We start from the raw sequence: 67,500 nt of genomic DNA on the forward strand, positions 1-67,500 counted from the left end.
CCGTCATTTCCGCGAACAGTTGAAGCAAATTCCTCGTCAAATTTAATCCAAGATTAACCTTTGAAGTCTTAAATTACCTATCCGTGACTACGACGAATTCTACACTACTTAAATGAGCGAAATTATCTATATAATCGTTCAGTCGAAGCTCAAAAGGGAGCGCGCGGAAGATCCCCTAAGTCGGATTTGAAGTGTTTGCAAGATGACACCGACGAGTCCGACATTCAGTCCGTCGAGGGCGGGAGTAGCGACGAGGAAAGTGCAACCGAGCTAAGGGCGATACAAACAAAACCGCGTAATGTTAAAAAGGAAAATAATTCGGCAAACAATACAAAGACATTAGTAAGCAGAGGCTTGAAAAAAAATATAGCGACCTTCAAGAAAGCCGCGAAATCGTCAACCGACACCCCCAAACGAACAACCACCGCTCCTCAAGCAAAGCCTGCCCGAGACTTTACTAAAATACTCTGCTATAACTGTGGCGAGATGGGACACACGGCGCGTTTTTGTACCGCGGAACGGCAAGTCTTGTGTCATATTTGTCTAAATAAAGGCCACGTGAATAGGGATTGTCCAACGCGATCGGGAAACGAGCAGGGCCGGCAGTAATTCCCCCTCAGGCTACCGCCACAGAAGGCCCAATCGAGGGAGAGAAAACAAAATTTAATATAGAACAGATAAAACCACTGGATCGATTAGAACGCGCGCCGATGTACCTACGTCAAATCAGTCTCCAGTTACCGTGACTAACGTTAATCGCGAGACAGTATCATTAGATTTATTAGAAACGCTCTCAAGCGATTCGGAATGGTCTGAGGACGAAATCGACCTGGAATCAGTCAATTCGAACGAACAACCCGCGGAAATTATTCAATTGTCCACGTTGACGACTGACGAGACATCAGACGTTAAGAGCGCGAAACAAAGTAGCTCGCCAGATTTAGACAATTTAAAAGAATGGCGACCGATCGGACTACCACCGCACCTTGTCCATCGCTTAACGCAGCGTCGAATTTTTTGTACGGGCAACGGTCTTGCGGAACCGACTAAAGTCGTAAGAATCCCGGTGGAGGATCTCGATTTTCGGTGAGAAAATTCGCGGGATAATAGATAGTGGTAGCGAAAGATCGTACTAAATCAGACACTTACAACCGAGTAAAAAATTTTCAAGTTAAGGAACTTTCTTCGGACTCGACATCTGAAAAGGGAGTACGACTCGGTGATAGGACAGTTGTTAAAACTAAAGGGTGGCACGTCTTTTATAATCGACGTAGGCGACGTTTACGGCCCTCAATGGTTTAGTGTCCTCCCAAATTTGTCGAGTGATTTGATTCTCGGTATGGACTTTTGGATGTCCTTTAAGGTCAAAACTGATCCAACGACGAAAAAATGGACTTTGGAGGGGAGTAAATACTCCTACCCCATATTACACCGAGTCGTCACACCGACAAACTTAACGGCTTTGACAGACGAACATGCCAATAGACTGAAACTTTTCTTGACGCCGAATTCGCGAAGTTTGATCGGGAATCCACCGGTGGGTACAGATCTAACAAAGCACGTAATCGAACTAACGGACCCGACCCCACACAGCAGAAACCGTATCGACGTAGCGAAGCAATCCGCGAATTCATTAACAAAGAAGTCGACAGGTTGTTAGAAAAGGGATTCATAACTTGGAGCAATAGTGACTGGGCGTTCTCACCGGTCGTGGCCCCCAAAGCAAACGGAGGTCTGAGGTTTTGTATAGACTACCGTCCCGTGAATCGTCAAACGGCAAAACCTGCTTACCCAACTCCAACACATGAAGTCAATTTGTCTCAGCTACATCAAGCAAAAATAATCTCGACCCTAGAATGAGTGAAGCTTTTCACCAGATCCGATGGACGAGGAAGTAGGAAATATAACGCGTTCGTCGTCGAGGGCAAAGGATTGTTGGAATGGTTGAGAATGCCATACGGGTTAACAGGCGCGACCGTCTACTTTCCAGAGTCTGATGGACCAATTAAAACGTAAAATAAAGAAAAAATCGCCGAAAGACATCTCCCGAATAAGTGGGCGGATCAGGTATTCGCGTATTTAGATGACTGGATTGTAGTTAGTCAAAATCTTGAGGAACAGCTTGCAATATTATCAATTTTGTTCGAGGTACTACGCGAAGCAAAACTCGTGATCATCGCGAGAAAAGTAGTTTTGCCTGTAAAGAAGTAAAATTCCTGGGTTATATAGTCGACGAGTTTGGTATGAGGCCAAACCCAGAAAAAATCCAACCAATTCTTGACTTCCGGTTCCGAAAGATCGAACACAACTGCGACAATTTAACGGTTTGGTAAATTGGTACCATCGCCATCTGAAAAGTATCGCCCGAGTTCAGGGACCATTGAATAAACTAACCAGTCCGAAAGTTCCGTGGAAATGGACGGAAGTTGAACAAAGGTCGTTTGACGAGATCAAATCAGCACTAGCCAACGCGCCGCGATTGTACACGCCGATACCGGGACAACCTTTCATTCTGTATACAGATGCCAGTGATTTCGGGCTAGGCGGATACTAGTACAGAAAGATCACGACGGCGATAAGGAGAATCTAATCGAGGTATTGAGTCGACCGTTGAGAGGCGCGGAACTGCACTATACTACTACCGAGAAAGAGTGTCTGGCGGTAGTTTGGGCGGTCGATAAATTGCGCTGTTACTTAGAGGCCATGCCGTTTAAGGTCGTCACGGATCATCAGGCTTTACAGTGGCTCTACGGATTAAAAATCCTGTAGGCCGCCTCGCGAGGTGGGCCATCTATCTCCTACAGCATAAAATGACAGTCGAGTATAGGCGCGGAACAACAAAACGAGGCGCCGGATGCCCTTTCGCGCATGCACGACGTTGACGTTGATCCCCTCGGGTGGAGAAAACGGTCGAGGAAACAATTAAAAGTCAAACTAGGTTAACACCAATTTGTGACAAAGATTGGTACGATGTAAAACGCGAACTCGTAAGCAAACAACCCGATAGATTCGCGGAATGGAAGATCGAAAATGACGAGTTATATTATCATAGACCAGACTACGCGAAAATGCTGATCGATGACGAACACCCGTGGAAAAGAGTAGTTAGACCAGCGGAAGTTCTCGAGATTTTACGCGAAAATCACGAAACCCCACAGGCAGGACACCTAGGTAGAGATAGCACATACGATCGAATTCGACAGAACCACTACTGGCCAGGCATGTCACAGGACGTAAAAATCCTTCGTCGAGGACTGTGACGTGTGTATGAAGGTCAGTTTAATCAAAGGCCACTGAAAGGACCTTTGATGACAAGACCCTACTCACACCGTGGGCGCAATTGTCAATCGATACGGTAGGGCCGTTTACTCGTTCGAAGAAAGGCAATGTATACATAATTGTCGTGCAGGATCTCTCTATACGAAATTTGTCGAACTGTTCCCAGTACGTAGGCAAACCGGTAAAAATGTCGTTAGAATTTTGAGACGGTATTCGATAAATGGGGAATTATCCCCGAGTCAATTATTACAGATAACGGTACCGAATACGTAAACAAAGACGTCAAAGCATTCCTTACAGCTAAGAAATAATCACATCACTACCTACCCCATTAGCACACCCTCAAGCAAATCCGGTAGAACGCGTCAATAGGACAATAAACCAATGATAGCCGCGTTCATAAAAGATAGTCAAAACGAATGGGATAAAGATTTGTCAAAACTTCAACTTGCTTACAATACGGTACCACATTCCGGTAGTAGAGTCACGCCGTTTTACTTAAATTACGCGCGAGAGGCAAACATAAGCCAGCGGAGATGTTTCGTCGATGGTAATGAGGAGATAACGGATGACCTGGTCAAACACTGGGTTAAAAAAACTGAGTAAATTCGACGAATTACGACATCAGGTCGAAAATCAGTTGAAATCATACTCTGACAAACGTCTTGCCAAGGCTAATCGTGACCGAAATGAGACGGTTTGACTTAAATATCGGCGCGGAAGTTTTTTATCCGAACAAAAAACTGAGTAACCAAAGCTGGAGGGGTACTCAGCTAAACTGGTCACCGCTACCTTGGCCCAGCAATTGTAAAGCGAATAATCGGGCCAATGATCGTCGAACTGGCAGACAAGACTGATAAAGTCATAGGCAAATATTATGTAACGGATTGAAAGTTCCTCGACGGAGTTTACGCAACTCTTAAACTTTGCATGCCATCCGACAGGACTCATCTGTAATCGACAAAACATCACGGACGGCGGAGACGACGAAATCACGCCGAGCTTGGAGGAGCTACTCCAACGAAAATTTACTTAAGGAAATCCGGGCCCTTCCCCCTCCTCGCCTCAAGTTGACGAAACCAAACGAGGGTTTCCGCTGCCGAAGTCCGTGCGGAAAACATAAAACGAAACCGCATCCCCAGCAGGATCATCCCTTGCAAACATCGTCGAAATGGAAAAGGAAGTTGAAGACAACCGACCGATCCTAGGGCATTGGTCGCCCCTTCGGTAGCCGTAATGCCACTTCCACTGGCAAAATGCGTCCTTCGACGAAGTGCTGAAGGAACTCGGCGTCCCGGAACTTCCCGATGTCACGGGCGGGAAAACGCCGTTGTATTTCGCCGATTGTAGAATAATCAGCGAAGGCATGCTCAAAGACCTCATTATTAAACGAACTAAACTCCTAGTCGAACGCATGCAATCAACTAAGGTGGATCGTGGCACTCAAACCTTCGTCACCTCCGTAGGCAAAAAGCACGTCGCTGGATGCGTCAACTGCCGCTCAAAGGAGCATCATTTCAAAGATTGCAGACTGCCCTATTGTCCCGGATTCTGCCAAGTTTGCGGGGGCCGATGGATTCGACACCGACGACTGCGTCTACCCACATGGGATAGAACACGAACCTCGCCCTCAACGGTGCCCCGGATGCGCTACGGACTTGTCTCTCTATTGCCCGGAATGCCCGGACTGCAATATCCGGTGCGGAGACATCGTCGACTGGTTGAGACTCAATTACGCAACCTGGCCTACAGCATTGATACCCAAAGACCACCAATACCTGGTCAACGAGGGCACAGAGACCCTGAAAGGAGAGTCAAGGCTAAATTCGACGACCCCACCGGACTATCCAAACCGTGTACGCGCCTTCCTAATTCGGGAGAAACGCCCTTTCTCCGCACCGGTCGTCGCCAACTCCGCTGCACCATCAGCAAGAGAGTTGTCGGTAGAAAAGAACCTTCTTGCGATTCAAGCAGTATGCGCACCGCGCAACAAGGAAAGCGCTGGATGAGATCATGCGGGAGAGGCGGAAATCGAGACGGGGAGGAAATCCACGTCTTAGTACCCACCAAGTACAAGAAGAGGACGTAAGCTACCCTCCTCATGAAGACCTCGACGACCAATGTTAAACATTTTGTTCTAAATATTCTGTTTTTCATAGGTTTGTTTTGGCCGAGTTTATTATTCACCGTGACTATTGACAAGTTTAATTTATGTTGTTTCGGTGAATTTGTCAAATTTATTTAAGGAAGGGTCGTCGAAATAAGTATAGATAAGTCTTCCGTTGCGTTCTTTCGTCTCACTTAGCAAATAAGCATTACAAGATTATAAAGCATAATTTGTCACCAAAATAATAAGTGTTACCATTTCCAGCCCCACTTACTAACATCTCTTCCTCAAATTGCCAAAGTCAATGAGAAATGTCATACCCATAAATTATGGGTGAAAGGGAGATTTTCAGGTGACTATAAGTGGAGCAGCAAGGCGAAGGTACGGCCCGTACGAGACCTCCGAACATCTCATTCACGATGTCAAGGTTCGAGGAGGGGAGTGTGACAGGAGAATATAATCCTTCCCCTCGACATCGACACTCGACGTAATAATCGATCCGATAGGGCTGCCGATTGTCGTATTGCCCGCGCTGTGCGAGCGCCGAGACCCGAAAACCGCCGAGACAAAGGTCCAATAGCGTAGCCGCACGCGACGAAATATATCGACCGATAACGACTAGGATCGAAGGTATGGTCGCGTGGTAGCAGGACGACCGAGAGATCGACGAAAAGGGACTCTCTCGTCGGTCTTCGGCGTGAACAGTCCGAATCATACATTGTCATATTAGAGCGTTAGAGAACTTGCTCGTCGGTCTTCGGCGTGCAGAGTCCGAGTAATTTTGTCTGCCAGTCGAGAATACTGTAGAGCGTTGTGTTGTACGAGTGTTCCGAGCAATTGTCAACGTGATATAGAGATTGTGAGCGGGCCGTACGCTGTATACGGTAGCAGTAACGTAACCTGTACGTAAGTTAATTAAATTAATACGCTTGTATAGCTTGTCTATCTCCCTTCTTTTGACTTTCGCAACATTCCTTGGGTCCCCGACGGAACTCCCCTTGAGTGTCTCATAATTAGTCGCGGATTAATAAACGTGAGTTTGTTAGTTCTCACAAAACTAACTGGCGCCCAATTATTGGAAAGTACAGAAAATTTTAGAGCCCTGGCAGCCCTTGACCCAGGCCGCGCCAGGTGTCGGCATTATTCGTCGAGTATTAAGTGGTAAAAGAATAACGCCGGTCTCAATCTTCAGTGATTTATTCTGTATATAAAAATACATTATATCACTTTTTTATCTTTTCAGATTTTTTTTCTTTGTTTACGGGTGTTTGCAAATCTAAGCCATTCCATTATAGAGTGTTCCAAGTCTTTCTCTGTATTACAAGGGATTATTGTCTAAAAGCTTCCAAAACAAGAAGAATTCAATATAGGTTAGATAAGAGAAAGGTTATAATTTAATATATACATAATTTAATAATAATAATAATAAGCAGCTTTACTTACGCAGCTTCTTGGTCATCCTTTAGCATTTCCTCAAAAGTAAGAAAACTGTCAATAGAAGTTAAGGGAAGATGTTCATCCCCAATCTTAGTATCTCGTACAGAGTTTTCCTTATGATATATTGTTCACTGATGTTTATCTTTAGCCAGGGTCAAATTTTCCAAATGGTGGTTTCTTGAATTTGATACAACAATTGATCCTGTATATTAAGATATATTCATTGCCTGTACATATAAAATATGCTTACAATAATATATTTATATACTTTGGAGTGTGATAGCACATATATATGTGAAAAAAATATAGAAATAAATAAAAAGTCAGTTTTGGTCTTGTTTATACTGATCGTTTGTTACGTCTATCAACTTTATACTAATTTTATACTAAATTACTCTTTCAGTGATATAATGCAAACGATGATGTATTAAAGCCGTACAATACTTCTTCAACAAATCGTCTCCATGCATGTATTGTACCAGCTTTATACGTTATCGTTTACATATTTCGCCAAATTTTGAGGTTATTTTATAGAAAGTTACACTGTTTGGTACCATCGAAATAATAGCATTGACGAACCTTGATGATATTTTTGATATGTCCAAAGACAAGTCTATTATAGAACGTAGATAGATTTGATATTTCCTCTCTTCTGTAAATCTCTCTTGTAAATTGGAAATGAATCCTGCATCACCAGCTACTATTCATAGCACGTATGGTTAATTGAGTTCTTATCATTAATATACAACTTTTATAATATAATAGTTACTTACTGATATATAAATATGCTGTAAATAAAGAGCACTCCGCATTGCTCGATCCACACACGTGTATACGCACTCTCAGAAAGAATTTCTAATAACGAGACAAAAATATTTTTGACATGTTTAATCTCATCACAACTTGAAGCAGTATAAAAATAAAACAATATTAATCCGAATCCCTCCAACGTTTTTTCCGCCATTTAATCAACGAGATTTTGACTGTTTGCCGTTTCGAGAGTAAATGAGCTAGTGCTCTGAAATTTCTACCTGATGTTCCCTACTAGGGCTGCGTTTCTGTATTCACTGTAAGTACTGACGATGTGACGTCATTAAGCACAGCTGCAAGATCGTTCCGTAATTACTTCTGTTGCTTTTACCGCATATAACGCTGCAATAACGGAACGATATCCGCAGTACTGCGACTGTTGTTATGTATAAGAAAGAAATATAACCTATCTTAACCTATCTTAGACACGTCGTGACACGACGATAGGAGCACCTATTCTAAATATATAAAAAAGAATCAGTTTTCAGATTTATGAAAATATCGAAATTATTTATTATTATATTAATTATATTAATTTAGTAACCTTTTCGGGCTTTTTCCGCATCTTCGTGACCAGTGATTGGCAAAAAAATTTTCATTATTTATTTTTTAAATGTCAAAGCAATCATTAATAAGCCAAAATACAATATATTAAGTGCCAAAAAAATAAAATTTTTAAACTTATTTTTATTTACCTAACAATTTGTAAATAATTTCAAAAAAAGATTATTTTTACAAAAATTATTAATGTTTAACATTATTTTTTAATTCTTAGAAAATTTAATAATAAATCGAGAATTATAACTAATTTTTCAAAATAAATAATTGAATAAAAATAATTTCTAATTTTCTAAAAAATAATAATAAAAAACAAATATTTTTTAATTTTTCAGAAAATTAACAATTAAATAAAAATAATTTTTTATCCTTGACTCTGAAACAAGTTGTCTTGGCAAAAACAAGTATGAACATGAGGTAACTGACAATATTACAATCAGAGATACTGGGCAAGACGAAGGGGACGGATATACGCGATTGGTCAAAACCTGTTAACGTGTTAACGTTTTATGAAAAGGGTGTGTGGCTAGCATTAGAGCCATCGCACACGAAATGCATAGCTTAGCATAAGCGTATTACTAGCGCTACTTGTACTTCCCAGTCATCTCGGTGGAAAATTGAAAATTTCTTATTAATGTAATTTCTTATTTAAAAAATCCAATGTGATCCCCCGAAAAGTGATCCCCCGATTCAAAAGTACTTTATTATCAATATTTTTTTAGACCTTTTTGTATATATGTGGTATTGTTGGTGTAGAATTTGCATATTGTAACAAATTTTAAAAATTCCAAAAATAAATCCAATATGGCGGACTCAAATATTTGTGAATTTTTAAAACTTTAACAAAAGTTTCGCTCGACAAGCAATAGCTAAATAATATCAAACGGCCAATTTCGAGCTAATACCAGATGTTAGAAAAAAATATTTAATACATTCAATAATCGTATACAGACTTTTAAAACTTTATATTTTAACCTTTTTTGTACATATAAGGTTTTTAAAAGAAGCAATAAAAAAACAGAAAAAACATTCAAAGAAAGTCGATAATAAACAATTAAACTTTATTTATATTAAAAAATATAATTTTGTAAAAAAAAAACAATAATTCTCAAACTTAAATGTTTGATAAAGTTGGTGTGATTGAAGAAAAGATGTGTTTAATCAACGAAAATTATATATGTTGCTTTATCTAGAGTGAGATCATTTGATTCAGTTATTAAGTTTTTCTAGGTAACCAACGTCAAGTTAGAAACGTTAAAAATTATTTATATCAAGAAATATCTGAATAAATAAGAAAAATACGTATATGAACACATAAAATTAACAATTATTTGTTTATAATTATTATAATTAAATTATAATTGTTATATTGGGGGGAAGGGGTACCGTTGAGGGGGGGGAGCGTGCAAAGCACGTTTATAGTTTATCTAGTAATTGCAAATTTTCCCAAAAAACACGAATTTTCAGTATGAAAAAATTATTTAGTATAAACAATAATGTATAATGTTCGCTTGAAATAATAATAACAAGACAAAAGGGCTTGCGAACTAGCAGGTTGTTGATGCTGACATGTATTTAAAATCATAACAATGACTTGACAATAACAAACGTTTCGGCCATAACTGTGGCCTTTTTCAGTGTAGTCGTTAAATTAAAACAATATACCCCCTTATACAATAAAGAATCATTCGCTTACAAATTTTAATTCGCAAAGAATTAACTTATTCGTTGAGCAAAGAACAAGAATAATCCCCAAAATAAGTTCTGATATATTTAAAAAAAGGAAGTTTAAAACGCAACATATCGCCCGCGTGAATATAAACTGAAGAAGGCCACAGTTATGGCCGAAACGTTTGTTATTGTCAAGTCATTGTTATGATTTTAAATACATGTCAGCATCAACAACCTGCTAGTTCGCAAGCCCTTTTGTCTTGTTATTATTATTTCAAGCGAACATTATACATTATTGTTTATATTCACGCGGGCGATATGTTGCGTTTTAAACTTCCTTTTTTTAAATATATCAGAACTTATTTTGGGGATTATTCTTGTTCTTTGCTCAACGAATAAGTTAATTCTTTGCGAATTAAAATTTGTAAGCGAATGATTCTTTATTGTATAAGGGGGTATATTGTTTTAATTTAACGACTACACTGAAGAAGGCCACAGTTATGGCCGAAACGTTTGTTATTGTCAAGTCATTGTTATGATTTTAAATACATGTCAGCATCAACAACCTGCTAGTTCGCAAGCCCTTTTGTCTTGTTATTATTATTTAGTATAGTTAACGTCATCGTTTCTTTTCTACTGCAACTAATATACTCCTAAAAACGGATATTTTACAAAATTAATAAATGCTAATTTTCTAAAAAATTAGTAATATATTTTCTAATAATTATCTACTAATTGTTCAAATAATTTACTTTTTAAAAACTACTAATTTTTTAAAAAATTATAAATATTTTTTTTAAATGAGTAATTTTTTTAAAAATTTACAATTTATTTTATATAATGGCCAATTTTTAAATTATGAACAATATATTTCTGATTATTTATTAATTTTTTAGACAGAGTATTATATTTTCAATCAATTAATAATTATTTTAAATTTAGAGCTTAGTATTTTATTAATTACCAATTTTTTGTTAATTAAAATTAAAACATTCAAATTTTTTATTTTTAATTAATTAAAAATAACCGCCGATATCATTACTAAAAACAGAATTTTTGCCGATCACTGTTCGTGACTAAAGATTACTGTATATTTCTCGTTGTTGCCTTCCAGGTCCACAAGGACCAATTCTTCCAAAAGTGCCGCCATAGCCGCCATGTTCTTACTGCGAATGCCTCACCTCGCGAGCCGCAGTAATGAAAGTAGGAAGTGACGACAAAATCTATGACGTCACATGAACACGAAAACGCTTTGACAGCTTATTGCCGCGTATATTGGAACGGATTTACAGTGCTGCCAGTACTGCGAGTGAATAGCGAAACGCAGCCTATAACAACTTTTTTTAGAGGTGGGGGGGATTATCCCACGGCCGTTGGTTTTCCGGAACAAACGACCGGAACAAACGACGTTAGAAACGCGTGGAACACGAAAGTGCATGGTTGGAGGGATTAGGGTTAAGATTAAATTAATAATTCCTATTCTCCTCTGTCGAATAAAATAAGATTGACTTAATGTCTTGAGACAAGAGTAATATATATAAATTTAAGCTTATATATTCTTGCGTTTAGACTAAATCTTCACGCGATGTTAGCCGTGTTAGCGCCACAGTATTTAGCGCGAAACCGATGTGTGCTACCGTCTTTCGTCAACGCCAATAACGTGATACGCTATTGACCGAGAACGAAGCCTAAGTGTTTACATCAACGTCGTAGTCGTGGATATAAGGTAAGGCAGAGTAAAACGTAAGTCTTGAAAGGCTATTGTACAACAACCTTTTTCGTCTTACGTTTATCTTTGCCTTAAGGGAGGTTTCTACCTTGTTGGGTCAAAAAAATGCCTTTTTTTTACGAATTTTTTTTTAGAAAACTATTGAATATAGCAAGTTGAAATTATGTGTGCTGCTTAAGTAGCTTTTATTAAATAAGTACAAATTTTTTCAATGAGAAGGAGGGGAGGGGGACACGATGACGGCGGCACGCTGGCGATGAGGTACTTCCGGCTTGCGGAAGTACTGCTGCCGGAACAAGTGACATGAAACAAAAAAATGAAACATATTCTTACTCTATATAACACTGGGCATGGCATGAACGAAAATCAAGAAGAAAAAATAAAAATGACAAAATGGCGAGACATTGAAATTTAGGTGTCGATTTTTTTAAAATAAAATTAATTTCAATATCTCGCCATTTGTCATTTTTTATTTATTCTTTTTTATTTTGGTTCATGCCATGCCCAGTGTTATATAGAGTAAGAATATGTTTAATTTTTTTGTTTCATGTCACTTGTTCCGGCAGCAGTACTTCCGCAAGCCGGAAGTACCTCATCGCCAGCGTGCCGCCGTCATCGTGTCCCCCTCCCCTCCTTCTCATTGAAAACAAAAACAAAAAGGTCGGGACCCTGGATTATCTCGGAAAGTTGACGTTTTCGGAAGAAATGTTTTATACAAAAGTTGTAGGATAGCAAGTTACCCATTACGTGGTGATATTGGTTTGACCTTGAACGATCTTGGGAAAGTCACATCAGAGTTACATTAAGTTTTTTAAATGGGGACCCCTATTTTTTATTGTAAATTCTTGTAACCGACGTCGAGAACTTTACAAAACAGTATAAGTCAATTCCATTTGGCCAAGAACTATTCGAGATATGCGCCGTTAAAGATAGCGTTATTTCGAGGTTTAGGGACTCCAAACAGCCGTCGGTGACCCAGCCAGCGAAGGCAAGATCGGTCGGTGATCCAGCCAGGTAAGGCAAGATCGGTCGGTGATCCTGCCAGCTAAGGCAAGATCGGTCAGTGACCCAGCCAGCGAAAGCAAGATCTTGCCTTAGCTGGCTGGATCACCGACCGATCTTGCCTTCGCTGGCTGGGTCACCGACGGCTGTTTGGAGTCCCTAAACCTCGAAATAACGCTATTTTTATCGGCGCATATCTCGAATAGTTCTTGGCCAAATGGAATTTACTTATACTATTTTGTAAAGTTCTCGACGTCGGCTACAAGAATTTACAATAAAAAATAGGGGTCCCCATTTAAAAAACTTAATGTAACTCTGATGTGACTTTCCCAAGATCGTTCAAGGTCAAACCAATATCACCACGTAATGGGTAACTTGGTATCCTATAACATTTGTATAAAACATTTCTTCCGAAAACGTCAACTTTCCGAGATAATCCAGGGTCCCGACCTTTTTGTTACACCCGGTATATCTGTGTTTCGCAAAAACCTTGACTTTATTCTATCGCAAAAAGGATCTTGGAAGAATAACATAAGATTTCCTGACAATCTACACTGAGAAAAAAATGTTCTGGATTTTAGTAAATATTTTAGTTTGCATACAACTATGACTCCATTTATTAAAATGAAGAAAATTTCCCTTTTTATTAGTATATGTGTATTTACTGAGAAAAAAATATACTAATAAAAAGGAAAATTTTCCTCATTTTAATAAATAAAGTCACAGTTGTATGCAAACTAATATTTACTAAAATCCAGAACATTTTTTCTTAGTGTACACATTTTTTTCCGCAAAAGAATATAATAAGATTTCCTTCAGATCCGTCTATAGTTGAATCAAGAATATTATAAGATTGTCACAAATTGTTATCTAAATCTTTCTGAGAAAATTAGAGGGATACCCTGGTAACCATATCCGATAGAAAACAATAAAAAAATTTCTTATCGTTTTTAATACGGTTAGTGAATCGTTTATTTACGGTACTCTATCAGAAACTCACGTTACAAAATACTTGGGATCCTATCGTAAATGTCTTATCAGCTATACATCAATTTCTATCGTTTTTAATATGGTTAGTGAATCGTTTATTTACGGTACTCTATCAGAAACTCACGTTACAAAATACTTGGAATCCTATCGTAAATATCTTATCAGCTATATATCAGTTTCTATCGTTTTTAATATAATTAGTGAATCGTTTATTTACGGTACTCTATCAGAAACTCACGTTACAAAATACTTGGGATCCTATCGTAAATGTCTTATCAGCTATACATCAGTTTCTATCGTTTTTAATATGGTTAGTGAATCGTTTATTTACGGTACTCTATCAGAAACTCACGTTACAAAATACTTGGAATCCTATCGTAAATATCTTATCAGCTATATATCAGTTTCTATCGTTTTTAATATAATTAGTGAATCGTTTATTTACGGTATTCTATCAGAAACTCACGTTGCAAAATACTTGGGATTCTATCGGAAATTTCTTATTACCTTTATATCGGTCTCAATCAGTTTTTAACATAATTGAAGTTTCGTTTATCCACGATACTCTATAAGAAATTCTCGATACAATACACATGGGCTTGCATCCTAAATTTCTTATTAGTGGTGCATCGGTTTCTATAATTTTTAATGGTATTAAAGTAGCTATAATTGTCTTTTTAATATGGTTAATAGTGAACCGTTTATTTACGATGCCCTGTCAGAAAAAAATTGGAAAAATTTGAAATTTCTCAGCTATATATCAGTCAGAACATCTTTAGATGTTTGTTACTCTGTATGCCACCGGATTATAACCGTGTAAAAGAAAAATAAACCGTATCAGAGATCTTTCTATGATAAAGAAAGAACTGCATTAATTGTTTTGAAATAATTAAGCTTCCACCTTTGCGACAACAGCACCAGGAAGCCAAGGGCCAAAATTTTCACGGTTATTAGAGAAATAAAAACAACATTTACATTAGAAACGTCTTATTTAAAATTGCACTAAAATACAAATAAAATATTTTATTATTTTAATCTTAATAACAAATCATAAAAATACTTCGACGAACTTTGTTTTCGAGCCAAAGAAATATATATTATATTTGAAAATCGTTTATGTTCGTCAAATAATATTAATCAAAAAATATTAAAAGTAATATAAAACATAATAATGACTTGAAAATATTTTTAAGAAACCATGTATTTCCACAGACTTTGTTTAAAAACTTCATTTTTTTATTTATGGGTTAGAATCTGAGTCCAAATCGGTAGTATTAGAATTTGAGTCCAAATCGATAGTATTTTCTTTTTCACTTTCTTTCTGATTCTGAGATACCTGCTCTATATCTCTCAATACTATAAATATGAAACAAATTACAATATTAATTTCATGAAATAACGATTTCTTTCTACTCAAAATAATGTTAATGTATAAACCTTTTTTAATGCCACTTGGGACTCTACATGGTCGATTCAGTTCATAGATTTTTTGGCTCACGTAGGTACCAACTCGCGTGAGTTCGAGCTCGATTGCTACTTCATTCAAGTTATATTTCGTTTTTAATACATGACGAAATATGTCTAAAACATAAAATAATTAGGTTATTAAGTAATCCAAAAAAACATTGATGTTTCATAAAATTCATAACATATATATCACACTGTACCTTTCAGAGCCAATAATTTGGTTGCATCTAATTTTTGACGAGGGACCACCGATGTTTTGTTTCTTATTCGGTTTGATACAGTTCCAGTCACAGTACTCTCTTTTAAAGACGTTGTTCCAAAAACTGCAATAGCACAATTCTTCACAAATTGTGCCTTTGAACGGCTTAATTGTATAATGCTGTCATACACCGGACAAGAAAGCCATATGTCTCGGCCAATATGAATCTAGAAAATGTAATGCAGGACTTGAAGGAATAAATTACAACAATAATTTATGAAAAGAGGATTATGTATATATATATATATATATATATATATATATATATATATTTATTTATTTTTGTTAAGACTTTTTGAAATAATTGTATTTATTATATATTTTATAAGTAATAAAAAGTATATGGACTGCTTCGAATTTCGAATAATTCCCGATTTCTTGATATTAGAAATGTTAAATAAAATTCTCGTTAATTGTAAAAACCAAATTTACCGTATTATCAGCAATTCTTCGATAGCCTACAGCGAAAAGCTCATTGTTATTTTCTTGAGTCGGTAATTGATTTTTTTGTACTACCTCTTTTAATATATCTATATATCAGTGATAAATTATACATTAATAACACGAAAATATATTTAATATCTTAATAATTAATACATTCGTAATAAAATATTTTATTATTATTACTTCGAAACTCATCAAATTCGTTGACCACTCTCACTTGCAATGCTATGTTTCTTGTCTTAGTTTCTTCCAGTTCCTCGGTATTCTTTTTTAATAGCTCCCTTAATTCAGCGTTCTCGTTTTGAAGAGCAACGATTTGTTTGTTTAACCCTTAAATGCCACCCGGGGTCCAGCGGACCCCAGACCCTTTAGAATGAAATATTTTCAAATGTTCCCGCCAAAAATGGAGCTCATATTTATTTATTTATTATTTATTATTTTTTTGATTTTGGAGCCAATATTTTTATACTATGTTGAAATTAAAATTTTAACAATATAAGTATTTTATTCTCTTTTCTAAGCCTTGAACAACATTGAAAATAATTTTCATAACTAAATATCAAAAAATCAATAAGTAAGGAGACATTTTTCATGCTGGGGTCTTTTAGACCCCATGTGTCATTTACGAGATTCTTGAGAGGTGTGGCATTTAAGAGTTAATTTCTTTTCTTGTTCATTCCGTGTTTGTCGATCAACCTTAGTAATTACTGTTTTCTGTATAATACATTTTTCAAAGAGATTAATCGAATATGTTATACAGATATTTACTACAAATAATTATTAATTATTATGAAGATTGAAGAGGTGAGCATTATTTCAAAAAAATGTATACTACTCTGGAAAATCACAAAATTGTGGAAAGTAAAATAATTAAAATAATATCTATTCAAAAGATTGCAGATAAATGATAAGAAATTGTAATTGAATTTTATGATTTATATATGTAGAAATTTAAAAAATAGGCTAATATAAATTCTTTAATGATGAAATAACAATATTATTTTGTGCTAATATAAACTTAAAAACAAGAATAAAAGTTAATAGTGAACTTTTTGAGAATGCATATTAGAAATTTTTCCTAATAAAAACATGTCAATATTTAATTAATATACATATAGTAGTTAAAAAAGGTTATCGACTTTATCGACTTTATTCAGTTAATTTTCATTGCGTCTCTTCATAAATGTACTCCAATTAATAAGTTAAGATAACAATTTGATTTACAAATTTATTTACACTCCATTAATTAAACAACCTCTTTAAAAATTTTTTTTCCTTTAATGACAAGAAAAAACAAGAACATATTAAGAGCTTTCCATTTACATCAAAACTCAGATAAATCTCACTTCTGTCTTTCTTCAACATTCATGTTGAAGAAAGCACCTATTATGAACAAAAATTCTAAACAATTTTACATGCACATAACTAAATTAAACCGTATATAATATCTATAGAACTTTCATTACAACATAAATTTAAACAGAAATATCAATAAAAGATAATTATTTTGAGAATTACTTACCTTTGTTTTCGGCAATATATCTGTTGCCAACTTTTGTATCAACTTTGTATGTTCAGAAATTATATCTGTACATTCTTCTTTTCCATTTTCATCTATCATTTTTTTTGTTTTCTTTGATTCATGTCCTTCGTTATCTGAGTGCATACAGTTTTCCTATAATTAATAACAAATATAAAACATATTATATTTCTATTTAAAATATAACAAAAAAATCATAATAATAGAAAAGAGATTAATAGAGTAGTTTTTATGAGAACTACATAAAATTATATTGTGCATGTGTACCATGCCATGTTCTTTTCTCATTTTCAATGTATGTCCTTTGAAATTTTATAGAATGACGTATCTATGACGGCTTCCCACAAAATATAAAGCATGAAATAAACGTAATACATTATCATTCCTTTAATATGCCTATTTTTAAATAATGGAAAAATGTTCTAATTTGTTCATTTTGATTATAGTTCGTAACATATTATACCTTTTCAATGTCATTGGATGGTTCTGTATCACTTACACTATCTGCAGACTCGCAAAATTTGGCATTGGAAATTTGAACTCGTGTTTTATCTAATTTTAAATCCATTTCCTGCAATTTGTAGCAGTTTTAGTTATTGCTATACTTTTTTTTATATATGCACAAATGTAACCAAATTTTATAGTTTTGGTTGTACATAATATTAAATTGAAATTATGTAACCATAAAAATCATATAAACCAGATATACATTATTATAATTATCATCATAATCATCATTGTTATTTTTATTATTATTGTTATTATTGTTACAATTATTATCATTATTATTAATTACGATAGCTTTGTTGATTGCATAATTGAAAAATGTATAATATTATAACCTTTGTCTTTGGTAAATGCATTATTGGTTTCATTTTTTTAATGTCAGTTATTTTCGGCCTTTTATTAATTAACATTGTATCTGCACATTCTTTATTTGGTATTTTCTCAATTTTTTTTCTTTTTCTTTTGTTCTCTCTCTCCCTCGTTGTCTAATTGAATACAAATTTCCTGTAATTCATAGTAGCTAATAATAGTTGAGAATTATAATAACAGAAAATAGGGATTAATAGAATAGTGATAAGATATACCTTTTTGTTACCATAAATGCCATATGTCAATCAAATATAAAATATTGTAATTACATCATTATTATTATAGCATTATTTTAATGATAATTTTGTTGATTAATTGTAAATTTACAATACCTTTGTCTTTGGCAATAAATCTGTTGTAGATTTATTTTTTGTAACATCACATATTTGCGGCTCTCTATTTGTAAAAATTTTATCCACACTTTCTTCTGTGTCATTTTCCTCCATTTTTTTTCTTTTTGGTTTATGTTTTTTCTCACTATCGGATTGTATACTGTTTTCCTATAATTAATAAATAATTAATATATACAAATATAAAATATATTTATATTTAAAATGTAATAAAAAATCATAATAACAGAAAAGAGATTAATAGAGTAGTTTTTATAAGAAAGAATAAAAAATTAAAAAAATAGAAAATTATGTTGTGTGCATATATGTACCATGCCACGTTCTTTTCTCATTTTCAATGTACGTTCTTTTAAACTTTTTTGGAATAATATATCTGAGTCGGCTTCCTATAAAATATAACGTATGAAATAAACATAATACATTATTTCTTTGTACGTCTATTTTTAAATAATGGAAAATGTTCTAATTTGTTTATTTTAATTATAATTCGTTAAATGTTATACCTTTGTGATGGCCTTGGATGGTTCCATATCACTTACACTATCTGCAGACTCGCAAAATTTGGCATTAGGAATTCGAACTCGTGTTTGTTTTCCAAGTTGCACAAGCTCGGACAGTGATTCTTAATAAAACAAATGAATAAACAATAAAGTATTAGCAAACGGCGGTAAATAAACTCTTTTAAAAAATTGCCTAAAATGAAACATAATCATTAGATTGTTGAAAAAATTACATAAGTCTAGTTTCTAGTGTCCTCAGTAACCTATATCTCATTAAATTAGTTCGAAGAAAAATAAAAGAAATAATTCACATTCAAAAAACAAGAAAAAATTAAATTACGGAACACTTTGAAACAAATTGCATTTTAAATATAGGATAATATCATGTTGGACATATTTTGTTAAATATCCAAATAAAATAAACATTGAAAAACAATTAAAAGAAACATCATGATAGTTTTAAATAATCGAGGTTCTCACAATTTAGAATGTAATATTATACGTATACATACTAACATGAAATATTATGACAAGAAATATTACACGAACAGACGTAAACCCTGAATGTTTAAAAACAAACAAGAATCTTTTTTTTTCTAATCAATCTATATACAACTTGTATCTGAGAATTAGTTCGTTTAATAACAAAACATATATGTAATAAGAAAATAGGTGCAGCGTGTATTCTAAATAATTACCATTTAATTTTTAATTATTTAACATTTGACGTACAATTTTTTACTTACCTCCTATTGCTATTATTATAGCATCGTAATATTCGTCATCATTGTCCCACCGAACTTTGTACTTTTTTTTATAATCAATGTTTTCACAATCAAAACGTTTAATTGAAGAATCTTCAACTATTTTGAATGTATTATCGTTTAGATATTTAACGTAGACATACATGTTTCCTGAAACACTGTACAAAATCGCAGCTGCTTTTATATTATCTTTTTGTCCTCACTGCGATTAACTGCGATCTGTAGCCCTACTCTGTAACTCTAACGACAGTATCGGTATAATTATACATCGTCGTTGCGCAGCATTTTTTCTTATAGTATGCAATGGTTGCGTTCAGGAAACACAACTCTGTTAGATCCAGAGAAGAACCAAAGGTAAGAACCATCATATTAAAGACTCACTGACCGCTTATTTAACAGTTGTGTTTTCTAAATGCGGCCAACGATAACATATAACGATAACGATCACACTGTCGTTAAGAGCTACAGAATAGAGGTTACCTTGGGTACTACAATCATCTGCAATCAACGATATATGGGATCTTTATGCTTGTCTCGATCTCGGTCGACGGTCCGACGAGCTACTCGCAATAGGGGCAGAGATGATCACGTACCACCACGCTCAGGCTGCGTGGACTGCGTTGGGAAACGTCGCCCGAGCAGAGATGCCAATGGTGCTAGCTGTTTGTTCGCTGCCGCGCGCTTGGTGGGACACGCACACAGCCTGACGGAGCCGTGTACGTGTGCGCTGAGCGTTCAGCATCTCTGCACCCGAGTGCAAACGAGTATACTCCCTTCTCTTTCTATCTCAGCGAGTTAGAAGGAGAAGGGAGTATACCCGTGTGTACCCGAGTGACGTTTCCGAACGCAGCTTCACAGCGCTGTTACGATTTGATTCGCGTTTGAACATTGCGGATGAAGGTTACTAACATATTTGACTAGGCCTCCTGACTCCCTAACAGCATGATGATTAACCTAATTTCATTATATATATTTTTGTGCAGGTATTTTGTTATTATATAGATTCCAAATTCATCAGCCAAGAAAATGGAGGATGAACACAATGAACGTCCAATGAAGAGACACAGAAAATCTTATTTAGAACCCAATTATACACAGTTGCACGCAAGCAATGTTACTAATCAACGTTGGACAGCGGTGGCTTCGGGTGCTAGGAAGTCATTAATAAATTGTACGTGAATATAAAAGTAATATATTTCTACTAAAATTCCATTAAATGAAAAACTCAAAATGAAAATTTATTCAACACGAAAATCTATTCAAATAAGAATTTTTAATCTGTCCAATTTTAGATATAGGTTTAAGTATATATAGTTGAGGTGTATATAATTTTAAATATAAGATTAATAATTTTTTGGATATAATGTAGATCACAGCATCAATTTATGTTTATATATGGAGACAAATATTTAGTAGATATTACTGAAATTGTGGTAAAAATATGGACGATGGATACATCACGGCATAGTAACTATAGGAATTTCAATAATATTAATAGAAACTATAATAATATTTGCATAAATTTGTCACTAAAACATCTCGATTTCAACGAAACATTAAGTATATGTAAATTTATCTGTTTTTGTATTCTTTCTTAAACAATTAACAATTTCGTTAAGATTTCTTGAAGTGTCTAAAGATAATCCACAATTTTTTCTTACTGTTGCTCAAATTTTACTTATTGTCTCATATTTTTGCTTATTTTTCTGAAATTTCTTTGAAATATCGACATTTTTCAGAGTAAAATAGTGCGAAACTGTCTCTGAAATTTTGCTTACTTTGTCTGAAATTATAGGTAGGGGAGACCGGGGCTAGACCGTTAGTTTTTTTTCGGTGCCGATTTTTAACAACAAAATAAATAATTGTAGTTAAATGTGGTATACCACTGTAAAAAGTGAACCTTTAGCTACAAAATTTATACAGGAAATTTTTATCTACGTCGCTTTGTTTAACCGGTATAGAGCAAAAACGACAACGGTGCAAAAATTGAAATATCAAAAATGCCGGGGTTTAACCGTTACACTGCATTTTCAATACATATACGTACATCTAATCCTGAAAAATGATAGGATACATCTTAATAATTGTTTTTTAAGAGAAAAATATAAAAATTTATTTAAAATTTTTATGCGAAACGTTATTAAAAAATAGTTACGAGGGTTCCTCTTTCCGCAGAAGTCACTCGCCCGACTTGTTTCACTCCTCGACGTCCGATGACTCTATTCGGTGTCTGAATGGTTGTAATTCCCGTCTCATCCATATTCCATATGCAGTGAGCCTGGAAATGCCCGGAAATGCCTTGGAAATGCACCCGGACTGCTTACTGACGGATTAACCCCAAACATAAGTTTCAGGTTTGATCGCCCACGAAATATTAGACATCAACGATAATGAAAAAACTACACTGGATTCGTGTTCAGCATGCATTACTCTTTATAATCACGTACCTCGAGATTTGGAGAGCAAATATTATAGCAGATATTACAAAATTTCCACGCGCAGAAAATGTAACTTTCACCTTCCGAAAACACGTTTGCCCTCGTAAAAATCATAACACGGCAGGTAACCTGCCGAAACTCCGTTGGTCACATGGGTACCATAAGCAGCGTTTACAATGTTAATAGCGAGTTCGCACAATATACAGGTTCCGAGATATTTGATTTGGCGGATTTACCCCGTTAGCGGTCTAGCCCCGGTCTCCCCTACTTAATTATTTTTTCATATTTTTGCTTATTTCTCTGAAATTTTTCTGCATAATAATTACAAAATTTTATTGAAATTTAACATATTATCTCTGAAATTATATTTATTATGTATATATTTTCTCATATTTCATTGAAATTTTACTTCTTTCTCTTATTTCTCAAAAATCATCGTTTTCAGAAAAAGTATGAGATATTTCATAAAAATTCAGCAAAAATTTCCGTCAGAAGGGGTTTTATTTCTGTGTATTTATATTTCATTATCATTTTAATATTCCTAAATTCGAAATTTTCTCTTCTTCAATAGATCAAGAGACACGGTAGTGTCTCGTGCCAAGTACACGCGGAGCGAGACCGACCGTGACTCTTTTACGCGACGCGACGGGTTGCGAGTACCCGAGATGTTGAGATCTCGATAACGAGTGAACGGATCAAGTTCTAAGTAGGCTTGATCGATAGTTTGGGGTCGAAAAGGGGGGGGTTTCTCTCATAATATTCCGCTACGTGCCCTACGAGCGGAGATATTGCGACGCAAAGTCCAAATGTGAAAATTTATTTTTAAGATACGTCGTTCAGATACGTCGACCGTTTCTCATCATGCCATGCCATCATTTCATTGGCTGGAGTCGCGTCACTTTCACTTTTTCGACGCTGGCGGCGCAGGTAACGCCAGTTTCGATATCGCGCGCGTATTTCGATCGATCTAGTAGGTAAATTAAATTAGGTCGATAGACTTATCGGTCAGGAGGAAGATTTTTATTTAGGTAAATTAGGTATATATATAATACATATTTAGTCAATTGCTTCATGTTTATCTGGAGAGATTTCGTATCCTTACATCGTATTACCACCGCTGCCGGAAAAGAAGGAACCCTACGCTTGGCAGAAAGTGCCGCTAGGGAATTTTTAAGTCGATTCTTATGAATCAAGCTTGAATTCGATGTCTAGGTATCCTAGGTTGCCGATGACGAGGTCCAGATAGTGCGCTTCATAGTTTTCGGTGTCCAGGTGTAATAATACGTTGAATTCGATGTCTACGTGTCCCAGGTTGCCGATGACGAGGTCCACATAGTGCGCTCCGTAGTATTCGGTGTTTACGTGTATTAATACTTTGAATTTGATGTCCACGTGTCCCAGGTTGCCGATTGCGGGATCCAGATAGTGCGTTTCATAGTTTTCGGTGTCCAGGTGTAATCGTACGTTGAATTCGATGTCTAGGTGTTCCAGGTTGCCGATGACGAGGTCCACATAGTGCGCTCCGTAGTTTTCGGTGTCTACGTGTATTAATACCTTGAATTCGATATCCACGTGTCCCAGGTTGCCGATGACGGGATCCAGATAGTGCGCTTCATAGTTTTCGGTGTCCAGGTGTAATCGTACGTTGAATTCGATGTCTAGGTATCCCAGGTTGCCGATGACGAGGTCCAGATAGTGCGCTTCATAGTTTTCGGTGTCCAGGTGTAATAATACGTTGAATTCGATGTCTACGTGTCCCAGGTTGCCGATGACGAGGTCCACATAGTGCGCTCCGTAGTATTCGGTGTTTACGTGTATTAATACTTTGAGTTTGATGTCCACGTGTCCCAGGTTGCCGATTGCGGGATCCAGATAGTGCGTTTCATAGTTTTCGGTGTCCAGGTGTAATCGTACGTTGAATTCGATGTCTAGGTGTTCCAGGTTGCCGATGACGAGGTCCACATAGTGCGCTCCGTAGTTTTCGGTGTCTACGTGTATTAATACCTTGAATTCGATGTCCACGTGTCCCAGGTTGCCGATGACGGGATCCAGATAGTGCGCTTCATAGTTTTCAATGTCCAGGTGTAATCGTACGTTGAATTCGATGTCTAGGTATTCCAGGTTGCCGATGACGAGGTCCACATAGTGCGCTTCGTAGTTTTCGGTGTCCAGGTGTAATAATACGTTGAATGCGATGTCTAGGTGTTCCAGGTTGCCGATGACGAGGTCCACATAGTGCGCTCCGTAGTTTTCGGTGTCTACGTGTATTAATACCTTGAATTCGATGTCCACGTGTCCCAGGTTGCCGATGACGGGATCCAGATAGTGCGCTCCGTAGTTTTCGGGGTCTACGTGTATTAATACCTTAAATTTGATGTCTAGGTGTCCCAGGTTGCCGATGACGAGATCCACATAGTGCGCTCCGTAGTTTTCGGTGTCTACGTGTATTAATACCTTGAAATTGATGTCTAGGTGTCCCAGGTTGCTGATGACGAGGTCCAGATAGCGCGCTCCGTAGTTTTCGGTGTCTAGGTGTAATAATACCTCGAATTCGATGTCTACGTGTCTCAGGTTGCCGATGACGAGGTTCACATAGTGCGCTTTGTAGTTTTTGGTGTCTAGGTGTATTAATAACTTTAAATCTGAATGTAGGACACGTAGATATCGAATTCAAGGTATTAATACACGTAGACACCAAAAACTACGGAGCGCACTATGTGGACCTCGTCATCGGCAACGTGGGGCACCTAGACATCGAATTCAACGTATTATTACACCTGGACACCGAAAACTATGGAGCGCACTATCTGGAACCCGTCATCGGCAACCTGAAACACGTGGACATCGAATTCAAGGTATTAATACACCTGGACACCGAAAACTATGGAGCGCACTATGTGGACCTCGTTATCGGCAACCTGGGACACCTAGACATCAAATTCAAGCTTGATTCATAAGAATCGACTTAAAAATTCCCTAGCGGCAGAATTAAAATTATGTCATGACATAATAAAAATCCGCTGAATTAAAATTATGTCTAGACATAATAAAAATTGGACGAATAATAGTAACCTTTCGAAAGTAGAGGTTTTAAGCTTGAAATTTAAATTTTATTCATTTTTAACAAAGTTACCGCTGCTCGAGTTTTGCCTATTTTTTAAGATAAATTTAGTGTTCCTTCAATTTTTGTGAGAAATGTATAATTTACTTTTACTTAAATATTATTAATTTTTATGTATTTGTTGTTATTGCTAATTTTGTGAATAATTAAAAAATAAAAAATAAAAATGTTTTGCAGATCCTTGCTTAACACTACAAAATAGGTGATATCAGTACAAAATTACCTTTTTCAAAAAAGGTAAAAAAAAGTGCCAAGTACACGCAATGTATTTTGTAAATTCAATCGAAAAATTATCTCACAAAATTGTCTCACAAAAATTGTCTCACAAAATTGTCTCACAAAAATTGTCTCACAAAATTATTAAATTACAAAATTGTTATTTTATTCAATCCAAGTGATATCTACCTCGAAAAAACCTAAATAACAAGTGGTATCTATTAAAAAAAAAATACGTGAAATCATTTAATACTGCGCCAATTACAAAGAGAGAATATATATATATATATATATATATATATATATACCTTAACAAAATTATTATTATATCACGAAATTGCGTTACCAAACTCAATCCAAGTGATATATACCTTAACAAAATTATATCACAAAATTGTTTTACCTAACTCAACCTAAGTGATATGTTATTTCAAAAAAATATATGAAATCTTTAAATTACGCCAACTACAAAGAGAATATATATATTGCTTTGAAAAATAATTGTAGTGCAACTACTCTTAAAAATAAAACAAAATTGTGTTACCTAACTCAACCCAAGTGGTATGTATCTTTGTATTCCTGAGGATCTTTCTATCAACCCAAGTGGTAGTAGTTTTAATTCTCCTTGATAAAATTATAATATTACAAAGAATCATTTAATCATTTTAATCACAAAGAATTAAAGAGGTAACATTATAAAATAAAAATATTTAATTAAAATAAAATAAATAAATTTTTCTTGTAAAAAACTTGGCGCTGCTTTTTTAAAGTCTATCCAGACAAATTTGCATCGCGCATAAACATAAGCGTAAGAAATTGATTGGTTCATATATATGTGCAAAAGGAAATAGACCAATCCATCTCTTTATGCATATGCTTATGCACCTATGCAAGTTTGTCTAGATTAATCTTAAAAAAGCAGCGCCAAGTTTTTTACAAGAAAAATTTATTTATTTTATTTTAATTAAATATTTTTATTTTATAATGTTACCTCTTTAATTCTTTGTGATTAAAATGATTAAATGATTCTTTGTAATATTATAATTTTATCAAGGAGAATTAAAACTACTACCACTTGGGTTGATAGAAAGATCCTCAGGAATACAAAGATACATACCACTTGGGTTGAGTTAGGTAACACAATTTTGTTTTATTTTTTAAGAGTAGTTGCACTACAATTATTTTTCAAAGCAATATATATATTCTCTTTGTAGTTGGCGTAATTTAAAGATTTCATATATTTTTTTGAAATAACATATCACTTAGGTTGAGTTAGGTAAAACAATTTTGTGATATAATTTTGTTAAGGTATATATCACTTGGATTGAGTTTGGTAACGCAATTTCGTGATATAATAATAATTTTGTTAAGGTATATATATATATATATATATATATATATATATATTCTCTCTTTGTAATTGGCGCAGTATTAAATGATTTCACGTATTTTTTTTTTAATAGATACCACTTGTTATTTAGGTTTTTTCGAGGTAGATATCACTTGGATTGAATAAAATAACAATTTTGTAATTTAATAATTTTGTGAGACAATTTTTGTGAGACAATTTTGTGAGACAATTTTTGTGAGACAATTTTGTGAGATAATTTTTCGATTGAATTTACAAAATACATTGCGTGTACTTGGCACTTTTTTTTACCTTTTTTGAAAAAGGTAATTTTGTACTGATAATGTAAGAACTGAAGAAAGCGCGGAAAGTACGCAAGAAGAAGAAGTAGATACATCTACGCTACATGTACAAAATGTACATTATTGCTCCGAAGAAGATACGACAGAAGAGACAGGGAAATATAACAGTATTCTTGAAGGTAAAGAAATGAGTGTAACAGGAGATGAGTCTTCCATTGAAAATACTGCAGATTCGTTTACAAGTGAAGATGATTTAAGTCATACAGATGATAGCATATCTGCAACCGACAACGACCATTTTTTGACTGAAGACGATAAATACGATTATTTCGAAAATAACAGGAACATTATGTTTTTAGAAAGTGGCGTACAAGTGCAGGAAGTTTATTGCATGGTTGTAGGGCTATCTATGCGTTATCACTTTTCTAAGGAAGCAGAATATGCTATACTTAATTTGCTTAAATTGTTAGCTGGTCCAAGATTTAATAGTTTAAAAATAGATCGTAAGACGTTATCGCAGAACTTACCAATATTACCAAATAAAATAATTTCATACATTTTTTATTGCTTCAAATGTTATGAACCTCTGTTAGAACCTCTTCCAAAGAAAGAAGTAGTAAAACAAAATATTATTTGTCGTAATTGTGAGCAGGACAATTTGGTTAGTCTTAAATCCGAAAATCGCTTTCTAAAAATTGATATTAAGCATCAAATTCAAACATTACTGAACAAAAAAGATGTTCTGAAAGAATTAATAAACAAAACTAGTGCAATAAAATCAATGAAACGCGATAATTTCCCAATATGCGATATACATGATGGAAAGTTGTATACCAATAATATTAATCGCGCAAAATCTAATAGTGAAGGAACTTCTTTGATCTTAAGTTATAATCTAAGTACAGATGGAGCACCACTTTTCAAGAGCTCGAAGAGAAGTTTTTGGCCTTTGCAAATTTCGATTAATGAATTACCGCTAAAGTTAAGATATACAAATTTGATCTTAGCTGCCTTATGTATACTTAAATCAGAACCTACACCTAAGTTAATGAATTTATTTATGACATACTTTGTTCAACAAGCAAATGAATTAAGTAACAAAGGGCTCACTGTCATTGATGCAGAAGGTAGAAAACTAAGAATCACATTGATTCCGATATGTGCTGCAGTAGATACGGTTGCGAGACCTATCATACAGAATCGCATACAATTTAATGGATATTGGGGATGTTCTTGGTGCTACGCACGTGGAGAACATATAAAAGGTTCAATGCGTTATCCATTAAATCTTCATAAAGACGAACTTCTGCGAACTAACGAAAGTCATTTTGAAAATGTTAAACAAAGCATTGAAAAAGGAATGGCAATCGAAGGTGTAAAAGGAACGATGGTTATAGCCGATTTGCCGTATTTTGATTGCATATGGGGCTTACCAATAGACTATATGCACGGCATGATTTTAGGCGTAGCACGTCAAATATGGGAACTGTGGACTACTCCAGGTACGTCATACTACCTAAAACCATCGGAAAGAAAAGAAATAAATGAGCGGTTACTAAATATTAAGCCACCGCAATCAATATATCGTTCCCCCCGATCTTTAAATGACCGACGTCAATGGAAGGCTGCAGAATGGCGGTCTTGGCTTTTATTTTACAGTTTTCCTTGCTTAAAGGGTATTTTAAAACCTGAACTACTCGAGTCTTTTTTACTTTTTGTCCGTAGTATACACATTCTTTTGCAACCAACAATTTCTGAAAATGATTTTAAAGTATGTGAAATTGATTTATTTAAGTTTGTTGGAGAGTGCCAAATTTATTATGGTAAGTCTGCGATGACATTTAATATTCATAGCGCACTGCATTTATGCCATTCAGTATTGCAATCCGGGCCTCTTTGGGCGACTTCGACCTTTCCTTACGAAAGTAACATATACATATTGAAGCAAGAAGTTAGTAGCCCTAAGAGTGTAGACGAGCAGATGGCTAACAGATATTTGAGACGTGCTGCGTATGAAAACTACATTAATAATTTGAAGATCTCTGAAAAATGCTCTGTATTTTGTAAATCAATTATTTCTAGAAATAAATATTTTATTAATAATAATGATGTAACGACGGAGAATGGTGCAACATTTTCAGGTGCTCCAAAATTAGTACAAAATGCGGATAAATATTATAGCTTGTTAAAGTGTCATAGTAACTATTATAAGAATTTCATGAATAATAAAGAGGTACATGTATATGAAAGGTGCATATTTAGCGGAATTGTGCTCCACACTGCAGCGTACAGTAAAACTATTAAAACCAACGATTCTGTAGTACAATTAGACGATGATACAATTATCGAAATATTAAGTTTTATTATTGTAAATAAATGTTGCTTTGTCGTTTGTAAAGTTCTGACAACCATGCCTGCGGTCTATAATCAATTAAGAATAATCATATGTTACAAGTTACTATAGCGAAGCACAAGATGAAAAAATAATTCCGATTCAGCTGATAAAACGTAAACTTGTGGTCGTCGAAATGGAATGTGACAAATTTCTTTGTACAATGCCGAACCAATTTGAAACATTATAACTATATATTAATATATCACTTTAATTATCAGTTAAAAAAACAAAATGTATCTGTTTATAATTCTTCATATTTGTACACTTATATAAAATATATTTCTAATAAATTAAGATTAATTACAGACTGGCGTTTAATTTATTATTAAAAATTCCGTGAAAGTTTATCTAACATATAGTTAAAATTATTTTTCATAATTTTCTATAAAAAAGTATCAAAATTAATTCAGCTCTTCTGGCGTAAAAACAGCACGCGTAGAAATTAGTATATTCAACTTAATTTTTCATAAAAATCCATAGCTTTCTGTGAAAAAATATAAAAAATTGTAGTTATTCATAGTTTTTCATATATCTGAATTATTAGATGTATGAAAATCGAAAAATTTCTATGAATATATTCACAAAATATGATTTTCATAGAAATTTTTTCCGTCTGCTGCTTCTAAACAATTCAGTTAATATCGTTGATATACTATAGATAACGATTAGCTGCCGTACAGAAGATGATAAGTTGTATGTCGGAAAATCCTGATAAGAAACGATAGACGTGTCGGTTCGGTTAAGTCGTATAAATATCGACGAGATGTCTATCGTTTTAACCTTATAAAAACATATGCAAAGTAGAAGGTTTTCAAACGATTCAATTTATATCATTAATATACGATAGAAAACGAACCGATTTGCTGCCGTACAGAAGATGATAAGTTGTATGTCGGAAAATCCTGATAAGAAACGATAGATGTGTCGGTTTGGTTAAGTCGTATAAATATCGACGAGATGTCTATCGTTTTAACCTTATAAAAACATATGCAAAGTAGAAGGTTTTCAAACGATTCAATTTATATCATTAATATACGATAGAAAACGAACCGATTTGCTGCCGTACAGAAGATGATAAGTTGTATGTCGGAAAATCCTGATAAGAAACGATAGATGTATCGGTTCGGTTAAGTCGTATAAATATCGATAAGATGTCTATCATTTTATTCTTATATATCCGTATTAATGCATACGGTAAAATTATTACCATAAATAACGATACATATTATATCGTGTATATACGATTGATTCAGACGGGCACTAATTGTACATATAGAAAACGATTCATAACTATAAAATTTGTATAGTTATTTTCTTATTCGGACCTAAAACAATAGAAACCGATTCGATTCGATTAATGTTTTATCTGTCTTCTAAATATGCAACGATAGAACCGATAAGATACGATTAAAAACGATACAGATATAGCCGTTTTTAATCGTTTTCTATCGGATATGGTTACCAGGGATAGCATCAAGATTATTTTATTCTAGATGTAAGAATTCCTCTATTTAAGATCAAAATATTCTTCTTTCAATACTAAATATGATTGGCCCTATTTCGATCCTATTTTATGATAGATTGAAGAGTAATAGCATTGTATCTAGAAGTCTTTTCTGTGGGTGCGCACTCACGCATCGTATGTAGGATAATCATGTACATCATGGCTGTCGCGATGAGCGCTGCGTACAATATAAAACAATAACATTATAACAACAGAAAATTAATATACTATCAACGTTATTTCTAAGTCCAAATTACAAGGAATTTTGAACTGTGCATTGATCTCAAATAAATGTCAGAGTAACATTTGAAAAATATTTTCTGTAACTTTTTTAAAATATTTTAACAACATTCAGAAAAATCATATTACGAAATAATATTTTTCAAATATGTGTATAATATTATTAAAAAACGTTTCAAAAATACACATAAAGTCAATATTTCTAAACGTTAATTTAATGTTCCTTGCTTACTGGGATATATCTGATTATATCTCAGATATATTTTACTGTGTGGGCTATTAAGGCAAACTTGATATTTTTCTATTCTCACATCGAGATGTCAAAAAGAATCGGTTGTCGATGAAACGCTTAGTGCAGGTTTCGAGATATATTCGACATGCACTTGCATCGAATTTGAAACGAGTTGCAGACGCCTGCACGTCTACGAACGCACACGTCGACGTACCCGGAAAATCGAACAAACGTCAATCTTATGCGAATGGGTGAGAAGCGCCACGCCGCGCCGCGCCAAAAATGAAGTGCGCGGCTGCGACCAAATTGAATTATGCATCGCGTGCACGATTTGTGGAAGTGATCGGTAATCGTTTCGCCTTGAGGTCGTTTCCTTGAGTTTTCCGCCTCGCCCTACGACGGCCGTGAACAGAAGGATGCACGTAAAGCATCCTCTTTGGCGATCCTCTTCGTCTCGCCTCGCTTCGCCTCCCATGGAGACCGGCCTGGGACACCCGGGCCACTCGCGAGGCACGCCTGCACGCGCGCATCACGCGATACGTGATCGGGGCATTAATTGCCGATTTTAGCGGCGAGATGGGCTACGGGCTTAGCTATGAGACAACCCGATCTCCCATATCCCCGTACATATAAACTACCGGCGAGCAGGTGACAAGGTTTAGTCAGTTGATCGTTTCAACCGCGAATGTAGATCCCTCGTTGCGCGGGTGCCTTCTGACAGCGGTGACCAGGCCCCGCAAGGGGCTATGACGGTTTTACGGTGTTGCTTCAGCAGGTGAGGGTGCCATGCGTTACGCGCCGGGCGTTTACCGATCTATCGTCGCGTTATTTAATTGATAGAAATCAGCGAACGGCACGCGCGGGACCGAACCGAAGATCGATTCCATGCACGCGTCGTTTTGCACACATACTGCGTAGAATCGAATCCTCTCTTCTCGAATCAAGGATGATCGCGACGCCACGATATTCCATAATAGCGGTAATTTGCGATGTCTTGTCAATTCCGAATAATTTTATATCCTTGCTAACATATAGAAGTTTATCGAGCTAGAAGCGAATAAAGCGATAAATACCACCAAGCAGAAAGAAGTAACCCAGGCAGTACACATGTCCAAAATCAGGACATAAGACGTCTTAAAGCTGTCTCAAAGATGTCTTTAAGGACGTTCTCCGGCTCCAGTCGTACTCAACTTGTATTCGTGCTTAAAAAGATGTTTATATACAAAATATTACATATAATAACATCTAAAAAATAAGAAGTTAACTTTACGCGTGAGAACTCATGCGGCGTTGCCAAGTAACTGACGCCTCTTCTCTTCTGTCATTCTGAACCGAGCGAAAAATTCATCAAATCGCGTACTTTACACAAGTATTTCTCGAAAACGAGTACCGCAAGGGTATTGACACTTAATTGCATATTATTTCTATTTTTATGGAGCATCATATACTAATTTTTCAAAACCATTTAGAGAAAACTTTTTTCACAATTCATTATAATGTCTCTTTTACAATAGCTCGGAATAGGAATTACATGTTAAAAGTTGAAACTTTGAAACTCAGTATCTCGATTTTTAATACCGCAAGAGGTATTGAAATTTATACTATCGCATAAAGCACACCTAAATTAACGTATATTCACAGTTTAAAAAAATCTAGAGAAAATCGATTTTCCGGAGAACGACCTTTAGTTTTATCGCGAGTCATCTATTGTGTAATTTGACTAAATATCGTACGCAATGCGTTACAAACACGAAGGTTAGAGAAATAGACATAAATTATCAGAGCGACGGCGACGGATATAAGGATTTATCGTTGTTGAAATCGCTTTTTCGAACAAAAATTGAAAGGATAAAGAAATAAACGTAAATTGTCTAACGACAACTATGAAGAACTTGTCGATTTTAACGTCAGTTTCTCGAAAGAATTAACATCTGCAAGAATTGCGAGAGGATGAAAAAAGAAAGAGAAGGAGAGACAGTGTGTTAACTCATTGAAAAAAAAATACTTTAAATATTATCAAATATCAGGACATAAATATGCGCCGAGAAGGAAATATGGGCGGCGTATGAGGCGAAGCGACTATTGGTTATACGCATTTTATGTATTTTTTGATAGAGAGGGAAGTGTTGCATCCACGTGATCCTATAAGTACGCAGACACCGTATAAAAATGAATGCGAGTTGGTTGATCGATGTCATATTGATAACTTTCACTTAACACACTGTATGATTTTTACGTGCGCACGTGTGCATCGAATTTTGAAGCATCATATTCTACTACAACTTTCTCCAAACTGTAAGTGGCTACCTCCTCGTAAAATAACTCGACCAAACTTTCCTCCGTGCAAGGTAAACGAGTGAGAAGATAAAAGACTGAATCAAAAGTGCTGTTCCTACATAAGTCAGTTCGTATATTTTTAACAACGAAAAAACGTCGTTTTTACATATTTATTTATCTTATAACAATGAACAAACCCCCAAGACAACCCTGATAACTATAATAAATTTTGAAATTCCCATTGCGTCACAATTTAAATTAAAATTAGCTTTATATTCACGTTACATAAACATTTATAAACATTCAACAGTTTAAGTCAACAGTTTAAGCGTTTAAGTGCAGGCTTTAATAAATTAACAAGTATATTGGATGAGCTTCTCAGCTAATATTCCCGGTTTATCCTTGTTGTGAAACTTATTGTTATGCGATCCGTATGCGCGATTATCAGCGACACACTCTACTTGCATGATTCGATCACGCCAATTAAAGGTATCTTATTCTGAATTGTTAATGTGAGGAAGTAAACGTCCCTCGCGGAATTTGGCGGGCGAACTAATACTATCTGCAATAATACGACGCCATATGATTGAATGTATGTGTTAGACAAATGTTATGTAGCGAGGCCATGATATGCGCGATTCAACACTAGTGCGCAAGGTAACAAATTCACAATTGGGAAGTTACTGAATCTAAATAACTATTACTAACTTGATACACCCGTGCTTCGCTACGGTATCCGTGAAACACGTTTTACCCCTTTTCATCCCGTTAGGGTCGAATTTCTAAAAATCCCTTCTTAATGGGTGCTTTTACGTCATGAGAGGAATACACTACCCGAATTTCATGTTCCTAGGTTCAGGGTTTCGAGCTGGGCGTTGATGAGTCAGTCAGTCAGTCAGTCAGGACATTTGTCTTTATATATATAGATTTCGTAACGACGGACAATGAAATAAATTAAACACTAATAAGTAAATGAAAATTGACCGATATGTGAGTAATCATAAATAAATAGAAATGCCTTATTCGGTCAAGCTGGATTTTTAGGCCTAATAATATTTTTGATTACTTGTCGGTTTTAAAACAGTCAATCAATTTAATAATATTGATGCTAGCATCTTTTAGAACATTGCAAAGGGCACTAAATTGAGCACTATTCTGTAGAAGAAATCCATTATTTTTATTAGCATGTACATGGTAAAAAGAATATATCTTTATGAAACTTATAAAAATGCATCTCATAAAAAAAAGGATACAAGTTCGACTGTTGTTATAGCTCAGCGATATATATTTAATAAAAAACATTTGGTAGGAAAGGCTATTTCTATAAAAGGGCGCTTTATTAGAGAGAGGAATTCTTCGAAGGGACAGATACAGTTATTAATGTTAAAATATAGTAATGTTAAAATATATTAATAGTTTTTGGAAGCACATTGATGATTGTAAATTCAGATTTTTATCATTTCGAAAACATGCTAGTGAGCTGTGCAACTATAGCTAAATTGATTTCTTTTAATAATATTTATTTTTACAAGTTCATAAATGCATATATTTTTGCATTTGCATGCTATTAAAAATGCTGAATTCTACAGAATAGTGTTCAATTCGTTTTGTTTTATCCACATGTTGCAAAATAACAGCTACCTATTTAATAGACATATCGCATAATATCTCGTTAATCAGATGTGGAATGTATTTTACATCCCACGTGAGTAATGTAGAGGGTTAAAGAGGATACGTTTTATGTCGGGAAAGAAGATTTAAAATCGACAGGGTGCGCAGAAACTGGATATTATCTGCATCTTATCTTTCTTCTCTATTTTATGTTATTTTACATTCGTGGTGTTTCGTATTCATGACATATTTATGATGCATGTTCATCGTGTAGGAATTGCCGGTTAAATTTTATTGCTCACTCGCATTATGTGTCGTTTGATGAATCACTGTATAGATAAGTGAAGAATTTGTCTCTTAATCTTTTCATTCTCGGTTTTATCGAAAGCAATTAGCATAACACGGAAATAGTATTGATTCAAAAGAATATTCTTTTGCGTTAAAAATAGTGTATTAAAGCATTGCAGAAACGCATCGAGAAACGCAAATATATCTGCGTCGCAGTTGAAGCAGATACATTCACAAATTATTCCGTTTATCCCTCATTTGCACATCCTTTTAGCACATTTGGTCTAATTGTAAGTATCTAAGCCTCTAAGCAAACGATAGAATTTTATTGCAACGTCCTTGTCATTTCGAAAAATATGTTGCGGGAATAACCGAATGATTGATCGCATTTATTACTTATAGGCAGAAATTTTCCTATTTATTACTTCGTTGCAATTTATTATCCATATGATGATACTGACGTGAAAATTACATTTTTTTGTAATTAGTTGAATCGTACATCGGAAGAAATGTGGACCTACCTCGCCTTTGTAGTTGTTATCTACATTATATACGCGTTGAAGAATTACATCAGAATTCTCAAATTTATCTTCACCCTCGATGGACCGAAAACAGTGCCCATTCTTGGCAACGCGAACGCTGTTCTCGAAGGAAATCGTAAGTGATTCAGTATTACTAAAACTTTTGAAATTGCTGTATGCTGTTAATTAATCGTCAACTAATCAAAATCGCTGTATGTCTTATCCATAGCCATCTGAATTCTATATTGTTCTCATATCGTAAACGTTGCAACGACCCGCAAATAAAATGAGTTTTAAGTTATCCTATTGAAAGACGGTAAATGTATATTCGTATAGTATGTAAAAGATTTTGATTTTTTAGTGATGCAAAGGATGACAAATGAGGCGCAGAGTTACGGTCGCGTTTTTCGAATATGGTTGACACTTCTGCCGTACGTTGTGCTCGTCGAGCCGAAGGACATCCAAATGGTGCTCAGCAGCATGAAGCACACGCGGAAGATATTCTTCTACAAGCTGCTCGATAACTTTTTGGGCAAAGGTCTAATTACGCGGGATGTCGACAAGTGGAAGGTACATCGGAGAATCTTGCAACCGGCCTTCCATCGCCACGTGCTCGAGAGATTCGCTGGAACGTTCAGCGAGTGCGCCGATCGCTTAGTCGACAAGCTGCTCGAGAAGGACGGGAAAGATATAAACGTCACCGTGTTTGTTAACAACTCGGTCTATGATATACTGATCGGTACGTGATGTAAATTGCTTGTACATACTCGAGGATAGATTTTAATGGTCACAAACAGAAAAACTTGGGTTTTATTATCTAAGAATTTCATCTTCGTACGATTACTCAAAAAAACGCTTACTTAGTTAAAAGTAGAAAATTCTTCTGCGTTTTATTTGTAAAATACTTGGAACGATGTATAGCATAGAAATGCTAATTGGCACTTACTTATTGGAATTAATTAATATTTCCAGCCTTTTCCCACTTTCGAAAAGAAGCGTATTTGACTTGCAAAACGAGTTAAAAGTCGACCTTGTCGATTATATTTATACCTTTGGTTTTATAAATTGCAAACATGGAGTAAAGAAAAAATTGATAACTGTGCGATAGTATACAAATTAGGATGTATAGTCCAATGCAATAATGAAAATGAGTACATCACGCAATGAAAGTGTAGAACGCTTTCATTGATGGTATGCCGCGTAGAAATCGGCGCGTACCTTAAATGGTGTATGCTAAAATACTTCATCTTTTCATAAACACGGCGAATTAGCATGAGAATCCACGTCGAGACTTGTCAAAGTAGTAGCCTATAGTAGCGCGCATTCGTATACTATGCCTTTGTTGATTTTCAGTATTTGCGTAACGTTAATACGCCTTTAAAGAGATTACACGCGTTTAAAAGCTCCTCCTCTCATAATCATACGTTTCGACATCTCGAAGGCGGCGGTACTTATCCCAATGCCAAATATTAGCCACCTGACATAATAATGCTCACTTCAGAGACGATTCTGGGCACACCGGCGAGCCAAAGAAGCAACGACAGTGAGGACGATACGCCATTCAGAAAGTAAGTACAATCCAAAACGATACCAAACGGTAGTCGACCTTATTAGCGAACTTTGTTATCAAATTCCAAAATATTTAAAAAATAGAACATTGTGTTCTAAAAATTGTAATAAAAACCACCATGTTCTATACTCTAGAAATTATTCTGATAAATTATTTTTTATTGATATTTCAATCTTTACAGAATTATTTATCTGAATTAATAAATTAAACTTGGCTCTTCAAGACTTCTTAACTTGTGCCATCAGTGACTTTGTAAATATCGATATATTAAGTAGTTTTACATTAAAAATTTTTCTGCCGAAGAATGATGCGTTTGCTCTTCATTTCCTTTCTAGAAAACTATGTATACTGCAACGGATATAACGGTAATTACTAACATCGATGTATCTTGGGAACAGGGGCCAAGTTATGGTGCCGTATAGATTTGCACGACCGTGGTTGCTAATCGACTGGATTTACCGATTGACAGCAGCTGGGAAATCGGAGGAACAACAGCAGAAGGATCTGTTCGACTTTTGCTTCCGAAAAATGAAGGAGAAGCGCGAGTTCCTGCAAAAGAACGGTTCCCTTAGCACTGACAGCACGCCTAGAAAGACATCCCTGCTTGAGTACATGGTCGAGATCAATGAAAAGAATCCTCGGTTCACTGAGCGAGATATTATCGAGGAATGTTGCACTTTCATGCTGGCCGGCCAGGACTCGGTCGGCACCGCTACCGCGATGACGCTTTTCCTTCTGGCGAATAATCCCAAATGGCAGGAAAGATGCGTCGCGGAATTGAATGAGATTTTTGGCGACGACAGAAGATCACCAACCATGCAAGATCTCAGAGAGATGAAATGTTTGGACATGTGTATCAAGGAATCTTTGAGGTTGTATCCTAGCGTGCCGCTTTTCGCCAGGACACTCGGGGAGGACGTGAGATTAGGTGAGATCTAAAGAGAAAAAACTTCCACGATAATTATTTTATTCGATCCTGTGAATACCATTCAGTTTTACACACAGTTTCTTTATAATTGTATCACTTAGTTGTTTATATATAATTACTTTTTAGTTAGAATAAACTAAAAATTTTTTTAATATCATTGTTTTTTAATATCGGATAATACGTCTTCAACATGAATATTCAGTAGAATGTAGATAAAAGAACATCCGCGTCAGTAAAGATAATAAAAATAATATAACAATATATTCATCATATAAATATATAAAAAAATTGCTCTCAATCATTCTCGGAATAATTGCAAAATAAAAACGTTTGAATTAAAAATTATATAACGTTAAAATTATAACTTTCTGTCATGCAGGAAAGCATGTAATACCAGCTGGTTGTGGCGTGTTTATAGCGCCATATTGTACGCACCGCTTGCCTCATCATTTTCCTGATCCCCACGATTTTAAACCGGAGCGTTTTAGCCCTGAAAACTCCGAGAGAAGACATCCCTACGCTTACATACCATTTAGCGCCGGACCTCGCAATTGCATCGGTGAGAAAAATAAATATAAATCAGTCAGATATATAAGAAAAAAAAAGAGAAAAATTCGAGAAAAGAAAAATAAAGATATTTTAGATTTGTTTACGTTCTTAAATAAAAGCACTAAAAGCTCCTTCAATATTATAAGATAGATTCAATTTTTTTTTCTAAGAAAAATACCGTGTGACATATCGTCTCTTTTCCGTACCTTTTTAGGAAACAAATTCGCCACACTCGAGATGAAATCGGTCATCAGCGCCATTCTAAAGAAGTGTCGATTAGAGCCGATCCTTGGCAAAGAGAAGGTGATAGCCAAATTTCGAATGACGGTCAGAGCACACGGTGGACTTTGGGTCAAAGTGAGAGCGCGTGATAAGCAATACGAATCGAAACAATTGAATTAATTAACTATTTCCGGTCTTACGAACTACAAATAGCGATTATAATAATGATATTTCGAAGATTAATAATAATTTAATGGAAACAAAAAGTAACTATAACTATGTTACTTCAGCGTTAAAGAAAAACGAAATTTGTCAATGCATTTAGCGTTTCTAACATAGAAATACTTTGATAGCGCGGTTTAAATAAGTCATATAGGAATCCTTTTTCTGTATAAGCAAAAAATGAAAAGAAAACATTGCAAACACTATGTCACAAATCATAAAAATCGCTTTTCGAGTATCATTGTTCTAAATTGTTGGAACGAATAAGTTTACAGATGACTGAAACTACGAGAATATCATATCATTAAATTAATCTTTTTTTTTAGTGTTTGTTAACTCTTTTAAATAGATATAGATGTGAACATTGCGAAATGCGACAAACATGTGTACCAACATGTAAAACTTTGCAGCAAACATCTTAAAATTGCGTTAAATAAAAAGTACGTATAATTATGTATATGTACAATTACACAAAAATCCCGTTTCTCTATAAAATAAAAATCATTTTCCTTTTAATATTTTTACATGTTAAGAGTAACTTACAAGGGGAGGACTTACAAGGACTTGGGGTTACCGACCCATACAGCACATAATATCATTCGAATGTTCTATACTTGTACTGTAAATATACGCCCTTATGAAAAAATACACTCAACTTTGATGGTTAACACCCAAATTTGAGTGTTAACACTAAACTTACGCCCAAATTTGAGAGTTAACACTCAAATTTGGGCGTAAGTTTAGTGTTTGTCATCAAAGTTAAGTGTCAACACTTAAATTTAGGTGTAGATTGAGTGTTGACTATTAAGGTTTAGGTCAATTGTGGGTTTAATCCTCAATGATGAGTGTATATTGGAAGTTTATTCTTAATGATAAGTGTAGGTTGGGGATTAAGCCTCAATGTTTAGTGTAGGTTGGAGATTGATCCTCATCGTTGGATGTTGGTTTGGTGTTAACAGAGTGTTAATCTTTAATGTTCTATGTCGATTTAATCAGTGTCGTCATGATCCCTTTATCGTTGGGTGTCGTTTAAATGTTATTGTGTTAATTTTCGTTAAGTGTCAATTGACAGCTTGGTTTATTGGAAAAGTGTTTCAGATAAAAGTTGAAAGGTTTGAAGGGGGCCAATAGACGATCTTATTGGATTTTGGATCCAGGGCCTGTATTGAGCCCAATAGGGCCTAAGTCAAATTTTTTAAATGAAAACCCCTATTTTTTATTGTACCATCTTTCTATATAATACTTTTAGCTAATATATATTTAGCTTGTGATATCTTGATGATTGTTTGCCAGAGAAAAAAGTGGTACAGAGGACTTTTTAACTTAATTTTATTTCAAAAATGTGCTGTTCCCTGGTGGAAATAATTTTACAACAATTTACGTATTTCTATGAAAAATTACAATCTTCTACAACAAATCACAAATTTCTACAAATTTGTGAAAATTGTAGAAATTCATGGTGAATTGTAGTAAATTGTAGTAAGTTGTAAAAAGTAATAGAAAATTGTAACAACTTTTTTACGAACATTTTTATGAGACGTAGTAAATCGTAGAAGTTGTAGATTATTGTAAAAATCATAACTATTTATAACTATCTACAACATTCTGCGAATATTTTTTATGAGAACGTAGTAAATTGTAGAAGTTGTAGATTATTGTAAAAATCACAACTATTTACAACTTTCTACAACGTTCTAACAAAATTTTTTATAAAAATTTTAGTAATTTGTAGAAGTTGCAAATTATTGTAAAAATTACAACTATTTACAACTTTCTACAATATTCTAAAAATATTTTTATGATTAAATGTAAGATATAAACAAAGTATACTTGTCCCACTCTAACTTATACTGCATCAGTGTGCACTAGTTTAGCAGTGCAGGAATAGAAACAGATCTTATTGAAAGTTGTAGATTTCAGCATAGCCTGATGTAAAAATGTCGAACATGTCGCATATTTAGTATGTTTATCCAGTGAGAAGGTTGATGTCGAATCGACGTCAATTCAACGTCGATTCACCGGAAACTCATCGACATCGAAATTAACATAAAAAATCAGCTGATTTCAATCAAATTGTTTTGGCATCAAGAGTTGCTTCTTTTTAAGTTACCTGTGTTCAAAACTCTAAAAATTTTTTCTAAAATTAAGAGACTAATGGCCGGTATTCATAGTCGGATCTTATTTCAAGACCGTCTTAAGTTATGTCTTAAGACGCTAAAGCCCCTTGCACAATGTCAGGCAACAGGCAATAGGAACAGGGAATAGAAATCAGAAATCATGTATAAATACATGTATAAATACAGAATAAACAGTGACACAGGCAATAGACACAGAGTTTCCGTCACGTTGGAAATTCTGTGCCTATTGCCTGTTGCCAACCAATCATAGTATTCGAATTTTTTAGGTTGTAATTAACGATTTTTTTGTTATTTCCTGTTCCTATTGCCTGTTGCCTGGCATTGTGCAAGAGGATTAATACGGCTATGCGATTGGTTCATGACATTTTAAGATTCAACTTAAGACGGACTTGAATATAAGAACCGACTATGAATATCAGCCTGTCACCATATGAGAGTATGCATAGTCATCGGTTCGATATCGATCGACATCGAATCGATGACTATCTGCATACTATATGGTGATAGTCTCTTAATTTTAGACAAAATTTTTAGAGTTTTGAACACAAGTAACTTAGAAAAAAGCAACTTAATGCCAAAACAATTTGATTGAAATCGGCTGATTTTCAATGTCAAATTCGATGTCGATAAGTCATCGATTCGATATCGAATAGATGACCGACATCAATTTTGTAAGACATATATATATATATATATATATATATATATATATATAATGAGCCGACCCTATTAAGAGCTGACACCTTCCGTACGTCTGCTAACAATAAGTGTAACATATATAGACAATACGAAACGTCTTCATCAATCAATGTTGTAGCACAGTGCGGAAGGTGACTGACTCAAGAGCCAGGGGTTTCAGGTTCAAATCCAGCGGTGGTAAGCAAATTTTCTAAGTACAATATAAATTTATTTAATTAAGCTTGCACGTAATCAAGATTTTCAGCAATAAAATAATGTTCAACGAGAGAATTTAAGTAAATTTTATATTTTATTTTGTAGTATATCCAAAAAGTTGTAGTTATTCATAAAAATTTCTACGTAAATTTATGAAAAATTACAAACATGGCCCAAATCGCGTACTTTTGACGTAAAAATTACGTGAAAATAGCGTGAAAAGTTGTAATTATATTATAAGAAATTGTAGTTTTTGCATAATTTTTGCGTGAAAATTTGTAAAATTATTTCCACCAGGGTTGCAATAGTATACTCCAATTTTTTTAAAATATTTGTGTATGCATCTTCTTGGAGTATTTACAAATATTTAAAAAAATTGGAGTGCTATTGCAACAGCATATTCTTAAGACAAAATCAAGTCAAAAAGTCCTCTATACCACTTTTTCCTCTGGCAAACAATTATCAAGATATCATAAGCTAAATATTGAAAAAGTTACCAAGTTTTCCTTGAATATCTCAAAAAGTATTAGGCAAATAAAATAATTTTTCAAACAAAAGTTGTTCAAATTAATTAATAGAGAAAGATGGTACAATAAAAATTAGGGGTTTTCATTTAAAAAATTTGACTTAGGCCCTACCCAGCGAGAAATGACCCATCGAATCGACGTCTAATTGACGTTGAAATCATTGATATTACATCATATCGAAATAATGCTCAAAATTTGAAGCTTTCCGCAGCAGGTCTCCAAGGTAAAGAGCCTCTAGTCGATAGACTAATGTAGGTAAGGGAAGTCGGCAAATTGGATCCGTAACTTCGGAATAAGGATTGGCTCTGAGGAGCGGGGCGTGTCGGGCTTGGTCGGGAAGCGGGTTTGGCTGACGTGCCGGGCCTGGGCGAGGTGAACCGATCGGAAAGATATTTCGATGTTTGTGCTACATTTTTTAAAAGAAGAGATTATTTGTGACATACATTCATCGCGCCAGACTGTAAACAGGCAAATTATGTATTTTCTGTTAAGACATCGATATTTCATCATTTCGATATCGATTCGAAGCTATTTTGATTTGCCTGTCAAATATATCAAAAAAAGATGTGAAATTTTTAATTTCTCCTTCACAAAATTATATTACCTAACTTAACTCAAGTGAAATGTATTTCAAAAAAAGATATGAAATCTTTAAATTAAATTGCGCCAATTGCAAAGAGAATATGTATATTGCTTTGAAAGATAATTGTTGTGCAACTACTTTAAAAAAATAAAACCCAACACACACACACACACACACACACTCCCTCCATCTACGTGTACTATAAGGAAAAGAATAAAGAACTTTTGTGTGAAACCAACCAGTGTCTCCACGTTTTCTCATCCTGGCCCGGCGAGCTAATTCCGTGCGGAAAAACGCGACCGTTACATGGCGCCCGAACAGGGACCTGATCCGTGAGACACTGGTTCATTCCCCCGCCTAACCCATGAAGATATCGACTATCGAAGGCCGAGTTGACGGCCGAATTAGGGAAGCTAGGGATCGACCCTAGCGGCGTGATCGACATTCTCCGATACAGACTCCGGGAGTTTGTAGACGCTAACCCGGAGTACGAATACTCCGCAGAGAAAGAAGAGCATGAAGATATGATGGACGAGGACCGCCAGAACGCCGAACCCGTTGTGCACGACCCGGCCAAGGTCATGAATCAGATCCGGAAGTGGGGATGCCAATTCGACGGAAAGGACCCACTCGCGTTTCTAGAACGAGTGGAGGAATTGCGCCAGGGATACGGGTACTCCGGAGACCAGCTTCTACTGGGACTGCCGGAGCTGCTACGAGAAGATACTCTCCTCTGGTACCGGAATAGTCAGGCGTCATGGGACTCTTGGGAGGATTTTCAAAGAGACTTCCGCAACCAGTTCTTACCCCGGCGATACCGCGCGCAACTGTCGCGAGAGATCCAGGGACGGTTTCAAAAACCTGACGAGCCCTTTCACAAATGGTAATAGCTTCTTAATTCTCTTTAACAAATTTTTAATATTACAAAGAATCATTTTAATTACAAAGAATTAAAAAAGTAACAGTATAAAATAAAAATATTTAATTAAAACAAAATAAATAAATTTTTCTTGTAAAAAAACTTGGCGCTGCTTTTTTACTCCTGTCGCATTCTTCTCTAAATTATGTTTATTGTTTTTTTATTCAATCAAAAATCTTAGTACTAATGTTTAAATTTTAATGTTTAAATTTCAAAGTCTAGCAGCGCCAAGTTTTTTTACAAGAAAAATTTATTTATTTTGTTTTAATTAAATATTTTTTATTTTGTACTGTTACTTTTTTAATTCTTTGTAATTAAAATGATTCTTTGTAATATTAAAAATTTGTTAAAGAGAATTAAGAAGCTATTACCACTTGGGTTGGAATAGGAAGACCCTTGAATATGAACACAAAGATACCACTTGGGTTTTATTTTTTTAAAGTAGTTGCACAACAATTATCTTTCAAAGCAATATATTCTCTTTGCAATTGGCGCAATTTAATTGAAAGATTTCATATCTTTTTTTGAAATACATGTCACTTGAGTTAAGTTAGGTAATATAATTTTGTAAAGGAGAAATTAAAAATTTCACATCTTTTTTTGAAATACATGTCACTTGAGTTAAGTTAGGTAATATAATTTTGTGAAGAAGAAATAAAGCTACCACTTAGGTTGGATTTTTGAATTTACAAAATACATTGCGTGTACTTGGCGCCTTTTTTTTACCTTTTTTGAAAAAGGCAATTTTGTACTAATATCACCCATTTTGTAGTGTTAAGCAAGGATCTGTAAAAAATTTTCATTTTTTATTTTTTAATTATTCACGAAATTAGCAATAACAACAAATTAAATTTTTATTGAATTAGCAAATTAGTAGATAGATAGATAGATAAATGCATACTTTATTTACCCCAAGAGATCTCAAAGGGCGTTTTAAAGGGACGTACCCAACCCTGTACATTTCATACATTCTTATTTTCTTCCCTGGCCTTTGTGCGACCTTACAACTCATGTACAAACAAGAATAAAAAATCAAAATCAAAACCAAAATCAATCAAAATCAAGTTCAAATCTAGATCAAGAAACAAAATTGACATATCAAAAATCGGAAAATCAATAATCAGTAATCAAAAGCATTGCTTAATCCGGCCTTATCCTCCCATAATCTCCTCCCACTGATGTTTGCATGACTTCCTTTTTCCTTATTCGGCCTTTGTTTTTCCTCTCTTCTCGTCCGAGTCCATCAGCAGGCTCTTCTCTAGTTTGCTTGCTATCTCCTCCTCCGCCGATCTTCTTGGTCTCCCGCCATCCTCGTCCTTCCTTTCCTTTCTCTTTTTCTTCTCTTCTCCTTCTCTGAGTCTTCTCTCTATAGATTTGTCCTCGTCCATCTTAACCTTTAGCCTGTTCCCTACCCTCCTTCTCGCATCTAACACCCTCCATTTATCCTCCTCGCTCCCCATCCTCACCAGCATCGTCAGCCATTCTCCTCTCTGCCCTATCATGCTTACTTCCTTCACTTCCACCCTTATTTTTAGGCCCTCTGTAAACAGCTGCTTCACCTTCTCCCAGTTCGTTCCCTTTCCTATCCATCTGCTCTTCTCTACCCTTATTATCACGTTCTTCCTTCTTCTCTCGTCATCATTCCTCTCATCGTCATCGGACCACCACTTCCTTTCCTCTAGCCTGCCACTGCTCTCTTCGCTATCGTCTCTCTTCCTTTACCCTGAGCCTTGTTCCAGTCTGCGTACTTTTTTTCTCAATCTCTCAATCTCCTCTCTCTGGTCCTTTATTTTTTTCTTCAACCCTCTCATTATCTCACTTGTTTGTTCCTTTATCAACTTCTCCAGTGTCTCTTTCTCTACTATCACTTTCGCTCTGCACTCCATTCTTTTCCTTTGTCACGTACTCTCCTTCTCTTTGACCTTATCTGTAATTAAACAATTATTCTTACCATCTATCCAAGTAAATTGTTAAATCCTCCCTCTTCCTTTTCTATCCTCCTCCCTCCTCCATCTTGTCTCATTTCCTCTATTGCCTTTATCTATTCCTTACCTTCTCCTTTTTCTCCCAGTAATCTCCCCCACCACATCCTGCCATCCCTCTCCGTCCCACTCCTTCCATCTCGTACACACCTCCCATATATGTTCCCATGTTTCCTCTTCCCTCCCACACATCCTACACCTTTTATCCTCCTCTTTTCCCCAGTATAACCCTTCCCTCACTTTGTTACCCAGTCTAAATCTTGCAAACCTACTCCATCTTGCTTCTTCCCATCCCTTCTTTAGATAATCCGGATTCCCGTCCTTCCTTATACTCTTATACCACCTATTGTAATTCGAATCCATGATCTTTTCCATCCTTTCTTGTTTCTCCTTCCGTTTCTCCTTATTCTCCAGTGCCTCCTCTTCTAACTCCTCCTCCCCTCCCACTTCTACCCCGACCCCTTCCAAGTAGTCCTTTCTCTCTTGCTCCCATCTTCCTATTATCTTTCCCCTCTTCCATCTCTCTTTTATCTCTTCCAAGCACTTTCTCGCTATTTCTCCTCCTTTACCTTCTTCCAATTTTCTTTCAAACTTCCATGCTCTCTTACTTGCTCTAGCTCTCATCTTCTCCCTTTCCAGCTCATCTCTAACCATGTATCCTGGCGTCCTCCAATTTAATCCAAGTACCCATCTGAGATATTTCTCGTTGATACCTTCTACCTCCCCCCTTTCCTTCCATCCCCATATTTCTGCCCCGTAACCCATCACCGTCCATATCAGGGTGTCATATAGCCAGATCCTTCTTTTCCAGTCCTTTTTCCACATCCTTTTCCCTATCCCCCACACTTCCCTCATTACTCTTGCTGCTTTCCTTCTTCTCTCTCTAATGTGCGCCTCCTGTCCTCCATTCTCCTTCAATGTATATCCCAGGTATTTGAACTCCTTGACCTCCTCTAATTTCTTCCCCTTCCATCTCCAGTCATACTTCTTCTTTCCTCCTCCCTTTCTAAACTTCATTATCTTTGTCTTCTCTATACTCAGTGTTAAACCTTTCACGTCTAAATACCCCTCCAACCTGCTTATCATTGATCTCATGTCCTGTTCCTCCTCCGCCAATAGTGCTATATCACCTGCATACATTAGAGTGTATATCTTCTCACCTCTTAATCTCATGCCTCCCCATCCGCCCTTCTTCATATAATCCTCTATGTCTGCGATTAATAAATTGAATAATATTGGGCTCAGCGGGCATCCTTGTCTCAAGCCCTTCGCCGTCCAAAATTGTCCTTTAATCTCTCCTCCCCTACCCTCTCTGCTCTTTGTTTCTCTCAATACTTCCTCTACCCTGTCTATCAGTCCTTGTCTCACTCCTCTCTCTCATCGCCTTGATTAATACTTTTTTATCCACTGAGTCGAATGCCGCCTTCAAATCCACAAATAGTACTGTCATCTTTCCTTTCTTTTTACCTAGTTGTCTATTCACCAAGTAGTTCAAAGCGAATATCTGATCCATCGTCCCCATTCCTTTTCTAAATCCTGCTTGATTATCGGGAATCAGATTCTTCGTTTCTACCTCCTTCCTTATCCTTTCTGCTAATATCGCCGTGTAGATCTTGTACATCGAGGACATAATAGTTATTCCTCTATAGTCCTTCACCTCTCGCCCTTCTCCTTTCTTTACTATTGGGATTATCTCACCTTCCTTCCATTGCTCCGGCCAGCCTTTCCCCCTCCAAACCCGTTTGCATATTTCCCATATCCATTTCACCATTTCTTCTCCAAATTTCCACGCCTCGTTCGGTATCCCATCATTGCCTATTGCTTTTCCTGTTTTCAATTTCTTTATTACATTTCTTACCTCCTCCAGTTCTATTTCTTCCTCTTCTTGCCTGCCCCCTCCTCCTTCTCCTTTCACCACCCTGTTCTCCACTCCACCAATTAGTTCCATGAAGTATTCCTTCCACTCCTCCGGTTTTATCTCTTCGTTTATCGTCTTCCTTCTCTTCCTCACTCTGCCTATCAATTCCCATACCTTTCCTTCCGTTCTCGCTTCTCCTATCTCTCTAATCATCCTTTCTTTCTCCTCCTTCTTTTTCTTTTCGCACATTTCCCTATACTCCTTCCTTACTTCTCTATATCTTTCCACCTTACCTTTTCCTTTTCTCCATTTTCTTAGTTCTCTCCTCACACCTCTCTTTCTCTCCCTGCAGTCCTCATCCCACCACCCTCTTCCGTCCTTGTTAGTCCTTCTTCCATTCTCTTTTTCATTCTCCTCTATTACTCTTCTTATCTTTGACATTCCTTCCTCTATCTCCTCTTGCAGATCTCTTTTTCCTCCTATCGTACCTAGCCTCTCCATAAACTGCGTTCTTCCTTCTTCGCTCCATATCCCTCTTCTTCGTATTCCTTCTGCTTCTCCCCTTCTTTGTTTTCCCTTTGGGTTGCCTCTTATCCAGAGTATTAGTGGGTGGTGGTCTGAGTCTACCCTTTCTCCTACTTCCAGTCTTTCCACCCTTTCTCTAACCTCCTCTTCCCCTATCACGTAATCTATAACTGTCTCGCCTCTCCCTCCTGTATACGTAAATTCGCCCTCTTCATCTCCTTTCACGCTTCCGTTGAATATCATCCAACCTCCTTCTTCTACGAATTCCAGTAGCTTTCTTCTGTCCCCGTTTATTTTCCTATCTTTTGATCTTCTCCCTCCTCTCTCCTTTCCTCTCTCCTCCTCCTCCTCCCAGCCTCCTTTCTCACCCGTTCTGGCATTAAAATCTCCGCCCATTATAGTTCTTATTACTTTCTCCCCCTCTTCCGTCCTATCCTTCAAACCTTCTAACTTCCTGTCTATATCATTGTTTACATATATTCCTATTATTCTCCAAATTTCCTCTCCTATTCTTATCTTAGCTTCGATTTTTCCTTCTTCCTCTTCTACCCCTCTTCCTCTTCTAAGCTTTTCCTTATTCCTAATAACTTGCATCCGCACGCTCTACCTTTCCTGTTTTTCCTGGTCGCTATCTGTACTCTCCATCTTTATCCTCTTGGTAACTTCTCTTTCATTTTCTCCCATCCTTTCTCATCCATCCATGTCTCCATCATTACAACCACATCCCATTCCTTTATCCCTTCCCAGAAGTCCTTATCCTTGTTTGTTATACCTGCTACATTCCAGAAGGCCACCTTCCATGTCTCCTCCCCCCTCCTGTCATCTCTTTCCTCTCCCTCTTTATATCCCTCAGCCTCCCCTCTATCTCTTCCTCCCCCTACTTCCTCTTCCTCCTCATTTATTCTTTCTTCGTCCTTTTTGTCGTTAGTGTTCGGCCTTTTTTCTATTTTCTTGCTCACTTTCTGTCCCCTTTTCTGTGTTTCCTCTCTCCCTCTCCCATTCTCCACTCTCTCCACCTCTTTGTCCTCCTTCCTTTCTTTATGTTCCGCGAAAGCCATTCCTCTCTTCTAGTTTTCCTTTACTTTCATTCCATCTCCATTCTTTACTATCTACCCATACTTTTTGGTAACCGACCGTGACTCTCTTTCCTGTCTCTCTCTTCTCCCTTGCTATCTTTCTTATCTCTGCTTGTATTTGTCTTTCCTCTTTGGTGAGATCGTCATCCAGAAAACTTCCATATTTCCTTCCTAGTTCTTTCTTTTTCTTCATAATGTCTCTTTTGGATTCCCAGTTTTTGCATCTCAACAACCTCATTTTATTGTCTCCGTATCCTATTTCTTGCATTTCTTCAATGATCCCTTCTGTTTTGTTTAATTCTTCCATCAGCCCCTTGAATTTCTCTTTCCTCTCCTTGCCATTTCCTACCTTCTCCTCTTTCACGATTATGTTGTTTTTCCTCCTTCTTCTCTCCGTCGTCTCCATATTTCTTTCTATCTCCTTCATTTTCCCTACTAACTCCCATCCCTCCTGCTTTTCTGCGCCGATCACATCTATCTTCTCCACCTTCTCTTCCAGTTTGTTCATTCTTTCTTCCAGCGCCTTTCTTTGCTTCTCCCATATCTCCTCGCTCCTCTTTAATTCCTCCTTTAATCCCTTAATTTCATTTTTTATTTCCTCCTTATCTTTCTTCCTTTCCTTCTCTTGTTCCTCCATTTTCCTTAGTATCTCCTTTAACATCTCTTCTGCCGCCATGTTTCCTTTACCTTCCTCTTCTTTTTTGATCTTCGCTGGCGGCGATCTGTTTACCCTCCTTTCTTCGTTAAACCTTTCGAGAATTTCTTTCTCTGCGGCTCTAGTCGCTTCTTCCTTTATCTCTTTTCTTTTTCTTTTCTGGATGAGATCTTTGACCGATCCTAGGCTTTCCGTTCTTCCTCTCTGTTTGGCAAGCTCCTCCGCCTTTGTTGGCCTGCCTCTTGCTTTCTTCTCCCCTTCATCTTCTCTACTCTTTCCTTTATCTCCCTGCAATTCACTTTCTATTCCTATTTCCCTCTCTGTCTCCATCCGCCGTACTTACCCTTGCCTATCCCTCTAACTCGCTATCTATCCTATGGCTGAAGGCACTTTCAGTAGTTATCCCCTCTATATCCTAACTAGCCTATGCTTGCTTGCGCGTCACTGCCCTCCGTTCTTTCGACCCTCTATATTGCCTCTCGTCTATGCCGCAACGGTCACCTCTCTCCCGTCACTTTCCTTACCTTTTCTCCTTTTTAATGTCTCCACCCCTTCTCAACCTTATCGCTTCCGCCTTCTCGCACCTCCACACCTTCCCGCTCCGTCGCTCTCGTCCTCTCAAGCTCTCTCCAAATCGTACTTTCGCCGCTATCTTTCCCTCTATCTCACGCACACCTGTCTCTATCAACGTACCGGAACCGGAAGTCCCCCAATTAGCAAATTAGTAATCAGTTACAAAAAATTACTATTTACATAAAAATTAATAATATTTAAGTAAAAGTAAATTATACACTTCTCACAAAAATTAAAGGAACACTAAATTTATCTTTAAAAATAAGCAAAATTCAAGCAGCTGTAACTTTGTTAAAAATGAACAAAATTTAAAATTAAAGCTTAAAACCTCTACTTTCGAAAGGTTACTATTATTTCTTAGTTTCTGTGAGTTTGGTAACTTTTGCATATAGAAAACTACGAACTGGAAAAAATAGAAAATTTTTAAAAAAAGATTTTGCAAGGAAAACTTCAAGCTTTGACGTTAGAAAGTCGAAAATTTTTGCAGATTTTTTTTGTGAACGTGATAGGCTCATAAAGTGAAAGAAAAACTTTCTATTTTGTGAGAAGTGTAGATTACTTAAAGAATTGGTAATTTGTCAGAGAAAAATATCTAGTTTGTGAAAATTAGTATTTAGGTGAAAATGAATTAATTTCTTTTATAAACTGGTAATTAGTAGAAATAAATTCTTTATTATTAAAATAATTAATAGATAGTTTATCAAAAATAAATTACTATTTATTTGAAAATGAATAATTAGTGGAAAATAATTATTAATTTTTTCAATAATAAATAAATAGTCTCAGATAAATCTATATATATAAAAATGAATGTATGTATGTATGTATGTATGTATGTCCTTTATACACTCTTGAACTATTCGACCGAATTTTTACCAAAAGTATATGAAATAGGGGTAGAATTTCCCGGGGAGTGTTATAGAGTGTATAGTTTTTCGTTACCGATTTCCTGGAAACCGGTTTTTTTAATTTTTCTAATTTTTTGAGAAATAATTGACCAAATCTCAAAGAATTATAGATCAAATTTCTACCAAAAGTATATGAAATAGGGGTAGAATTTTCCGGGGAGTGCCACTATGTGTATAGTTTTTTGTTACCGATTTTCTGGAAACCGGTTTTTCCAATTCTTCTAATTTTTCGGGAAATAATTGACCGAATCTCAAAGAATTATAGATTAAACAGGGGTAGAATTTTCCGGGGAGTGCTATAAAGTGTATAATTTTTTGTTACCGATCTTTTTGGAAGCCGGTACCAAAATTTTTTCAATTTTTCGGGAATTAATTGACCGAATCTTAAAGAATTGTATATGAAGTAGGGGTAGAATTTCCCGGGAAGTGCTATAAAGTGTACTATTTTTGTTATTGATCTTTTTGGAAACCGGATTTTATAATTTTTCCAATTTTTTGGGAAATAATTGATTGAATTTCAAAGAATTATACATGAAGTAGGGGTAGAGGGAGAGAGAGAGGGAGAGAGAGAGGGAGAGAGAGAGGGAGAGAGAGAGAGAGGGAGAGAGAGAGAGGGAGAGAGAGGGAGAGAGAGAGAGGGAGAGGGAGAGGAGAGAGAGAGAGGAGAGAGAGAGAGAGAGAGAGAGAGAGAGAGAGAGAGAGAGAGAGAGAGAGAGAGAGAGAGAGAGGGAGAGGGAGAGAGAGAGAGGAGAGAGGGAGAGAGGAGAGAGAGGAGAGAGAGGAGAGAGAGGGAGAGGGAGAGGAGAGGGAGAGGGAGAGAGGGAGAGGGAGAGGGAGAGGGAGAGGGAGAGGGAGAGGGAGAGGGAGAGGGAGAGGGAGAGGGAGAGGGAGAGGGAGGAGAGGGAGAGGGAGAGGGAGAGGGAGAGGGAGAGGGAGAGGGAGAGGGAGAGGGAGAGGGAGAGGGAGAGGGAGAGGGAGAGGGAGAGGGAGAGGGAGAGGGAGAGGGAGAGGGAGAGGGAGAGGGAGAGGGAGAGGGAGAGGGAGAGGGAGAGGGAGAGGGAGAGGGAGAGGGAGAGGGAGAGGAGAGGGAGAGGGAGAGGGAGAGGGAGAGGAGAGGGAGAGGGAGAGGGAGAGGGAGAGGAGAGGAGAGGGAGAGGGAGAGGGAGAGGGAGAGAGGGAGAGGGAGAGGGAGAGGAGAGGGAGAGGGAGAGGGAGAGAGGGAGAGGGAGGGGGAAAAGGAGAGAGAGAGTCTTATTACATATGTCCTCCGAAGCGAAGCCCGGGTAACCAGCTAGTAGTAGTAATATAATTTATTGTTTTCATCGTAGGGCTTACAATCTTTATACAAAAAAAATCTTAACCTAAATCTTTAACCTAGACTTATCTAAGACCTTAAATCTAACTTACGTGTAAGTATCTAACTTACGATGTAGACGCACATGATAATGCGTAGTGACCAGTGTTGGGTAGTATCTAGATACATTTTGTGTATCTGAGCCTGTATCTGGAACGGTCGGAAGTGTCCCTACCCGATTTGGATGCGCTTTGGATATGTTGTTGAGCATAAAAAAAACAGACTAGTATTTTTTTTGTTGCTTATCTCGACGTTTAGGGGTTGAAAAAACCCCTAAAAAATAACGACCGATTTGGATGCGCTTTGGATATGTTGTCGAGCATAAAAAAACATTAGACTCGGGTTTTTTTTTGCTGCTTATCTCGACGTCTTATCTAAACGTCGAGATAAGCAACAAAAAAAAATACGAGTTTGTTTTTTTTTATGCTCAACAACATATCCAAAGCGCATCCAAATCGGGTAGGGACACTTCCGACCGTTCCCTTGTGAGATACATTCTAATTGGAGTATCTGTATCTGTATCGAGATACAAAACATAGTATCTTAAATGCCTTTCAGATACATTATCAGATACAGTTTCAGATACATTTTTACGTATTTTTGGTCTGTAGTGGAAAAAAGTATATTTCTTTTTTATTTGCCTATGAGTAATTCGTGAAGGTGAAGAGTCTGCAAATTAATTTTAAGTTGCAGCAAAGCTGGCAAAACGTATCCTAAATAACAATGGTTTTCTCCCTGTAGCAAATCAATCGTGCATGCTAAACTCTTCATTACCATGGCATATTCTTCAAGAAACTCAATCTCGATCATTTTGAACTTTGGCTTATCTAAACGGTCGCAAATTTCGTTTAAGGGGATCCTATAGTGGGACATTTCTTTATTACAAAAAATCTTTGAATTGGCTTTACAGAATTGCAAGTTCTTTTACTTGAATTAAAGTATGCACAAAAATCTACGGCGCTACACACGATTTCATATCGGGAACAAAAAAAAATTAAAAATTTTACTAATTTGGGCACATACAGCTGTCATTTGACGACAATAACAAAAATACTGCAGTTTATAAATATATAAAATGACACCTCAGCGCCCTAGGGCAAACGTGTAGGAACAATATTGTGTAAATAGAACTAAGATTCAACGCCTAGAAAAAAAGATTTTCTTTAATGAAGGTTTATATGCAGAGATGTGCCTCTTAACTTAAATACTTTTAAAGCGCGTCATCTAACTTATGTAGGTTAGTGACGCGCTTTAAACAGTTAAATACTTCCCGCGGAAAACAGTTAAATATGAACTTTATATGGACCTTAATAAAATCTCCATTTAAATTTTATTTGATTTAAATTAATGCTGAATAACTGCAATAATATGGCTCATATTTGTTCTATATATAAAACTTAATTAAGAATATAAGAAGAAATGCCGATATACATTTCGATTAAAAATCTCGAACATATGAATACATGTCGTATATTCTTAATCTACGTGTATACTCGTACGTATGTTTCGTAGTATACAAAGTATATATACGTACTTCTTACAGTATCATTTCATCATCAAAATATTTGTATTTAACTTGGCTTAATAAGGATTTAATTAGCTAATATATTCAATTTAAATATTAATCTTATTGAAACCATATATGAAATTAATAAGTTGTACATTTTATTCAAATTTCATTAAATTCAAATAAAACTTTTATATGTTCTTAATATGTTGAATTCAAATAAGACCTTTATATGTTCTTAATAAGTTCTAAATCTAATTTAAATTTAATTAAATTCAAATAAGACCTTTATACGTTCTTAATGAGGCTTTTAAGGCACAGCGCGCGCGCACCTGGGGCTGGATCCTTGAATTTATTCGCAAGAAAAACGTATGCGGAAATTCTGCTCTTATAAAAAAGTTGCAAGTTGATTAACTAAAAGCCATGCGATCAACTCGCAACTTTTCTGTAAGAGTAGAATTTGCGCATACCTTTCTCTTGCGAATAAATTCAAAAATCCAGCCCCTGTTGTAGCTTGCCGAAATTTTGCGGTTTCAATCAACAGGCAATGTTTTTCAAACGTTTTGTAATATGTGTTTAAAACTGATTTTCAAATATTTTTCAAACGTTTAAAAAACATTGTCTGCTAATTAGGATAATAATGGGATTAGAGAATATGGTATCAACAGAGAATGAGTTATAAGATAAAAAAAAAACGTTTATAAATTACAATTATTGTGTTTATATTGGTTTGCTTTAAATCCAGTGGTACAAAAAGAAGATAAGTAAACTTCTGATAAAATTAACGAAATGCGCAACACTTGCGCAGTAATCGAATACATAAAAACAAATATTAATCGCTAGCAACAAAAAGATTGATGCAGTTGCACAAAATATTAATCACCATAAAAACCAAGAATACAATTTGCTAGCTCAAAAGAATAAAAATAGAGACATTTTTTATATACTTAATCAAACTGAACCCTTATGGAAAAATACACTCAACTTTTGGTGTTAACCGTTAAAAAAACACCATAGAAAAACTCTTAAAGTTGGGTGTGATTTCGGACCAATTGAAGGTTAAGGAGGGTGGTTAGTAAAATCACTTTGATAAGAATTAGTTCAAATTTACGGAGAATATTCGTCTATGGGAATCTGTCGTCCATGCCAAAGTTGAAGACAATCGTCTGCATGGTTGTCGAGTAATTAATTATTGAAGTTATACTCTTGTCTCTCTCTTATACACGGGCGACACAGCAGAAATCTTACCTAACCTGTAATGTAACTCTCGAAAGCATATTAAAAATGATAAGAATTTAGTGAAAATAAGTGCTAATAACTCTTTACATATTTAGGAAAAACTTTCTCGAAGACTGAAATGATTCGTCTTTATAGTTATCAAGAAATTGTAAAAATAAAAAAAAACAGGACCACATTTATTATTTCCACATTTTAATGTGGATAATAACGTATTTGGGTTTCAATTGTACAAACAGCTCTTTTTAAACCTTAAGAAACAGCAATTAAATGCATTCCACATATTTATTTGCTAAAATTCGTTTATTTCACGCGACGAAAATCTAACCTATATGCTTTTCCCCTGCCGCGCCGCCTGCCTCGCACCGAGAACTAACCAACCTTCTTAAGGACTCCGCTCGCTGAACCGGATTCCTCGCCTCGATCCTCCCTCTCGGACGCTAGCTGCCGCAGCTCTCCCTTTCCTGGCGGTGAGCTCTCCCTGGTGATCCGACTCTCGCTCGGTTAGTCTCCAGAACACGCGCCGCAACGATCAATCCGTCAAGAAAGAAATAACGGACTCGACACGTTCGAAGAAACGCAAGCAAGTGCGGCCATGACACCTAACGAGTGAGGAAGGAGGCGGGGGCTCTTTGAGAGTGGCGACTCGCGCGTCGCGCCATCTAATGTGAAACGATCGGGCGTTGTAAAACGCGAAAAGAATTCGAGCGCAATATCTGAACAAATTATTTAATTTTTAATAAGTCCAATTATTAATATTTATTTTCATAATTGAACTTATTTTTTATTTTGATAAATGTAAATACAAATATCTTATTGTATTAATATTTAATATTAATAATTTAATTAGTTGCTTAATTTAACTTCTTGTTTAATAAATGAGCGGATGTAGTACTGAAAATGTACCTATTATATAATATTTTAATTTTCAAAATTGTCAAATTACAAACAGGAATTTTGTTGTGACTTTTACAGTTATAAAGTAACTATTTAATGGAAATGGAAGCCTAAAAAAATTAATATTGTAACGCAATTATTATAATGCTCAAATTATAAAATATTTACATTATCCATGTCTGCCAATACAATATAATTTTTTATTCATATTGCATTCTATATAATGGCAATGTTATTATATATTTGACAGGCAAATCAAAATAGCTTTGAATCGATATCGAAATGATGAAATATCCATGTCTTAACAGAAAATACATAATTTGCCTGTTTTTCGATACATATATATTTAAAATGATTAAAAACCCACATAGCATGCATATCAAAAAGACGTCCCAAAGATATCCCGAGAAGATATCCTATCTCCTAAATATATCTTCGGGATATCTTCTGGACGTCTTTTTGATATGCATGCTATGTGGGAAGCCAATGACCTACATAACTAAAACTGAAATTATAAAATATATGTACGATGTAGACAGTATAAAATAATTAACATAATTAAACTTGCAGATTTGTGGTTGATAATGACAAAATTCAATAATAAACCTATAACCTAACAGACTACAACGCAAGACTAACATAACTCGCAGGTTTATTAAAATCTTATGAATCACAATTTTTGATTAAATATGAATATATGATGGGTCAATGGGAACACTTTCAATTAAATAAAAATTTAATTTGGGTGTTAATTAAAATTTTATTTGTTTCAAATACAAATAAAATTTGAACTCAGGATGGTTAGATGCTTATTAAATATTAATATGATCCATATATGCGCCTGGACAAGTTAAATCCAATAGCAAGATCTTATTTAAATTTAATTTCGATCCAAATTTGGAACGTATTTAAATTTAATTACTTTTATATTCAATATTTGGTTTTTATTTGAGTTTAATTTCGTTCATATAAATGACTAATATAAACCATATTTAAAACATATTTAACTCTTTTCCGCGGGTTTTAAAGCGCGTCATCTAACCTATGTAGGTTAGTGACGCGCTTTAAATAGTTAAATACAAAATATCTGTTTTAATGAAAATCACAACTTCAAAATAATACATTTAATTTTAATTATTTATTGGATTCATATTAAGATCTAACATTTCTCTATGGAAAACGCTGAAACTGTACACACGGCTGCGTCGCATTTGTCCCATATGCTACAAAGAATAAAAAACAATATACTTGTTTGCTATAGTTATCAATAAATATTGAAAGAATTACCTCATGATTTAAATATCGAAATCTATACTCAATATTGCGCTTCCTCTCAGCTGTGTATATTTAAAGTTGGCGCAGTTTTGCATGCGCGTGCGGCCACTGAGCATGCGCATGTGGCCGCAGGGCATGTTCAGTGTTGCGATATCTCGTCGGTATGACAAGAATCATAACCTGATTCCTGTCAACTTTAACGTTTAATATCTCGCGTCGCGAGGCAGAGCGACACTTTTTTCTGCCAGATTCTTTCGTTTCGTGCAAAAACGCGTCGATTGAGCATAATTACATCGATATTTGAGGTGAGGCCCATAAACTAAATAATTACCCTAAATAATTACCGTAAATGGAAAGCAACTATTGTAAGTTACTACAGAAATAACGCTCCCGTAAACATAGTAAACGGTCACGACTATTACTACATATCCCGCTGATATTTTGCCTCTTGTGACACCCACATCATAATTTCGTGGCACTTCGATCCTTGCGCGACGCGACCGAAATTTGGAATTAAACGATCGTACTTAGTAATATTTAACGATGAGAGACCACGGTGTTACGCGCGAACGCGATAAGTATTTCTAGGTTATATGACTGACTGACAGCGCGCTGTCCGCGCGAACGCACTGAGCGACAAGCGCACACGTACCGCGTATATGCTGTCTCTTTTCAATGTAGCAACACTGTCATGGGGGGGACCCGGAGGAACGCTCGACAAGTTCTCAAATGCCATCTATCGAGAAAAAAAGCAACCGTACGGCGACGACGACGACGACGACGTTTCTTAATTGTAAAATTTACCATTTCAGACTTTGCATCGTAATATCTCCGCTCGTAGGGCACGTAGCGGATAAATAAAAACACTCTTATTCGTAAATTGACTCAAGCTATCGATCAAGCCTACTTAGAACTTGATCCGTTCACTCGTTATTGAGATCTCAAAATCTCGGGTACTCGCAACTCGTGCGTTCGCATAAAAGAGTCACGGTGCGTCTCGCTCCGCGCGTACTTGGCGCGAGACACTACCGTGTCTCTTGATAATAACATTGCCATTATATAGGGTGCGTTCGTCTTGCTCGCTTTCACGCTGAAAGCGCTCACAAGCGTCGCTATCAGCGTTCGACTTGGCACTTTCACGCGCTTTCGTAAAGCAATAACGTCATAATTTCTAAGCGAAAACGTCATCATTTTTCGCTTACAATTGCTTTCTCAAAAGAGGTAGTGCAACGAAAGCGTAATAAGCGCTTTTAGTTAAGACGAACGCGAAGTTACTCGCCAACACAGTATTACTAGAAATATATAAGTGAAGCAATTTATAAACTTCAACATGTCGAGTATATTTATAATAACTGATCCAGAGGATGGGAAAGATTATGATATTGAACTATTGCCAGACGAATTAAAACGTATAAAAGAAGGTATACAAGTAATATACAAGTAATATAAGAGAAAGAATAACCTCTTGATATCTCTACTATAACCTCAAAATTGTACTTGATGTTTCTATTATTAAAATATTTGCAATAACTGGTACTGGATACAAATGGTTTTTCAATTGTAATGAATATTATTCTTTCTCTTATTGAGGTTATAGTAGAGATATCAAGAGGTTATTCTTTCTCTTATATTACTTGTATATTAAACCTCCCACTCGGCATGTTATGTTGCTGAAATATTGAAATATTCGGAAACAATGCAGAAACACTTCATTAACATCTCACTTGCAACTATGCATCTAAAATATTTCAAAAATGTACCTGCACCATGTTTTTTGCAATATTGCATTAACAATATGTCTGAAATCTTTCAGAAAAGTGTTTACAATATTTATAAGTTTCTGTAATATTGCAAAAAAAATGTAGCAGATGCAATATTTCAGAAACATTTCCAAAGCACTACAAAATCACTATTACGTTTACTTTGCACGAATAATATTTCTGTAACATATCAAACGCAACACCGCATCTAAAATACCTGTGAAAAATCTCCGAAAGATTGCGTCGGTAATGAAAAATTGAATTGCAGGCAGTGAATTTTCTACAATATTGCGGGAGAAATATTGCAGATGCAATGGTTTAGAAACATTTCTGATACATGATAAAACTATTATTACGTTTGCATTGCACGCGTTATATTTTTGAATGTTTCACATACAACATTGCATTTGTAATATTTCCGAAAAGTTGCTGACAGACTTTAGAACTTATAAAAAATTAAATTTATTATTATATAATTATTGCATTTTTTGATATTCCATTTTTGATAGAATTTTCTGATATTCCAAATTTTGTCATATGGCATTTTTAATATAAAATATAAAATATTTAATAATATTTAATATAAAATAATATTCGACGCTGACTGGCAAAAAAGATTTATTCGTATATCTGTATTGTTAATATTGTTATGCGATAGCTTTATGCTCACCAAAATAAGCAAGTATAAGAAAGAAAGAAGTGTCAGAGTCAGAGGATCACCACTACCCTGTTCGATCATCGATGTCAAGCGACAAGGCGCCGGTATACTATAACTTGGATGGGTGACCGGTTGAGAGAGCGGATTTCTTCGGACAAACGCGCGACGGCTATACGCACATATACGGCTTAATATATTTTTTTTTGTTCCGGTAATAAAATATTTTATTTTTCACATATCAACAAATAGTTTTTGCGTCAGTAAGAAAATTTTGTTTGCTAATACGAAACATTTTTTTAGTGTAAAATGTATTTGAAACATCTCTGAAGTGTTTCCGCAATATTTCGTAGATATATTTGAGAAATATTTCATAACATTGCCGAAATCTTTCAGCATGGTCGCATTTGAAATAATTGCGGACATTGAAACATTGCCGAAATGATGTAGAAACGGTCGTAAAAAATTTCTGAAATATTAATGAAAGATGTAATATTTCAAATGGAATTTTGCAGAAATGCCTTTGAAATATTACATGCCGAGTGGGCTGTCATAATGCATAATTTTTCTACTTTTGTACTAAGAAGTTTCTTTTTTAATTATTCATAATTTAGTTAAGACTAGGACTGTTAAAAATACGATTGTCTGAATGCTAAGCTAATACTGACATATTTATGTTTAAAAATTATATTTTGCAATTATGTATATAATTATACTAAATTATGAAAAAGATTATATTTCTTTGTACATATACATAATAGTATAAAGTATCTTTGCTGTGTTTTCAGATGAGGTTTTTGCAAATTAAAAGCTCGAGGAAGCGAAACATGCTGCAGCTATAGAAAATGATAAAGAGAATTTGTCAGTGGCGAGTCTTCAGTCAAATGAGTCTTGCTCAGATAATGTGATATATAAATGGTCTCATGAAGCCATATTGTTACTCATCGAAGAATACCGCATCAGAAAAGATGATTTTAATTCCGGTAAAATATCACAAAAAAAAGTTTGGGATGCAATTAGCAAAAAACTAATTGAGAAAAGTCACATTGTTACTGGACCACAGTGCATGTCCAAATTTGCGGGTCTAAAAAGAACATATAAAGCGACAAAAGATCACAATACAAAATCTGGGAATAACACAAGATTGTGGGTATACTACGAACTCATGGACGACCTATTAGGGCATAAACCTTTCATGCAGCCTGCAGCAACTGTGAGTTCAACTGGTTTAGCTGTTGCGTCGTCATCTAAGCGAACTCGATCACCATCAGACTCTTCGGATTTAAGTAATCAAGAATCTATAAACATTACACCTAAAACTAAACGGTCAAATAAACAAGCAGCAAATACAAATATTTTATTAGAGATACAAAAGTCTAGACAAATGTCGGAAGAGAATCGAGAGAAACGTCACCAGGATAAGATAAAACAACGTGGTGAAGCAATAGAAATCATGAGGCAGATTGCATCCAGTTTAACCAAACTCACTGATGGTGAGAGCGAATAATTCGCTCATATCTGACAATGAGTCATTACTAGTGAACTGGTTAACAAAATAATTACACTATTTTTATTGATATACGCAAGTACCTGTACATGTACTTCTACCAAAGAATATTATTTTAGTTAAAAACAAAGCAAGATTTATTTAGTTATAAACACTGTTTTCTTAAGATGTTAAACAAAATAATATTAATGCTTTTTTATTTTGATGTAAGCAATGTAAGCATACATGTGCAATACAACTAAAGTTAGTTAAAAACAAAGCACAAGATTTATTTAGTTAAAAACACTGTTTTTTTATTATGTTAAACAAAGTAATATTAATATTTTTTTTCCAATTTTGATGTAAGCATACATGTGCGATAAAACTAGAGTTAGTTAAAAACAAGCAAGATTTATTTAGTTAAAAACACTGTTTTTTTAAGATGTTTAAACAATATTATTTTTTTTCAATGTTGGATGTAAGCATACATGTGTAATAAAACTAGAAATAAAACTGTAAATAATGTATTGTTTATTTCCATTAATTTCTTTTTACCTACAATAGTACAACCGCAATTCATGCATCTCGCATTTGTAATTGTTCGCAAATGTAATCTCTCTTTATTAATCCACGTCGATTTGCAGTTGCAAGCTCTGCGCGTGTAACATTATTGACATATGCTACTTCAGGTTCAGACACATTGTTAGGATCGATATTTTCAAATTCGTTACCTCTTAACAAACATATATTATGTAATATACAACAAGCCAATATCATACTAGGAATAATGTCAACACGTTCCATGTCAAGTACTGTTAGAATTAAGACTTCGAAACCTTCCTTTTAATAATCCGAAAGTTCTCTCGATTGCCATTCGGGCTGACGAATGACAAAAATTAAAATTTCTTTGTCTAGCAGATGTCCATTATCACGATAAGGTACAAGAAGATGCTCATGGATTGTATACGCTGCATCACCTATCAAATGACAATTATCTGGAAATTTGATAGGATCATTGAGATAATTATAAACCTCTGAAAGACGGAAAACTCGTTGATCATGTATATACAGAACCAACGTTTCCAACGTAACAATGAATGAACCGACATTGGTGGTCACATATAGCCTGCAACGTAAAACAAAAATTAAATTTGATTAAAATTATAGAAAAATACCAACAAAATATCTAATATAAATATAATAAAATCTGCATTTATAAGAAAAACAAAATTAATTTACATTAACACATCTATTTATTAAAATAATCGAAAGTAAAATACCTGCAACTGGATTAAATGATGTCCCTTTCTATTCACGTAACATTCTGGATTTTCATGTGGTGCAGGGATATTGATATGAGTACCATCAATTGCTCCAATAACTTTGGGGAAACCACTAATGGCAAAAAAACCATTGTGTATTTCTATTGATCTCTCTTCATTCGGCCAAGTAATAAAATTTGATGCCAATTCAACTAAAGCTTTGACACCCTGTTGCAAAGAACCGATAGAAACTGATAAAAAAAATATATTCTATCTGAAAATAATGTGTTTTTGTCCTCGGAATCTCTTATAACTTCTGATAGAATTGATGATTTTTGGAATTTTTTGATTCAATCAGATTTCATACGTATCTATCACAACTTATGCAAACAGATAGAACTCCAAAGAGACTCGGCGCAGGTCAATCTGAGATTGCAGATATTCTCCAAACTTCGGTCGTTTTTTATCTGCAATTGCAAATAATTTTAATGATTCGATCGTCTTTAATCAGCAATTGCATATACCTTAAAATTTGAATTTTTTATTGGCCTCAATCGGAATAAACTTGCACTTACAAGCTAGGATTTTATCAGGACTTATTATAGAGGGACGTATATGTTTTAATCAGATTTCGGCAGCAATTATTCTGTATATGGACTGTCAAATTCAAAAAGTATCTTCGGTTCGAAGAGCGTGAATCCGTATCTGCAAATTACTTTTGATATGCACATATTCGTATTGTGAAAAGTTCGACCTCGATACAAGGCTTCGGTTCTTATCAGTAAATACGGGTTAAATAAGTGTCTGTTTACATCGGATTTTTCCAATGCAGCCACTTTTCTAGATGAGACTGCCTTCAATCGGTCGCTATATGGATTCTCGGGTCGAAAATTAGTCATTCGACGATTTATCCGTATTTGCAAACAATTTTTTATCTGCACTTATCGGTATGCATTTGTGTTTTGTTAAAACTTTACTCTAGTTTGTATCAGTAAATACGGGTTAAATAAGTATCAGTTTACATTTGATTTTTCCGATGCAGCCACTTTATTATAGGGCGAGAATGTTTTCAATCAGTTGTTGAATGCATTCTCAGTTCTAAAAGTGATCTGCGTTCCTATGAAGATTTATCCGTATTTACAAACAATTGTTATCTGCACATATTTGTACGAGCTTAGATTTTAGTAGCTTATTATTATTTCTATATGTATAAACATATTTTCCTCCCCCCAAAGCCTTTTTGGATAAATTGATTTTCCGTTATCCAGTGAAATAGCAGGGTGCTATAAAAATGACAAAATGTGCAATGGAAATGCCTTTGTCTTCTCTGCATTAAAGAGATATTCAATTTAATTGCGTAAAAGTAATTAATTTTAATATAAACTGCAGGAACAAATCAGAATACAAGATTAAAATTGCATTTTACATATCGAGTTTTCTATTTGGAATTTATTATGTATATATGATAAAATTTATACAATTGAATTATTAATTAATTTATTTTTTATTAATTGAATTATTTGCATAATATAAATACATATATATATATATATATATATATATATATATATATATATATTAATATCTGACATGTATTAAAATCTGAGAATTTTTACGTGACGTACAAAGATTGAATTTTTAAAACAACAATATAATTATGTCAATTAAAGGCCATATTACTATTGAAGCAGAAAATAAAGTTAAAGATTAGAAAATAATTTTTCAAAAACGAAATTTGAAAACAGCATTTATTACATATTTTTAGAAATATAATTTTTAAAGCCATTTGAGGGAAAAGAAGGCAAGCTATGAATTACACCACGAATCCATAGTTTATAACACGGAAATTATAGTAACATCGTTTAGTTTGGCACGTTCGTTTTACTATTACATTATAATATTCCCATCTATGCATATATACATATGGATCTTATTTATAAAAATTTGCTGACACACGGATCAACTTAGGAGCTCATCAATCATACGTGGCGTAATAATTAAATTCGCAGACAGAAATTTATTTGTCTAATTTTACACTAATGTCACACTAATGTCAGACTAATTTCACAAAGTTTTCCGATATTTCACTTCAAATATACGAAAATCACTTAGGGTTCGGTGGCGTCACACCGACGTTGCACTACCACGCATACATATCCCACACACGTGTTATATTGCATTTATATTGTTGAGTAGGAAATTACAACTAACCTGTACGTTACATGTTGCATTGTGTTTGCTGGGATGGATCTTATTTATAAAAGTTTGCTGACACACGGATCAACTTAGAAGCTCATCAATCATACGTGGCGTAATAAATAAGGCTCCTGGTCCCTGAGCCGAGAACTCCGCGTCGACGGTGGCGACGTACCGTCGCGGTAGAAATAAGAACTCTCTCCAATGGAGAATAAGCGAGAAATGTTGAGAATTGACACTTTGAGAATTCTTGCGTAGTATTTCCAAATAAAAAGATATTTACTTAAAATAACACTACAGATCACTTCAGCACACTTCGAAAATACTTCGAGTTGAAGTTAAATCTACCCCTTTCCCTTGACAGTTAATAAACAGCCATAAAATAAATGTGATACGAAATCTAGTCATGCGCCTGCGCACAAGCCTGCATCGCATCACATTAGTTTTACGGCTGTTTATTAACTGTCAAGGGAAAGGGGTAGATTTAATTTCAACTCGAAGTATTTTCGAAGTGTGCTGAAGTGATCTGTAGTGTTATTTTAAGCAAATATCTTTTTATTTGGAAATACGACGCAAGAATTTTCAACGTGTCATTTCTCACTTCTTTCTCACATTCCAACATGGCCGTGACGAGTACCCAGGAACCTTAAATTCGCAGACAGAAATTTATTTTTCTAATTTTACACTAATGTCACACTAATGTCGCACTAATGTCACACTAATGTCACACTAATTTCACAAAGTTTTCCGATATTTCACTTCAAATATACGAAAATATATTATAGCGTAAATATATAAATATAAATAAATAAAAATAAAAATAAATAATAAATAAATTTACCGTTGCTTTTCCTACATTAAACTTTTCACAAATTGATCTGAAAATATAATTAAAACATATTATCTGTAAAATTTATTTTCAAATTACCTTTCTCTGTAATCTAAAATAAATATACTTACCTATATGAATCTGGAGTTGCCATCTTCCAAATGGCAATCAAGAGCTGCTTTTCAGGTGATGTTATAGGGTAACCAGGTTTCTCTCTTATTAATTTCGAACTGATTAGAGTTAATATAAAATCAAATGTTCCACGAAACATCCTAAATAAAAAAAATATACGTATTTACATTGTAGCTATATCAATACGATATATATGTGTATATATATATATATATATATATATATATATAATATATAGTATAAATAAATATTGTTTTCTCAATATATTACTTATAGTCAATAAATACATAACTAAACATTTACCTGAAATGAGATTTGAACTGATTATTAGTATACTGTGGTATGATAACCTCTACGTAATTTTGAAGGCGGTGAACATGTTGTTTAAGGAGGGTGGTTAGAGTCATTGCGGGGCAGGCGGCAAGAGGGGAAAGCTTATAGGTGTAGCGTTGCTTTTTGCTGTCTCTCTCTCTCTCCAACGCCCAATATATATTTATGTCTCTTTT

At 35.3% G+C, this 67,500-nt stretch overlaps 1 protein-coding gene, 4 long non-coding RNA genes and 1 pseudogene across 7 annotated transcripts; 1 reads left to right on the forward strand and 5 right to left on the reverse strand.

Annotated features, from left to right (window-relative positions):
* Positions 1 to 6,567: 6,567 nt before the first annotated feature.
* LOC139783956 (uncharacterized) lies at positions 6,568 to 6,931 on the reverse strand. The gene is made up of 2 exons (XR_011721432.1): positions 6,830 to 6,931; positions 6,568 to 6,728 (listed from the first exon to the last, which is right to left on the reverse strand). It is a non-coding gene; the product is annotated as an uncharacterized lncRNA (long non-coding RNA).
* An 11,898-nt stretch (positions 6,932 to 18,829) lies between these two features.
* On the reverse strand, positions 18,830 to 20,464 carry LOC139783957 (uncharacterized). The gene is made up of 4 exons (XR_011721433.1): positions 20,264 to 20,464; positions 19,766 to 19,941; positions 19,023 to 19,141; positions 18,830 to 18,905 (listed from the first exon to the last, which is right to left on the reverse strand). It is a non-coding gene; the product is annotated as an uncharacterized lncRNA (long non-coding RNA).
* A 1,494-nt stretch (positions 20,465 to 21,958) lies between these two features.
* Positions 21,959 to 22,617, reverse strand: LOC139783961 (uncharacterized). Its single transcript, XR_011721434.1, has 2 exons — positions 22,231 to 22,617; positions 21,959 to 22,106 (listed from the first exon to the last, which is right to left on the reverse strand). It is a non-coding gene; the product is annotated as an uncharacterized lncRNA (long non-coding RNA).
* A 9,603-nt stretch (positions 22,618 to 32,220) lies between these two features.
* Positions 32,221 to 40,244, forward strand: Cyp4aa1 (Probable cytochrome P450 4aa1). 3 transcript variants are annotated; one of them, XM_071723125.1, is made up of 7 exons: positions 32,221 to 32,354; positions 36,244 to 36,412; positions 36,638 to 37,015; positions 37,778 to 37,844; positions 38,245 to 38,774; positions 39,154 to 39,333; positions 39,538 to 40,244. In XM_071723125.1, exons 2-7 carry the CDS (start codon positions 36,265 to 36,267, stop codon positions 39,723 to 39,725), a joined length of 1,491 nt encoding a protein of 496 aa, XP_071579226.1. In that variant the 5' UTR covers positions 32,221 to 32,354; positions 36,244 to 36,264; the 3' UTR covers positions 39,726 to 40,244. The 3 variants fall into 3 exon arrangements, with proteins under 3 accessions (XP_071579226.1, XP_071579225.1, XP_071579227.1); XM_071723124.1 differs by lacking the exon at positions 32,221 to 32,354 and adding an exon at positions 33,725 to 33,874; XM_071723126.1 differs by lacking the exon at positions 32,221 to 32,354 and adding an exon at positions 33,891 to 36,045.
* Positions 40,245 to 45,712: 5,468 nt separating this feature from the next.
* Positions 45,713 to 51,661, reverse strand: LOC139783963 (uncharacterized). The gene is made up of 2 exons (XR_011721435.1): positions 51,449 to 51,661; positions 45,713 to 46,755 (listed from the first exon to the last, which is right to left on the reverse strand). It is a non-coding gene; the product is annotated as an uncharacterized lncRNA (long non-coding RNA).
* Positions 51,662 to 63,380: 11,719 nt separating this feature from the next.
* LOC139783959 (putative nuclease HARBI1) lies at positions 63,381 to 67,401 on the reverse strand (annotated as a pseudogene).
* Between the last annotated feature and the right edge of the window lie 99 nt (positions 67,402 to 67,500).

This window comes from Temnothorax nylanderi, unplaced genomic scaffold (genome assembly GCF_030848795.1).
Source record: "Temnothorax nylanderi isolate EJ_2023f unplaced genomic scaffold, tnyl_v1.0 TNYL_tig0564_pilon, whole genome shotgun sequence".
NCBI lineage: Eukaryota > Metazoa > Arthropoda > Insecta > Hymenoptera > Formicidae > Temnothorax > Temnothorax nylanderi.

Bases quoted from the DNA above. Each gene is read 5' to 3' on its own strand.
- Cyp4aa1 (XM_071723125.1), top strand. From the start codon at position 36,265: ATGTGGACCTACCTCGCCTTTGTAGTTGTTATCTACATTATATACGCG. The intron at 36,413-36,637 runs GTAAGTGATTCA...TTGATTTTTTAG, and splicing joins CGCTGTTCTCGAAGGAAATC to TGATGCAAAGGATGACAAAT. The intron at 37,845-38,244 runs GTAAGTACAATC...TCTTGGGAACAG, and splicing joins GACGATACGCCATTCAGAAA to GGGCCAAGTTATGGTGCCGT.